Raw genomic sequence first — 72,089 nt, 5'->3', positions numbered from 1 at the left:
CATTTTCTTTATTTAAGTAGACGACTATCGGTAGATGTCGTAGGTTACCTAGGTTTTTGGCCTAAAAAATAAGCTTTTGATAATAGTACCTTATCGTTCTTTGGCTTGATGTATATAAGAAATTTTTCCACGAAATTTAGCATCGTCCCTCAGCCGTTTGACTATATGGGCAGTACCTAGCCTAATGAACCGAGTATTCAAGTGTCCCCCATATTGGCGCCTGACGGCGCCACGCACTTACGGCGCTTGAGCGCTGGGGGCGCGCGGCGCTAACTCAGCCCCATTCTCACTATCACAATGGGCCTCCTACAACGCAACCTAGAGGACAGTACCTAGCCTAACGCACCTAGTATTGTTAAAACCAATATTAACTTACTCTAACTTGCACATTTTTAAGCCAAAACCTAGGACACCTACGATATATTCCGATAGTCGCCTACTTTGGACTAAAATAAAGAAAATGTTCATAAACGGCACGTGCATCACGTGCTCAATACGCGGAAAACGAAATTAATTGGGGTACATATAATTTCAATATGTATAATGGTGTTTAATATTTAATTTAAACTCTTCCCGAGATCTACTACACCTACATTTTCTCTCTTTTGAGTAGTATAGACCAAAATGTAAGTTTTTTTTCATGTATCCTACTCTATCTCGGGGGCAGAAGTATAGGACAGCCAGTGAAATATCAAATTCCCGATAACTTTTTATTTACATGTTTGCGGATAATAATTAATACACCATTAAATTCAGCGTAAAAAATGGTATCAATAAGTAGTAAAAAAAAACGAAAACTAAAAAGGGGGGGGGGGCTATTTTTCACATTGGCCGAAAACTTTTCTAGTTATTCTGTTTGTAACTGATAAGTCTGACCAGAATTGTTTTCATTCCATGTTAATTCATTTATTTTACACTCACTCTAGCTCATTTCAATTACATTTATTTCATCCTCAGTTACAAAATCTGCAAACTTGAAACACCACGTGGTAATACTAGTATTGCTGGATCTACAAAATTGATCAAGTTTTTCTTAAATTGTAAGTTGTCCAAAAAAAGGTAATTAAAACAATAGAAAAAACTCACATTTTTAATGTAGTTTTTCTAAATCTTGAAATATTTTTAATTGTTGTTCCATAAATGCCACATTATGATCCGCTATCGTATCAGCACCATATTGGATATACTACCAACACGTTGCGAATATAGTCGAAAACAATAATAAGAACTAGCCAAACTGCATTTTAAATAAACGATATACGGAATTAACGTATAAATAAAATTAAGATATTTCACATTTAGGACTCATTTATATGTGAATTTGAATATTGCTCAATTTAAAAAGTCTGCGATAAATGTATTATGATAATAATAAAATATATGATAATGTACATAGCCCAACACCACCGAAAAACCGCCAAATAGTGCTAGTTGGCAGTAATGCTTTAATCCCTTTTGTCACGGCGTTCCTTCGTAAACAAGAGAGTGGAGATAAAACGACGTTGCCTTATACTACGGCCAACTTTGATCTCTCGCGCTACAGCGGCCATCTCATTCGTTGACGTTCCTGTGTTAACCTATGAGCAAAAGATGTGTATGACGTCAGCGCCCCTAGCGGATTATTATTTTTAGAATAGCTTTTACATTGAAGCCAATATAAAAACCGAGCGTGGCGCTGACCGCCTACACATTATAGTACAGTTTATAGGGGGAAAATCCTTGCTCGCGGAATTTCGAAGAATGTGTTGGCCGCTGTAGCGCGAACAGCGCGTGATCAAAGTTGGCCGTGCTTATACACTCTTTTTCAAGCTTTTATTTTACCCATAGAAATCTTATAACATAGAATGATTCCGTATATATACAAAATGGGCCAATTACATTTTCGGAAGTTTCGTCATTATCAGCCAATCACGATTCAAAGAGTGACTACGGCAACGACTCGTTGCCATCTAGTTTGAGTTACTGAAAATAATAATTTGATTTTATATTACGTCACCTTAAGAACCCGCATTTGATTGGCCCACGTCAATCGAGTCAGGGGGCCGTGATCGAGTTTAATGTAGTTTTTAAACATGGTAGACTGTTTCTTTACTCGTAAAGATTTTTCTCTTATATGCAAACGTTTTGGATAACTATTGCGTTGTTTGTTGTTATGGCTCCTCGATGTTTCATTTCCACATGTAGAAAACGATTTGCGGTGGACGGTAATGTTTCGTTGTACAGGTAAGTTTGGGTTTCCTTAAACCTCGGGGCAATTTGAAACGTTAACAAACGGCGGGCTTTCAAATTGATGATTTGGTAAAAATTACTTCAGGAAGTTCAGTGAGCCTAGTGGAATAACAACTCAGGACTATAATTACTGCAATATCCGTTTTTTTAAAAACACTTTATTTAACATTGTAAATATCAGTCTTCGTTGAGTACTATCTCTTATGTTGTTTAACAGTGGAATGTTGAATTTAAGCTTCTAAGACAAAAAGCATATTATTAAATAGAAGGTGAAGTTTTGAAAAGTAAGACAATTATCAGTATGATTGTTGCTGTTTAATTCAATGACTGTCGTCAATTCGTCATAAGTGTCATTCGTTAATGTAATGTATTTTTTTTCTGGGATATAATCACTCTTTCATAAGGTTTTTGTTTATCTAAGTTTTTACAAACATAATAATAAATATAATATTACTTACTTTAAATGTGAAATAACCTTTAAATACCAAGGTTAATACTAAGGACCTTCAGTCACTGCTTCTCCCAAAACTGCCATTGACATTGCCTGATATTTTAAAAGTTAGGCTAATGTCAGGCCTAGGCTTAAATATTTTCAAAGCGAACCTAAACGAAATCTTTGTTATCTTCCTCACAATGGCATTTAAATATTCCTTATAATAAGTAAAAATGAAAACAAAACTAAAAGTTCAAAAATTCTTAACACTTTTATTAAATAAAAATCCAAAAACGTTGAAGTGGTTCATGTGAAAAACTCCAGCAAAAACCTATGGGAATTCTGCGAGCTTGAATCGGATGGATCCTGTAAAAATCGTCTGAGCTTCTACTATTTGTAACCGCCATGTTATGGCGCTAGCGGCTTGCCGTAGTCATGAATGGCCGCTGATTGGCTGAAGCTTAAGCAAAGACTATATAATCATTAGTCGTTGCTACAAAATGACTTGGCGTCAGGTTCTCCCGTAGACGGGAGCATTCTAGGTAGGAGTATTAGATTTCTATGATTTTACCCCTCTTCCTTGCCTCCCGCTCGTTGGCCATTACCTCTGCCCTCAACGGGAGTCTAGCATCCATTCTTTGGATATCCATATATTTTAGTTGTTTAATTAAGATCTAAATAACATTAATATTAATTGGCTACGAATTTATGAAACCTACTGCCTATACTGTCGATTTAATTTCTTTAACTGCCTGATTATTTTTTAGCGATATTAATTTAAATTATCTTGGTGTAAATACGGCCTTAAATAACATCAAAAGTAATGTTATTTTATTAATTTTTATTAGTTCATGTTCTATTATGGATTTATATACATTAGTGTTATTTAAATAGTCTTAATTACCAATAACTTAAAATTATGAGATGATATAAGAACCCGGTCCATATTGTAGTTAACACTATTAATATAACGGTGGTTAACTAATATTATTTTTTTTAGAAAAATAGAAAACGAAATTAAACGAAATATATAGACAACGCGAAATATACATAAAATCGTAACACATTATACACTTATTAAACATCAGTGTTTAGAATTATGCTTAAAAACCACGAAGTTTAATTTCTAAACATGACCTCTTACCAGCTGTTCCGGTTTGGAACACTAACGGAAAGATCTTAGAAAATTGTTTGATCAAATCGTTTTATTTAAACAGATGTGTTTAAGGAAACAACACCAACTCTTACCCATGTTTAGCTTTCAAACATGTTTAGATGTTAAAAACCTAAACACCTTTTTATCTGTGTAGGGTATATATCATCTAAAATATTTATATTTGGTATTAATACCTTGGAGTTAATGACTGGTACTGGTCCTTTTTGAAATGAGCACTGCAAACTTTCAGTTTTTATTTCGGTGCCACCCCCACGCGGGCGGGGACCGAAATTATGCGATCGAGATTGGGACATAAGAGCCGCCGCCCCCATTGGCAAGGATTAGCGAGGGCAGGCGGATCGAGGCGGGTACGGGAAATATGCGGACAGCTCCAGCTCGCTATTTTGGTTGAGATTCCTTGAACTATCTTTCCGTAAGGAGCTTTTATAGTATTTTTCTGTGTTCGCGAACTGCGGAGTGAGGGCAGGCGGGTTGAGGCGGGTACGGGAAATATGCGGACAGCTCCAGCTCGCTATTTTGGTTGAGATTTGTTGGACTATCTTTCCGTAAGGATCCGCGAGTAGCTTTATAGTATTTAACTGTGTTCGCGAACTGCGGAGCGAGGGCAGGCGGGTCGAGGCGGGTACGGGAAATATGCGGTCAGCTCCAGCTCGCTATTTTGGTTGAAATTCGTTAGACTATCTTTCCGCGAGTAGCTTTTATAGTATTTTAACGTACGCAATCTGCGGGGCGATGGCAGGCGGGTCAAGGCCGATAACGAAACACTCTCGGAAGATCCGAAAAAAATAGATAAGGAAAAATATAAAAAAAGAGATAAGGGGGAAGCATTTAAAATCACTCTTATAATTTAGATTAATAACCATCTCAGGTATTTTGAATTAGGTGCGATTAGTTGGAAATCAGGCCCTTAACATTAGGTTAAAATTTTAAAGCTCTAGACCTGACCGTTCTCGAGTTTTTAGGAAACATGACATGCAAATAAATAAATCTATAACTATAAGTCTGAAAGTTTGTCCTTTCATTCGTTTATTTATTTATTTATTTATTTGTATGTCATGTTCCTAAAAACTCGAGAACGGTCAGCTCTAGAGCTTTGAAATTTTAACTCAATGTTCAGGGCCTGATTTCCAACTAAACGCGCCTAATTCCAAATACCTGACATGATTATTAATCTAATTCCATTTTTCATATATCTAATTCGGTTTTTTTTACTCGACTTCGGACTTTCACCTCTCAGCTGGAGGTTTTGACGGGAAGGGCTTTTCTTAGTCGCCCGTAGGGGAGCGTCTATAAATTACGTGAGACGTTTAGGGGAGGGAGGGGGTCGAGCTGAATCTCACCCTATCTCACGTGGAGGAGAGGGGGGGTTTCATCAAATATCACGTAATTTCCCCCCCGCAAGAAACAGTGTAAAATTGTGAGTTGAAATTAGATTTGAATTTGTAAGTCGCCGAAAAGTGGAGCTCCGTTTGATTTAACACATATCGTTATTAGAGTCCTGTTTGGATATCAACAGTAGAGTTTTACTTAAAATAGTTAGAATTAGTAAAAGGAATTTAAATGATTTTTCAGTCGGTCATTTGAATTTAAAGTCGGAATAGCTCTCCCAATTAACGTAGTGTCTAATACAATTCCGACATCTTCTATCCCAGTTGAAGACTCTACAGGGGAGGGAGGGGAACGAGCCAAATCTCACGACATCTCACTAAGTGGGGAGGGGGACAAAAAATCGTCAAAATCGCCTCACGTAACTATTGGACGGTTCCTAGGCTCTACATTGACGGACCGGTAGAAGGGGTCTTCAACGGACTCAACACAAGTCATGTGGAAATTAAAACTCGAGCATTGTTAGCTCTAAAGCTTTGAAATTTCAACTCAATGTTCAGGGCCTGATTTCCAACTAAACGCGTCTAATTCCAAATACCTGACATGGTTTTAATCTTATTCAATTTGACTTGGTTACTAATTCAATTTTATTTTACTCGACTTTGGACTTTCGCATCTTTGCTTCCCTCATCTATTGGTGGCTGGTCTCGGCTTTCAATTTTTTCTCGACTTACACCACTTTGCTTCCCCGACACATGTTGAAATCAAGAGTAGTAGCGGAGGTTTTGACTGGAAGGGCTTATGTTAGTCGACCGTAGGCTCTACCTGGGAGGACAGGTGGGAGTGGTCGAATTTGGGGGCTCTTAAACCATGGAAGAACGGACTTCTCGCTCTCGACTATTGGACATTTCCCGGCGATTGGGAAAAAGCCGTCGCGGGTCATCTTTAGTATATCTTTTTTTTGTAAAAGAGGAAACGAAAGTCAAGCAGTTCCTTTGTAAAAGGCCAAGTGAAAGGGCTCAAAATTTTAGGTCGCTCCCAAATGGAGAAATAAAATAAAGTTTGGTTAAAGAGTACAAAATAAGTCTCTTAAAGGGAATATAACCTGCAAAGCAATCTTTATGGAAGACCCCTTCATTTTTTTAAAATTACCCTGTACAGTGGCGCCAAACATTTTTAAAGCCAAAGGCAAGAGCGGCCAGAGCTGCAAACGTTGGTTATTATATTCCCTTTAAAATGTAATTGCAGGTTTAATTCTTAGTTAGCTTTTCAGTCGGCTTATTAAAGAACAAACTCAAAGTTAGCTCTCCCTAAAGTTATTAGGAAGAATCGTCAGAAGGAAATACAAATACGAAGTTTTCTGAAGACGGTTTTGTTATGCTACCGTACTTTTATTACGTACAAATCAACAAGACCCCGGGCGAAGCCGGGTATTAAAGCTAGTAAATATGTAAATGATAAGCTTTAATTCAGCCGCCCCCCCCCCCCCTCCGTGGACGCCCATAGAGACCCGTCAGCTTGTCGCTCCATTGTAAAAGTCTAAACCCCTTTTTGGTTTGAATATCGTGGCAAAGTGGTATCCCCTTTCACTCGAACTCTCGGAATATCCGAAAAAAAAAGATACGGGAACTAAGAGTGGAGGCATTTAAAATCAGTCTTATAAATTAGATTAATAACCATCTCAGGTATTTTGAATTAGGTGCGATTAGTTGGAAATCAGGCCCTGGGCATTGAGTTAAAATTTTAAACCTCTAGGGCAGACCATTCTCGAGTTTTTAGGAAACATGACATGCAAATAAATAAATAAATAAATAAATATAAAGTCAAACTTTAAGACAGCAGCCCCCCACAAGAGATAAGGGAACTAAGAGAGAAGGCGTTTAAAATCAGTATTATAAATTAGATTAATAACCATCTCCGGTATATGGAATATGACGAGCCGAAATTCGTTGGGTTTCGACAATTAAGTTCAATTTGTTTACCCAATACATCTCCTAGAATCGCTTATGGGTCGACAATTTTTGGAACCGATGAAATGATTGATTGTAACTCCCACGAATTGGTTAGATATGGTCTGCATCCTAATGGAAGTGTTAATCGTAGAGCGTGATTTGAAAGAATATGGCTTGAATGTACCTTGAGAAGTGCGAAATTAAATTTAATTTCTATTTACAAGTCACCCGTGGCTAGCCTGACTGTTGTTTTTGCAGATTTTAACCCGCTTTTCGACGAGAAATATGACAATTCATTGCCAACGGTTGTGGTCGGCGATTTCAATCTAGATTTCCTTAAAAGCAAAACGGCTTTAACTAAATTCTTTTCCTCGTATGGCATGGAACTTATGCCAAATTTAAAAGTGAGGTTTTCGAGCGACCATGGTACACAAATAGACTTGGCATCAGCGGCGGCGGAACAAATTTTTTGGGGGGGTACAAACCAGCTAACCCGTAACACTTATCTTATGGGGGGGGGGGGAGAGAAGGCCAAAGATAGTGCAACTTTCTTATTAAAAGTTTTCTTCGAGCGTTTTCATGCAAAAAAAAATAATATTGTTTTTTCGAAAACGTTACAATATTTTTTAAATGTTTCTGAAAAGTTATAATGTAAAACTTTGCCATATTATACAAATTCCCTAACAATTTCGTAACTACAACTCTTGTAGTTTGTAAAAAATGTCCAGTCAGGGATAATTGTTAAACAGTTTGGCTGTCCGTCCACGTCAAATCATTTCGGGAATTCAGGATTAATTCAGCCGCGCTTCGCACTTGGCACGGTCATCAACAAGTTTACTGAAATTTAACCCTCTAGTGTGTTTGGTTAAACCTTTGTAGCCACGACCTCTTCAATAAAATGTTGGCCTGGATTTATTGGCTTTAGTTCTAATCTGTTACTGATTACTATTATTTCTTTCTTCGTGTGTTCAGTGTTAACCAAAAAAAGTAAAAATAATTTGGTAATAATTTGTCAATTTCGAATAGACGTTTGTAACTACGCAAGACCAAGTTCGTATAAAGCTTGTTCAATGATTACGCTTACTCCAAGTAATAATACACGGAGCTACCTAGTACCTAAACTCCTACAGTTCTGTTTTTTGTTTCCTTCTTAACCAATTTTTTATAAAATTCTATTGCATTTAGAGAATTATAGAATGAAATGTTATTTATGGAATCTTTCGGAGTGAAATTTTGCGGGGGTACAATTACATGCATTGTACCCCCCTAGTTAAATTTGGGGGGTACAATGTACCCCTGTACCCCCCTATTCCGCCGCCACTGCTTGGCATTTGGGAATGCAGCATTTCGTGCCAAATATACTGCTGACTACAGAGAGTCGTACTTTTCGTATCATAAGTCAATTTGCATATTTCGTAATATGTGAGCTCTGGCGAAATATCATAGGCATGATCTGGTATGAAGAGATTCTGAATAAGCCTTTTCAGAGACAGATAGAGTGGCCAAATCAAGAAGCTTATAAACTACTGCATTTTCGTCTGCTAAGCAGAAACTTAGTATTTTATAATGGAAAATCGTCTGCTTATCAGATCAATTCCAGCGGTTTATTAGTTTCTCGCGTTTACCGCTACGTGGCGCTATGAAAACTGAAAAGGCTAACTGGAGGGGTTACTCGACCTTGTTTCCTTTTAAGCCTGGAGAGTCACCACTCTTTCAGGGGTGTATGGCTTTGGCCGTTATTAAGCCTGGAGAGTTACCCCACTTTCATTGGCGTATGGCTTTGGCCATTATTAAGCCTGGAGAGTCACCCCACTATCAGTGGCGTATGACTTTGGTTATTACTAAGCCTAGAAAATCTACTTGCATTTGACATAACTGTTTTTTTTACACATAAAAACCCTTTTAGACGTCTAAAAGGGGTTTTACACATCAAAAACGGAGAAGATTATATATAAACTATTACTTTAGAGAGAAAAATATTTAAAAAAAATTCTTCGATTGATGGCGCCACTAAGTTCTAGTGTCACTTTTGGTTGCCTTAGCCACTAATTTTACTATTGCTAAAAATAATTTAACCCCCTAATAGAGCTTACTATCAATCTAAGTATAATCTTAAATCTCTTTTCTATTCAGTGATTAAAGACGGATGCACACATAGACTTCACGTTCGAAATTTCCGCGAGCAAATCGCGTCGCTTCAGGTGATGTTAATGATAATGTGCCCAACATCACGCTCAGCGACGCGATTTGCTCGCGAAACACATAAGGTTTGCGAACGATTTCGTCCGCTACTTTTCGCCCACGCGACCATGCACCATGGCTTCCATTCCATTGAAATCACGTGAAGCGACGCCTTAAAGGCGGACGCACACGCGCCGCTTGATTAATATAATCTTTTAGGAGAAAAATAGATCTCTGGAAAAAATTAACATGCACGGGCCCTTAACTTTAAACCGTAGGACCATAGACTAAGGAACTTGCTCCTAACTTTAAACCGCAGGACCATAGACAAAGGAACTGTTCCACCTTCCTTAAGGGTGACGTACACAGTCTTGGCGAGCGACATCTTCGCGTCGTTTCGCGTGATTGACAATTAATTAAATAAATATTTGATTCATGTCTTAAACCTGACTTTTATTTTTATAATGCACATCCGTCCTTTTGCCTAAATCCGGGCTCTGAAGTATTATTTTGTGATGATTATAATTGTAATTCTGTAAAATATGATCTGTTTAATAGTTTCAATTTTAAATTTTATCTAGTAACTTATCATTCACACTAAACAACTTTCGTTGACCATTTTGTTTAGGCATTTTGATTCTTCCAACTAACTTCCCACTTTGAAAGTGGAAGTTTAGCGAATTTTGGATGCTGTTATAATTGTTCGTTTTTACACTGTGCAATTAGTTTGACGGTTAGCGTCTCACTATACAACTTTCTTATATTATTTTCTTTGTATAAACTAAATTTTACTTCTTAGACGACACTTGAATCCCCGCCATTCCGTTAGACCAAGTGTTACATGTAGATAACGGGAGATGTCGTCACTATAGTGAAAGAAATTCACTGCTTTAACAATTAGTTGCTAATCCTTTGACCGGAGCTCTGTTGTTTGGGAAATTTTACATGGTGGGTATTTTCAGCTTCAATACTTTCTCCCGAAGATGATCACTATTCGCTTTTTTTAACAACTAATTTTTGGATTAGAAATCTATAAAATATAGCTTATGTAGGATTTTCATTGACCCCCTTTGTCGCGCTTAAGTGCTCACCGCCTCTGCTAGAGATATTGTATTATCCCTTCCAGAAACACCTTCTTTCCGCCAAGAGTCTATAATGCTAAAACCAGGTAAATCATTTCTTAGAGCAAAATCACGTAACTATCAATTTCGTTTAGAAAGCTCCGCTCAAGTCTATGTCAGCCCTGTTTAACTATAACACGGGCAACGAAATAATATTATCGCCTTCTTGGCGAACTTGTTTCTTATAAGCATATTCTTCCTTTCCTATTAAATCAGCTCTTCCTGATTTATCCAGCCACTTTTTACATCTACAACCAATAAAGAGTATTACGACACTATAGGGTTGTGATTAAAGCACTAAACAGTCCTGAATTAATATAAGTAGAAGTGAAGATGAACCACCAATGGACTGGAAATTGGTAAAAACCACAGAAAATGGTAAAAAGGTACATATGAATTAATATATATTAATTTACTCACCTATTTTGATCTTTTGGATAATTGAAAAAAGATATTCTTTCTTCTTTTATTTTGCGTTGACAATTGGAACAATTTAAAAACGAACATTTTGTACCGCCATAAAAACGTAACTTGGCTCCAGCCGTCGCCATGTTTCGCCCGCCGAAATTACCTGGTACCTATTTCACAAGGGAATCCGGGAAAAAAGGGAGCCGCCATTTGTTTGTCACGTACTGCCGCTAGTCGTGCTTCCATCTATACGCAATAAATTTAATACTCACTCTCGTCATGACACTACAGCCTTTAAAAATAAAAGCATTTGGAAAAAATGCCACTTAACTAGAGTTGAAAGGTTCTTCATCAAACTCTTGTCTCCTTTTTGTTATTGTGACATTTTCGAAATGGCCTCTTAACTTCCATATTTTCTTTAATTCGTCCACTAATAATTTTCATAATTTGAATTATAACTTATTTATTACCCTCAATGACCAACATATTTTTAGGCTTATTTAATTACCTGTTTCTTTCATTTTCGATGATACATTATCATATGGATGCGCATTGTTCCCAGTCTCTGTTTCTATATTCTTCAGTCCGTGTATCCCAAATTGAAGGATGATTTTTAATTATCTCGATCAACGTTTCTTTCCACTTCAATCTGTTCCGCTTCCGCTCTCTTTTCTTTTAATATATATTTTTTTAATAAGGCTTTTGTGGGTTTTTTTTTATTACACTTCCCATTTTGCTAAAGGCCCAAGCCCCAAACAAACAATGACCATATGATGCCAAACGCTCTGGAGGCTCGCCTGTCAACCCGGTTGTGTTGCGCAATATTTTGAAATGCAAGTACAGTCTCATTGGCTGAAACCAACCACGTTACTAGTGACGTGTGGAAGGTTCCGTAAAAATCACCTAGCGAGACGCGAAAAAGTCTACTCTGGTTAGAAGAGAGCAATTTTCCGAAAATCGCCCTCGCACGGAGGTTTCTCTCTACTCGCTTCAAAATATCTATTGGAGATTTAACTCCAATAATAACAGCAAAGCTACCCTACACTAACTAACTAACGAAACTAGTAAGAAGTCATAATGCAGTAATTAAAATAACGAACGTTTATTAATTAAAACACATTAATAATGAATACTGTACAAGATGGAAGGCATAATTAAAGAGACACAATAAACGCTGTTGAGCGGATATATATATATATATTAGGTTAAAAAATAGTAAACAAGATTAGCAATAATTAAAAAGAATATCTTATTTACATTTAACATTTTAACCTGTTAAAAAAACGAAACGGAAAAAGCCGATATCGTTTCTTATCTTCAACACTCGCCCTCGATGAAGACTTTTTCATGGTAAAGTAGGTTGAGTTTTTGACGAAGACGAATGAAGACTTCTGCGGACAGAGACTTGGTGAATATGTCCGCTAGTTGTTCTTCACTTGGGACATACATGACGTTGATAATGCCCTCTTCAACCAGTTCACGAACGTAGTATTGACGAATACTAATGTGTTTCGTTCGGCGATGAAACTCTGGATTTTTTATGAGTTTGATGGCTCCTGCGTTGTCGACTCGTAGTGTCGGGACATTGTCGTCTACGATACCCAGGAATGATTTCACCCGTTCAATCCAGACGACATCCTTCACTGCTTCGGTGGCAGCTACCAGCTCGGCCTCTGTGGTTGATAGGGCAACGGATTGTTGCTTTCTGCTCGCCCAAATGACTGGAGTTGTACCAATTAGGCATAGTACTTTAGACGTTGAACGTCTCGTCTTTTCGCAGCCAGCATAATCAGCGTCGCTGTAAGGGTTGGTCGTCATGGAGTCGCCTGCCTTGAGTAGGAAACCAAGTGTTGTGGTCCCTCTGAGATATCGAAAGATTCTTTTAACCCAGTTCCAGTCAGCGACTGTGAGATTGGCCATGGACTAATTAATGTATACACAGGGACGGTCCGCATAGGAAATTTAGCGGCTAGCGATTGCTAAATGTGCCCTCGAGCGGCGATTGTGCGAACTAACGACAAACTGAGTCAAGGGGGATGGAAACGGGAGGAAAGATTTAAGGGTACAAAAAAAAGCAGTCGCCTTGCCGGCGATGTTGTAAGCTCCACGTGCGTTTGGTAAATGAATTCATTTATATTAACAATTAAATTGATTGATATTAATTTTTCGGCCCATACATTCGAGACGTTATTCTCAATTTGTCCAGACAAAAAGAAAATTAAAAAAGTGGATTTAAGTGATTCCGATAATGGTAAATCAAAGATTTTTTGGACAAGGCTTAGAAAAAGATGAACAGGAAAGGTATAAAGAAATCTTTCGTGTGTTCTTTATGACAATACTTCGAATCACTTTTACACGAAGGGTAAACACACAGCTTTTTCCTCATAATTAATTTGTAAAACTACTTAAATAAATTAAAGCTCTTAAATCATACACCTTATTCAAATGAACGAAAAAAACCGTTTGTTTTTCAAATCATAAGCAGACGCCAACATCGATAGACTCTAAGACTTGCAGATAGAGGGCAGCATCGTTTTTCCGTTTGATGACGTTTTGACACGGCTAACTTTGTTTAAGGGGGGAGGAAAAGAGGGAACAGCATTAACAAGACTTAGTCGCCGATTTTATGAGAGAGTGGCGTTGTGCGGACCGTCCCTGTGTATACATTAATTAGTCCATGGATTGGCCATGGCTTGCGATGCTCGATTTACAGCGTATTCTATGTCAGGTCGTGTTCCTGTGGCTGCGTATCTGAGACTTCCAATGGCTGAGGCATAGCTGGTAGCTGCCACCGAAGCAGTGAAGGATGTCGTCTGGATTGAACGGGTGAAATCATTCCTGGGTGAGAGCGTGCTGGGCCCATAACCTATTGGAGATTTAACTCTAATAATAACAGCAAAGCTACCCTACACTAACTAACTAACGAAACTAGTAAGAAGTCATAATGCAGTAATTAAAATAACGAACGTTTTTTAATTAAAACATTAATAATGAATATTGTACAAGATGGAAGGCATAATTAAAGTGACCCACTTATACGCGCCGTGAGCGAATATATATACAAGGTTAAAAAATAGTAAACGTGATTAAAAAATATCTTATTTACACTTGAAAATTTTTACCTGTTAGGGAAAAAAACGGAACGAAAAAAACCGATAACGTTCCTTATCTTCAACACACCCTTAAAGTCACAAGTTAACTTTGCGCAATCATTGTAAGTCTGAAATACCACAAATCATCACAGTTAATAACCAAATTTTAATTATTTCAGTGTGGTTTAAAATATGCCTACATGAGATTCCATACCAAGTTCTCGGTATTCGTCCTGCGGTAGGGACTCGAAAATACATGCAATAAGGATGCAATCGTCGAACGTTACGTCCTTTTCTGTCTTTGCCGTTGACAAGATATCTGTCCAGGGAGAACACATCTGGGCAATGTGGGTGGCCATGTCGACGTCCGGTGACTTCGTAGTTCGCATGAGCTGCGCCAGAAGCTTTCGAAGACGATTTGAAGCCTTCTGCTCGAAGATTTCGAGCAGCTTGTCCCACATTTCCTTTGGTGTCTCGCAATTTGTGATCATGTTTTGGACAAGGTTGGCCAGAGGATACCACGGACCGTGCTGAACGCTACTCGGTACTTCTTCTTGTTTGAAGTGTATTCAGACTTCTCTGCTGCTGTTGCTCCAGATACCGGTTCCGTAGGTTCAATCCATTCGCCAGTAAGAATCTCGTATACGTCTCGAACGGTTAGGATGTCGACTATTTGTCTTTTCCAACTCCCTTCAATTCTCTGGACCTGATAGTTTTTCGACGTCTTGACGAAATAGATTATCCATGTTTGCATGCGGGAATCGTTGAACAGGATATGGATTGCTATGACGGGTAACTGGAAACAGGATACAGCAGGTAGTACACTAGATCATCAGTGTTGTCGTGGGTGGCGCAGTGGAAGCGTGCTGGGCCCATAACCTATTGGAGATTTAACTCCAATAATAACAGCAAAGCTACCCTACACTAACTAACTAATGAAACTAGTAAGAAGTCATAATGCAGTAATTAAAATAACGAACGTTTATTAATTAAAACATATTAATAATGAATACTGTACAAGATGGAAGGCATAATTAAAGTGACACCCTTATACGCGCCGTGAGCGAATATATATACAAGGTTAAAAAATAGTAAACGTGATTAAAAAATATCTTATTTACACGAAAAAAACCGATAACGTTCCTTCGGCCGTATTCTGCATGACCCCGCAAGTAAGAAGGGAAACGCCTACTTGCTTCGGCCCTACCATTCGACGAGAGCTCACTGATTTCCCTCTTTCTCCCCTCTTGCTTGGCCAATTGAAGGGCTGCAGCGACGTCAATATTGTGACGTGAATCTTGATGACCCATGTTCCGGAAATAACGTTAAAACGCCCTCTACTCCAAAATTAAGCGTACAGTGTCATCTAGTGTTATTTTAGGGAAGATAATTTGCAATGCCATCTATTTTTCATTTTTTATTCCAAACTTTTGTAATGCCATCTTCTTACAAACCAAAAAGTAATAGCCCTAAAACAATGCCATCTACTTTAAATTTCATTAACTTTAGAACAACATCTTTTAGGATAATAACAATAATTAAAAATAGCCTTCCATAGTAATCTGAGTCAGGTTTGAAATTAAAACAGACTAAAAATATAATTAATTTTTACAATATTTTTATTACATATTCAGCTTTAGTGTACAATTTATTGAATACACTTTACATAAAAGTACTGCCAACTTTGACCACTCAGTTACGCGGAAAAAACGGAAGAAGAGCTTCGTGAAGTTACCAACAAGTGACGAAGATTCTTTAGTTCGTTTACTTTATGGAATTAAATTCTAGCAAGAAATATGAACCTGTAGGTCATATAAAATTATGCGCCTATAAGCCATATCGAAATAGGAACCTGTAGGAGTAGCGAACTAGTGATTGTATTATCAGTAGCTACTAAGCGGCTGGAGCTTAGTTCCAACAGCCAAATGTAGGCGGTGTTGATAATTACACCTTTAATGTTGCTATAATTGGCTGTTTTCAAATAGGGATGGCACTTAAATCCACTTATGGAAATAGCTGCTCACCCATTTGCCATCCCTACAGGTTTTTTTCTCCCAATCACAAAAATAAATAATAAAAGTTTTTGTATTGTTTGGAAAATGTGTAAAATTTGTGAAATAAATATTTGACTCAATTCGGTTTTGTGAAATATTTTCGTAAGCACTAAGCAATTGTTTAAAAATGGGTGATGAAGACCCTTCAAATACTGTGGAGGAAGTGGAAGCCTCTATTCCCCATCTTAAGGAACCCAAATGTGAAGAGCTTCAGCGGCATAACTTTAAGCAGAATAATCGATGGGAAACAGTTGCACTCGTGGTTAATCTGCTTTGCTAGCTCCCAAAATTTTCTCATCTGAAATTAAAATAATGGAACAACCTAAAAACTGATGCAAGAAATAACAATACTGGTGGCGGATAATATCCAGACATACTTAAAAATGAACCACTTAAAAGAAAACACTTGTACATATTATTGCATAAGTGCCGTGCCTTGTAGTATTTACATCTGAATCGGGGCTTTCTGTGAAAAATCGGCAATATATAAATAGTGGTAATGATGCGAGGAGATAATTGTTATTAATAATCAGCCTTTTCAATATGACTGGATCCAGAGAAAGTGAGACGTTCGGAAGATTAATGAAGCTTCTGGAGTAGGGAAAAAATTTTAAGTAAAAAGCAATTGTGATAAAATAAATATCACCTTTAAGTATAATGCTAATGAATTAACTGAGTTTAGTGCTCTTGATTGAAAAATATTCTTGCCAATTGTAACAGGGCGGGCGAAATTTTTCAAAGTTCGAAAAATTATGTAAGAGACAGCAGGATAAAATTATATTCCATCGACACATCGGCCCTAACAGTAAATAAAAAACATTACGGTAAATATCATTCGTATTGACGTATTTTAAGCCCCTGCCCTTGTGGGTTAGGACACTAAGCCAACGTGCAAAGATATCACCCAAATATACATGCGAATGTGTATTATTGATGTGCGCAGAGTTATTGTACCATTGGCTCTTCAATTTTATAATTTTGTACCGGAAAGCCGCATGTGTTGATGAGCGTTACTGAACGTAGCCCAGTTTCGTGGTTACTAGAAAAAAACACGTTGAAAAGATCCTTAACTGTAAAAAAAAACGCAAATTAAAACCTTATGTTCAACGATTGTAATGTACATATTAAATACCTGCTTCTCCAATGATGCGCTTAGCTCAACATTCTCAATTGCATGCTACCTTCGTTAAAAATTTCTACTTCTTCCGCTAAGCCTATCGCTTCAATTCCCAAGACAGCAGCAATAACTCCCATTGCAGTTTCGGCAAAATTCACTTTACAAATGATATTAAAAATGTCCAAAAATTTTAACCGGAAGTTTGGAATTCAAAACAAGTAATACGTCACACTAAAGCAGCCCTTCAATTGGCCAAGCAAGAGGGGAAAGAAGAGGGAAATCAGTGAGCTCTCGTCGAATGGTAGGGCCGAAGCAAGATAGGCGTTTCCCTTCTTACTTGCGGGGTCATGCAGAATACGGCCGCTTATCTTCAACACACCCTTAAAGTCACAAGTTAACTTTGCGCAATCATTGTAAGTCTGAAATACCACAAATCATCACAGTTAATAACCAAATTTTAATTATTTCAGTGTGGTTTAAAATATGCCTACATGAGATTCCAAAATCTTGGTTTCAGTGTCTTTTAAACTATCATCAGTATTAGTCAAGTCAAATTAAATGGTTTACGGTAGTTCACTTTTTCCGTAAGTTTTCTGAAGTAACCTCGGATAAATAGGGAAACTAAATTACAATTACCAAAATCAATAAATTGGCATACTCTAGAAGATGTAAATATGCTTTGTTCTGGAATAGATATTTTTGGGAGCTCTTTCAAATTCTTGTTTTAATAAAGAATTATTCATATTTCAGTTAGTTTTTTTATTTCAGAATGTAAAGGGTAATTTTTACTTGTGTAGGTACAGCATTTGCTTTCAAATGGTGCCTTCCATTTTGAAAGTAAATTTCATCCGGCAGAAAATGTTTAATACACACAAAGTCATATGAAGTAATTGAAGATGGAGTCCAATTTTCACGATTTACCGCTAAAACCCATTTTTATAATAATTCAGCATTTCTCAGAGGAAATCTTAGTGTAAAAAAATTTCTTATTCCGAGATTATTATAAAATATTTACTTTAATATTACATACTTATGAAATGAGAATTTTATTTATTTCCCAGATCTCTCTGTACAAAGTGAAAAAGCGCAGTTTGTAACCATTTTTGCGGATATGCTTTTAGACGCAAAAGTTTAAACACGACACGGCCGTGAACACGAAAAGACCACCGCGGCGCACGAGGTGATGCGCAGTGGATCGTCTTTTTTTCCCTCTTCGAAATTCACGTCGTAGCCATGGCGACAATGTTTAATGCGTTTGTCAGATGGCACGTACATTGCGATTCCACCCTAATGTCAGCCTTCTAGCTCGCCTGTTTCCCTTGGGATTGGCGGAAAGGGCAGTGCTTCTAGTCTAATCGCTATTCGGCGTGTCTATTTACCCCCGATTTTCGGTGGCGAAGAGCCTGTGTCTATTTACCCCCGACAATCGGGGGTTAGGTTAGGTTAGATTAGGTTATGTTAGGTTAAGTCCCCCGAAGTGAAAGATGATAACATTGATTAAGAAGCAGCCTATTTACCACCGAAAATCGGGGCATCATTTTTTCGGTGGTAAATAGCACTGACCGCGCTAGCAAGTCTATTTACCACCGAAAACGAGGTACCCCCGAAAATTTCGGGGGTAAATAGCCATACCCTAAGTAATTACTATTTACCACCGATTGTCGGGGGTTAATAGACACAGGCTATTCGCCACCGAAAGTCGGGGGCAAATAGCAACGGCGATTTCTATTTCTATGTCGGAACCATAGATATATGAAACGTAGATAAAATATTTCAAAGGGAGTCAATACGAAGGTGACAGCTAGCAGAAATGCGTAATTTCTGCAGGCTATCCTTATAAGGCGCTATCTATCGGTAAGAAAGCTCGTGCTATCGTCGCGAGAGCCATTGTCTCCTGCTTTAAAATTATACTAAAAATCACCAACAGATGGTGTCTAAAGACTACGGCCTGCGGAAAGGTCAAGCACTTAGTACTAAAATGCAAAGAGAGCTCGCGCTCTTGGTCACGTGCCTTCCTCGGCGTCTGCTAGGTGTCAATTCCGTATTTTATGTTAGGCTTAGACGCCCCGAAATTTATCAGATGTGGCACAAACACTAAACTCGAAAACTTTACGATGCAGCCGGACATGCGACTACAACCAAACCATTATCTTTCCGTTAATAACAGGCTTCACAGATAAAATATGGGAACCAAAATACCCATATAATTAGCACTGTGCTGCCAACCCCACTCTCTATAAGCATCGTAGATGTAAATATAAATCATACTTACTCTAACATCGTAGGCCTAACTAGTGAAATCGTAAACGGCCAAGGTTCGTAGAGAAAAATACACTAATGTAAACGGCAACCATAGACATAATAAAGAAATAGACACCTTACGCGGAGTTTGATTTGCCAAAAATATACGGGAGCGATAACTAGCAGACAACCGGTATTTGTTCCGTATTCCTGTGGTACCACGTTTAAGCGACTCCTGTCGATTAGGCGAGAAAATACAAAATCATCACGTGATATGTCACACATGTTCGTGTTTGTAATCTTTTAGGTACTCTGACGTGATTCGCGAATATTTTGGCTGTGAGAATTTAAAATAAGGTAAATTTTTATTATAATTTTTAAATAAGTCAGTTAATTCTTTCAAAACCCAAATAAAAAGCAGCAGATGATCTTATAATTAAAAACAAAAAATTCTATTTGCGAAATGATATTTTGTCAAAGGCTTAAGTAACTATCCGGTTTGTTGTGGAACTTGTGGTTATGGCTTGTTATGGGAATATTCTGAGATTCTAAATTGTAAACAAAAGTAAATGGAATTTTGATGAAAAGGATGATTCTACCTTGGATTAAGAATGATTCTACTAAAGGTATATAGCTATTGTCCTTGAAATAAAATTAGCTTTGACAATTTAAGTCTGATGGCTTGACCCTTCATTTCTAGATTTTTGTCCTTCTCTAATTTGTGGAGTCTTGAGCTTGCAATATAAATTAATAACTTTCTTAATGATGATGTTCGATTCCAACTTTAGGATCAAACATGTTCATGGTGATCTGGTAAGATGTCCATGCCAACAATATTTCGTAATACAGCAAGTTCTAGTTCTTAGACTACATTTCTTTTATAGAGAGAGGAATATCTCTTCATAACAACTAAACAAAATTGGCTAAAAACCAAGGAGATCTTACTCAAATTATAATAACATAATTAAACATTGGTCAAAATTTAAAGGTGAGAAGTTAGCATCACCGGTTTTTTCTATTTCACTTTCAACTGGATGTAATTTCATTAAATTAAATAAAAAAATTATTTTGACTATTTTTACTTGTTTTAATTCTATGGAAACCAAACCAGAGTTGGAATGGCTTTTGGTGTGACGCACCTTTTGCCATTTACAATTTGTATATCCCGTTTTAAAAAGTGATCATTACAAATTAAATCATGATTTGAATGTGTCGCGATTTACAGCAATTGTCCATTGAGAAAGTATTGTAGGTTTCATTATAAAAAGATTTTAAATAAGAATGAATATTCATCGAAATAATATGATAATTTAATCCTACTTATGGAATGAAACCTTTTCCGGTATTGTTTTACTTGTTATTGCAATGCGTAAAAACACTAAAATTAACCTTTTTTTACCAAATAAAAACAAGATTTTTAGTAGAAAACACTTTTTCTATAACTTTTTAATAAAAAAAATCATCAAAACGAATTATGAAACATGTTAGCTAACATAAAAGTACTACCCGTTTATCAAATTCACTACTAAAGTTTTTGCGTCTGATTTTAAACCGGATAAATATTCCTAAGCGTTAGGTACTACATGGCCTAGGTCAAGCTTCACTACTCCTCGTAACGTCTCTGTCATGGCTTCCACAAGCCTTTGCTTCGTAACGGAGACAATTCCTTGTGGAAGGCAGGACGGATGATAGTAGACGGATACGAAACAGAGAGCCAGTGGGCGCCTAGTCCAAAGCGCCACTTAAGTTTAGTGGCGCTTTATAAGTTGGAATAAACTATCATATTATTTCAATGAATATTCATTCTTATTTAAAAATCTTTTTAGAACTAAAGGTTTCCCTTATCTAAACCTACAATACTTTCTCAATGGACAATTGCTGTAAATCGCGACACATTCAAATCATGATTTAATTTGTAATGATAACTTTTTAGAACAGGATATACAAATTGTAAATGGCAAAAGGTGGGTCACACCAAAATCCATTCCAACTCTGGTTTGGTTTCCATAGAATTAAAACAAGTAAAAATAGTCAAAATAATTTTTTTATTTAATTTAATGAAATTACATCCAGTTGAAAGTGAAATAGAAAAAACCGGTGATGCTAACTTCTCACCTTTAAATTTTGACCAATGTTTAATTATGTTATTATAATTTGAGTAAGATCTCCTTGGTTTTTAGCCAATTTTGTTTAGTTGTTATGAAGAGATATTCCTCTCTCTATAAAAGAAATGTAGTCTAAGAACTAGAACTTGCTGTATTACAAAATATTGTTGGCATGGACATCTTACCAGATCACCACGAACATGTTTGATCCTGAAGTTGGAATCGAACATCATCATTCAGAAAATTATTAATTTATATTGCAAGCTCAGACTCCACAAATTAGCGAAGGACAAAAATCTAGAAATGAAGGGTCAAGCCATCAGACTTAAATTGTCAAAGCTAATTTTTTTTCAAGGACAATAGCTACATACCTTTAGTAGAATCATCCTTTTCATCGAAATTCCATTTACTTTTGTTTACAATTTAGAATCTCAGAATATTCCCATAACAAGCCATAACCACAAGTTCCACAACAAACCGGATAGTTACTTAAGCCTTTGACAAAATATCATTTCGCAAATATAATTTTTTGTTTTTAATTATAAGATCATCTGCTGCTTTTTATTTGGGTTTTGAAAGAATTAATTGACTTATTTAAAAATTATAATAAAAATTTACCTTATTTTAAATTCTCACAGCCAAAATATTCGCGAATCACGTCAGAGTACCTAAAAGATTACAAACGCGAACATGTGTGACGTGTCACGTGATGATTTTGTATTTTCTCGCCTAATCGACAGGCGTCGCTTAAACGTGGTACCACAGGAATACGGAACAAATACCGGTTGTCTGCTCGTTATCGCTCCCGTATTTAACCCCCGTAGAATCTTGGGTCTATTTCTTTATTATGTCTATGACGGCAACACTAAGAAGGCGGAACAGCAAACGCAAAACTCGAAAGATTTCCGATGCAACCGGACACGCGACAACAACAGGAGCGACATCTTTTCGTTCGAAACGCGCTATTGCCGATAAAAAAAAATTGAAATATAAAAAATAATGATTTGTTTGTGGCGAAATATTTTATCGCCGATAAACTTCTGGCATCAAAAGAAATTATCAGAGCACAAATTATTCGGACGGTGCTAGTCTTGGAAATAACCAACAATAGAATTTAAGCAAAACTTATTTTCAGTGGATGACGGCAATATAGCGGCTGGAATTTATATTCAACGAGGTAGACAAGGCAGTTGCACCGATTCTGGAATAGCTTAGGTAATGGTACCAACGTGCCAGTCAGACCGGTGGAACTGGTTGCGTGGCTACTCCTAACAAAGGGGTCGGGTCTGGAACTGGATCGGGTCAAGGACGAACTGGTGGAGGATCTGTCAAAAATCTAAATGTAGCAAGGTTAATACAGTTTTTTTTATAAAAATACGTAATTAATAATAATCAGCTAGGCTAATACCCAAGGCACCATCATAGGTCCACGTTATCGAGCGTAACTTCGGTAAATTTAAAGTAAATTAAAAAAAACATGAAAAATCAATAATCGAAAATAGAAATGCAAAACTACAGCTAAATCAATTTCAGAATGAATTAAACTCGAAGTACCCACTCGCGTTCATAAGCCATGGGGGTAACCGTGACCTAGAATCTGCTTCAGAACCTTTGCCGACATACCTTCCTGAAATTTATTTGCGCATTAATGGGCAAAATTGTCAAATAGGTGATATAATCAAAGCGAATATAAAGACCCTATTTTACCACCAAAATTCAGCAAAATTATCTTTATCTCAAATCGCTCTTCTTTTTGAGATAACTCTCCCTGAAAATGCAGTTGTAGACTGGCAATACTTATGGCGATGTAATTTTACGTCAAAGGAAAAGGGCGTTATGTACAAGCAAATGTTCCTCAAGATTATCTCCACAGATGCAGACAAATACGTTTACCCCAATTTGACTGGACATTGTCCTTTTTGTAACCATATAAAAGCATCAAATCTGCACATATATTCCTCTTGCCCAGTAATCACTGCAGTAATTATAAGACTGGAACTCTTTCTCAGGAAAATAATTCCCAATTTAAAAATGAGTCGGGTAAACTTCTTCTTACATAACTTCCAAGAGTATAAGAAAAACGCTCTTGAAAATGACTTACTAGTTATTGCAGTAAATTACTAAAAAGCTTAAAATCGTGACACCTACATTTAGGAGCAACAAACACAGCACCCCACACAAGGAAAACGCAATCCGTCAAAAGTCGTACATTTTCTTAAGTTTATTTCCCATTCTTAAATCCACCCAAAAACGTCACGTCCTATATTACTTTAGGCCATAAAAGTGGTGAAATCAAATAACGGGCAAGATCTGTAATTATATTCCCATAAACGTCATAAACTGGACTTATTTATCGACAAGTGATGTGCTCTGAAGTAATATGCTAGACCTTGCGCGTCCTAAGTGTTTTACTGAGTTAAAATCCTTTGTACAACCATAAAACATTTCAAAGAGAATGGCCAATATTAGAAGAGACAAGTTTTCTAATCTTAGCTGTAACGATTCTAATGATACAATATCAGTTAAATAATTTACCAAGTTAATTAAAGAAAAAGGTCAATATAAGATAAAACGTTTTCTTGAGAATGTATAAAGAGTGAAAAAATCATAAAATTTACAACGTAGCGGACGAAAGGTAAGCATAAATATCAAGAATTAGTTTCTAAAAACGATGTAGATGGCAGCATTACCTAATCACGGGACCATTTCAACCTCCCGACTTTAAAGTTTTCTTTCGTTCTCGAAAAGCTTGGCCCGGCTTGTTCATTTTATTAATAGGTGCATATATTGTTTAAATCGAAATATATTATCTACTCTGTTTCGATTTACTCTTTTACCTTAAAAGCATAGTAAACGAGTTTCAATAATCAGAGTCAACATAACTTGGCAGTGAAATAAACGTTCACACGGGTTTAATTCTTGTCTCGCTCAAAGTAGCACCTTGGCCAACCGAGACAAAATAAAAACACTCGATAAAATTACTGAAACTGCCCGTACTGTGGTACTCGAACATTTCTGAACATTATCGATAGGTGGCGGTGCGACTATTGAAACTGGCCAATTACTGAAAGCAGACAAGTTGTTGACTGCAGTGACGTAATTACTGCAGTCAACAACTCGTCTGCTTTATTTAATTATGGTTTTAAGGTAAAAGAGTAAATTTAAAGTAGATAATGTATTTCGATCTAAACAATATATTTGATACACTGCGATTCTAATATTAGCCATTCTCTTTGAAATGTTTTATGGTTGTACAAAGGATTTTAACTCAGTAAAACACTTAGGAAGCGCAAGGTCTAGCATATTACTTCAGAGCACATCACTTGTCGATAAATAAGTCCAGTTTATGACGTTTATGGGAATATAATTACAGATCTTGCCCGTTATTTGATTTCACTACTTTTATGGCCTAAAGTAATATAGGACGTGACGTTTTTGTTTAAAAGGACCTTACAATTTTTAACCGAATGGTTTTTTGGTGGATTTTACGCCTTTTTGTTTATAACAATAGCAGTGAAGTTATTAGAATACCTTCAAACGTAACAAAGCGGAAATAATATTTATAAACAAAATTGGAAAGTGAACTTTAACCTATTTGGAATATTGAGAACTGCCTAGCTCTTTCGCCAACATTGTGTACGTTTAAATATTGTTTACGTAAATTTTTTGAAAACGTGACGTCATTTTGCTCTTTAATTCATTTTTTAATGTTAATAAATAAGCTTGTACGATTGTTATTAAACTTTACACGTTTTGAACTGTGTTTATTACTCATTGGCATCGTTTACCGCCCTCTGGTGGCACACTGCCCACCCTGACACTGGCGAGACACTTCGAACTCACTGCACCTCTTTCGCTTAGAAACAACCTATAAATCAGTAGCATTCGAATGTTTAATCTATTTCCCTAGGACAAGATCTGTAATTATATTCCCATAAACGTCATAAACTGGACTTATTTATCGACAAGCCCTATGGCGGACAGCCCCCACCCTGATACTCGCAAGACTATTGTTATCGGACTCAGCGCCCCTTTTTACCTAAAATCCACCTATAAATATGTTGCATACAATCAACCATCAAACCTTTTGCATTATTTTTTTAAATTTCTGGTCGCTCCGGTTACCGACTCGCTGAACTGTACATTTGTCACCATAGCTCAAGAACTATACTAGATATGAACTTCTCCTTTCGCAGGACACAATGGGAGCGTAATTTGAAACTGTATACCAAATTTCATTTAAATCGGTTCAGTAGAGCGGTCTGCGAGGAGAAGATGGAAGAAGAAGAAAAATTAAGCCTTACTTTGCCCCATTACTACGAAACGTCGCCTCAACCCTGTTCGATGGAATTCGTATATGTTTGTCGCGTGCCTGTAACCTTTCAAACGATACATCACTTGTTTTGATACGACCTATAGTTTTTGAGATACGAGGGGGTAAAATCGGCTTCATTCTGACTAGAGATAATATAGCAAGTGCTCGGGTAGGTGCTCTACTCTACCGGACCTTGCATAGGGACTACCGTCCCTTTTGATTGTCTTCCCCCTTTCCGTTTAGTTAAAAAGTTCGTCCAATGAAATTTGTACACAACACTGCGTTAGCGTGTTTAAAGGCTAGCTGCGTTCTCCTTGTGTTTGTTGCTCCTAGGTGACGCACATAAAAACATTTTATATTGTTATATTTTAATTGTTTTGTTTTATTTTATTATATTTTATTTTATGCAAGCGTACCAACAGTCTTTAAAATTGTCTTTATTTAAAAGTCGCGCGATGACGTAGGTGGTGTCTTGGGTATTAGCTTAGCTGATTATTATTATTCTTCTTAAATTCCTAAGACAAATTTAATTAATTTCAGTTTGATCGATGAACTCTAAGTTAGTAATTTTTAATAAAAAATTAAATTTAATGTATTTGCTCCGCCTCGATCCAATTTGGATCAATCTTTGGGCCCCTGTAACAAGCCTCACTCCTAAGGCAAAACCAAAATTTAGATATGTTTCCGGTACGTTATGGAGAACCTGTCGCCATCTTTCTATATTTAGAGGTATCAAAAACTCAAAATTGTGCAGAACTTTAAAATCACGCAGAAACGGGTGGCACCCGGGTCGAGCCGCCCCCACCGCACCCTTTAGCTACGCCACTGTTGATTACAGAGTTACGAGAAATTTTCTTCGCGAGTTAAACTGAAAAGTAGTCTGAACTTCTCGGTCACGCCACTAGCGGCGAAAGTTGCTTCTTAACTCTTTTACGTTACCTCCATCTTTGGATTTCTTTCTGAACCACTATTTAGCACACAACAGTTTCTAATCGCGTTTCCAACTGTGTGATCTCGACTGCTCCTGAAGCTTTCGTGATGATGTTTTACATTCCACTGCCAATCTCAGAGCAGCTTGTGATGAGATTACACGGGCGATTCGCTCCAGCAAAAGAGATATTACACAGGCGACCCATTCCCACAAAGGAGCAGCTGAAATAATATCAGAAATATTCGATGGATCAAGAGATCTTAAGCGGGTTTTAATGTTGCTCTTTGACGATCTCCATTGGGTAATTTGATCCCCGGCAACTTTCGGGCGCACTCAAATTGTTGTCGTCTTTCTTTAGGAAACTCAGTCGGTCTTGGAATTTCTGAGCGCTCTCAAACTTTCCCAGTGGAAATCGTAATGAAATCCCTCGAGATTTACTAATTAATATTTCAGCAATATTAATCTACAGATGATGCCATGTTTGCGGCTTTCGCCCCATAGACGCCATGACATGGTCGCATCAGCTTGTTCTTTAGGATTTTTAAGGTTCTGAGTTTCTAAAAAACTGTGTATGATTGATGGACAAAAAAGGGCCAGGAATCATTTACGCTCCGAATTGAGTTAAAAATCTAAGGTTAGTAATGACCCGTTGCCATAATCATGTGAGCCCGCATTGTATTTCTGATGGCCGGTAGTTTGGTGTAATCTGAAATTAAATTGTTTGTCGCGGGTCCTCCTTTATCGCAAAAGTATGTTTTAAAATAATTTGTTAGAATCGGTTATATTTTTGTCCGCTTCAGTTGTAATTGTAAATACTTTTAAATAGAAAGCATTTTAAGAGTGTGTGATTGTATGAGCAGTTGAAAACAGATGTCTTTGTCAAGGTTGTTCAAACTCTAGTATCCTTACATCAAGAATGCATTTAGGTACCAATAATATAATACCGTACCTGCTTACTGCATATTATTAACAAAAACGTAACCTAGATGGCGAAGGCGGGGTTTAGATAGAAACAACCCCTTATTTTTAGCCACGTTCACACGAATGCCTAATTCAGTTCGATGCTGTATTTAAAACTAGCAATTGAAAATGGTTTTTAGGCTGGTTTAATCAACTAGTCTTGGAAAACAACTGATATTAAGGAGAATGGTATATTTATATTTTATTGTAAAGGAGGATACACGACGAACAAGTGGTAAGAATGGACTAAAGTTCAACAGACTTCTAACCATTGTTGAAGGGAGGCCAAATCGCCTCTTCATTCTTCGTGTACTCTGATTTACAACAGAAATTACCATCATCTCATTTTCACCAAATAGGGGCCCTTTCGTTTTAAGTATTGATTTTTAATTTATTTAAATTTTTAAAAAATTAAAAAAATTATGCTTTAACTATTGGTAAAAATGTAGAACTCAGGCACATAGCCCCAATATTTTCAGAACTTATAAAAATGGGGGAAATAAAAAAAAAAGTTTTTTATAACGGGCCCTTTTGATATCCTGTCGTTACGCCAATGCAGGGCAGCCAAACAGGGTTTGCAACTCGTTTTCACCACGCCATGACTTAAATAGCTAAATAACTAGTTTCTTGTTGGGCTTTATCTTGGTATCTGGATGCATTCTAGCGCTACACCGAAGCTTGTATACCGAAGCTAGTATAATTGTTTTCTTCATTATAGATATCGCGTAAAGACTTAAAACACGCTGAAAATGGATACAGGTGAAACGTATTACGATAAAATGAGAGTAACTCATATGATGGAGGAAGGACCTTTATTGTATCTGTTTATCCAGTTTGACACCACGATCGCCAACGAAATAAATAACATTTTGAATCAAGCTGAAGCATCTTTCGCACCCATCAAGCGGGACGACGTAGTTATAAATAATCTGGTTTTGTTCAAGGATAATTTGAAATTCTTCCGAGCCAAGGTCATGGGACGAAAAGCGGATAACAAAATAACGCTCCATTTCATTGACTTTGGCTTTAAGAAAGACGTAAGTTTGTCCAATATTGGGTGTTTGAAAGGTTCTACCTTTATGGGGGTTCCTGAACAGGCTACGAAATGTATTTCGGCCGACGTAACCTTGAACAACGGGGACCCAAATACCAGAGATCGGGTCGTCAACGCGTTCAAAAGAACCGTCTGGATGAAGCCTTACGTATCCTGCCAAATCGTCGAAGAGGGAAAAGTTCCCAAAGTTAAACTTTACTACATGTGGAAATCGGTAGAAAGTATACTAAGAGAAATTGGATTCCCCGAGTTTATCTTCAAAGAAAAGTCCGCTAAAAGTGACACTCTATCGTTGAAGAAATTCAGCCATTTTATGCCTGCCAGATTTGACTCTCGAGGCAATGACCGCGAACGTAACGACAAGACATCGGTGAACGCCATGCAAAAAGATACTATCGGAACTACATCAGCTGACCTCCGCGACGAGGTACAGGATGCTTTGCATTTTCCGGGTTCGTACAGAGAACTCATCCTGAAAACGGACACTGAATATCTCGCGTCCATTTGCCACCTCGAGACGGACAAGGATACGTTTTACATTCAATTGCGAGAAACTAAATACCAGAGACAGAAAATTTTGAAAACGGTGGAAGGTTTAAGTCCGGAAACGTTTCTGGGCCATTTGGAGAGAGTCCAACCGGGAAATCCATGTCTCGTGAAAGGCGCTAAACCTGGAACTTACGATCGAGGGTTGATTAAAGCTTGTTGCGGAAGTTTTCACGAAGTCCATATGGTTGATATTGGTCGCGTACATTTTGTAACGCAGACGGATCTCTTCTTTTTACCGCCAGTCCTTTTGAAATGGGAAACGCAAGCCATTCAATGTTCTTTAGAAGACAACTGCAATACCAATCTGCTGAACAGTTTGAAGACAGACGCGACGTTGCGTTACCGAATCCTGCGACGTAAACGCGATCTCTACGTTGTCGGTTTATTTCACAATTCAGTAGATCTGATGGGCGTCTTGCGATGGTTAAAAGTCACTAATTGGCCCGAAGAAAATGACTCGCGAAAAAGCGCCGTGCCCATACCGCTCGCGAAAGTTCGGAAAATAGAACGCGTAATAGTTCGAGCGGCTAAGTTTGGCAGAATTAATCACTGTCAACTCGCTACTCCGGATATCAAAGTAAAGTTAGCGGAGATGGCTTCCAAGTTGGACGTTTTCTATACCGTCTGTCGTAATACTAACGTCGTACCATCGATCGGCGACTACGTTTCCGTTATTAGGGTCTTCGATGGGCATTACTACCGTGGCGAGGTGTTGAACGTGACGAAAGACCACGCGGAGGTGTTATTCTTGGACTCCGGCCACTCGGAGAGCGTCGCTTTTCCGAACGTATTCGCTTTGCAGCCAACCTTCGCCAGCATCCCGAGATTCTCAATCGAGTGCGTTCTGTTGAACGATACTGTCAATGGTGGCACGGAAGGAACGTTGTCCAAAGCCTTATGTTCGCGCGAGTTGGAGATCCAAATACTGGGTGTAGTGAACGGAATCTACCAGGCAACTTTAACCGACAACAAAGTAAATAGCGACATCAAAGACTTCTTGTCTCAATGCAAGACCAGACGTCGTCTTGACGATTTTGAAGGTTAGTAGTCGTTTCTTTTTACTTCGTTTAATTTGGAGACGTTTTGGAGATATTTTGAGTCCGTTTTGCGAATATTTTCATTTTGATTTGAAGATATTTTGAGATCGTTTTGAGGACACTTTTAGGTATTTTTTGGATACTTGAATCATAGGTCTACATTACGCCCGGCTTTGAACAAAATAGACAATAAACACCGCGGGTACTCTCCTTGTTAGTGGACTTTAACCTAAAGTATAAAGCCCATATTATTTTATAGAAATGGTTTGAGTTTGTTGGTTTTCTTTTAGTTTTAAATGAAGCTAATAGTCGCAATGCGAACTAGAAGCGACGATACGCGAGTTTGCGAAAAGCACTTTGGGTGTTGGTTTACTTTAACAATGACGTCAACAAACTATTTTAAAAGAAATAAAGAAATGAAGCTAATAGTCGCAATGCGAACTAGAAGCGACGATACGCGAGTTTGCGAAAAGCACTTTGGGTGTTGGTTTACTTTAACAATGACGTCAACAAACTATTTTAAAAGAAATAAAGAAATGAAGCTAATAGTCGCAATGCGAACTAGAAGCGACGATACGCGAGTTTGCGAAAAGCACTTTGGGTGTTGGTTTACTTTAACAATGACGTCAACAAACTATTTTAAAAGAAATAAAGAAATGAAGCTAATAGTCGCAATGCGAACTAGAAGCGACGATACGCGAGTTTGCGAAAAGCACTTTGGGTGTTGGTTTACTTTAACAATGACGTCAACAAACTATTTTAAAAGAAATAAAGAAATGAAGCTAATAGTCGCAATGCGAACTAGAAGCGACGATACGCGAGTTTGCGAAAAGCACTTTGGGTGTTGGTTTACTTTAACAATGACGTCAACAAACTATTTTAAAAGAAATAAAGAAATGAAGCTAATAGTCGCAATGCGAACTAGAAGCGACGATACGCGAGTTTGCGAAAATCACTTTGGGTGTTGGTTTACTTTAACAATGACGTCAACAAACTATTTTAAAAGAAATAAAGAAATGAAGCTAATAGTCGCAATGCGAACTAGAAGCGACGATACGCGAGTTTGCGAAAAGCACTTTGGGTGTTGGTTTACTTTAACAATGACGTCAACAAACTATTTTAAAAGAAATAAAGAAATGAAGCTAATAGTCGCAATGCGAACTAGAAGCGACGATACGCGAGTTTGCGAAAAGCACTTTGGGTGTTGGTTTACTTTAACAATGACGTCAACAAACTATTTTAAAAGAAATAAAGAAATGAAGCTAATAGTCGCAATGCGAACTAGAAGCGACGATACGCGAGTTTGCGAAAAGCACTTTGGGTGTTGGTTTACTTTAACAATGACGTCAACAAACTATTTTAAAAGAAATAAAGAAATGAAGCTAATAGTCGCAATGCGAACTAGAAGCGACGATACGCGAGTTTGCGAAAAGCACTTTGGGTGTTGGTTTACTTTAACAATGACGTCAACAAACTATTTTAAAAGAAATAAAGAAATGAAGCTAATAGTCGCAATGCGAACTAGAAGCGACGATACGCGAGTTTGCGAAAAGCACTTTGGGTGTTGGTTTACTTTAACAATGACGTCAACAAACTATTTTAAAAGAAATAAAGAAATGAAGCTAATAGTCGCAATGCGAACTAGAAGCGACGATACGCGAGTTTGCGAAAAGCACTTTGGGTGTTGGTTTACTTTAACAATGACGTCAACAAACTATTTTAAAAGAAATAAAGAAATGAAGCTAATAGTCGCAATGCGAACTAGAAGCGACGATACGCGAGTTTGCGAAAAGCACTTTGGGTGTTGGTTTACTTTAACAATGACGTCAACAAACTATTTTAAAAGAAATAAAGAAATGAAGCTAATAGTCGCAATGCGAACTAGAAGCGACGATACGCGAGTTTGCGAAAAGCACTTTGGGTGTTGGTTTACTTTAACAATGACGTCAACAAACTATTTTAAAAGAAATAAAGAAATGAAGCTAATAGTCGCAATGCGAACTAGAAGCGACGATACGCGAGTTTGCGAAAAGCACTTTGGGTGTTGGTTTACTTTAACAATGACGTCAACAAACTATTTTAAAAGAAATAAAGAAATGAAGCTAATAGTCGCAATGCGAACTAGAAGCGACGATACGCGAGTTTGCGAAAAGCACTTTGGGTGTTGGTTTACTTTAACAATGACGTCAACAAACTATTTTAAAAGAAATAAAGAAATGAAGCTAATAGTCGCAATGCGAACTAGAAGCGACGATACGCGAGTTTGCGAAAAGCACTTTGGGTGTTGGTTTACTTTAACAATGACGTCAACAAACTATTTTAAAAGAAATAAAGAAATGAAGCTAATAGTCGCAATGCGAACTAGAAGCGACGATACGCGAGTTTGCGAAAATCACTTTGGGTGTTGGTGTACTTTAACAATGACGTCAACAAACTATTTTAAAAGAAATAAAGAAATGAAGCTAATAGTCGCAATGCGAACTAGAAGCGACGATACGCGAGTTTGCGAAAATCACTTTGGGTGTTGGTTTACTTTAACAATGACGTCAACAAACTATTTTAAAAGAAATAAAGAAATGAAGCTAATAGTCGCAATGCGAACTAGAAGCGACGATACGCGAGTTTGCGAAAATCACTTTGGGTGTTGGTTTACTTTAACAATGACGTCAACAAACTATTTTAAAAGAAATAAAGAAATGAAGCTAATAGTCGCAATGCGAACTAGAAGCGACGATACGCGAGTTTGCGAAAATCACTTTGGGTGTTGGTTTACTTTAACAATGACGTCAACAAACTATTTTAAAAGAAATAAAGAAATGAAGCTAATAGTCGCAATGCGAACTAGAAGCGACGATACGCGAGTTTGCGAAAAGCACTTTGGGTGTTGGTTTACTTTAACAATGACGTCAACAAACTATTTTAAAAGAAATAAAGAAATGAAGCTAATAGTCGCAATGCGAACTAGAAGCGACGATACGCGAGTTTGCGAAAAGCACTTTGGGTGTTGGTTTACTTTAACAATGACGTCAACAAACTATTTTAAAAGAAATAAAGAAATGAAGCTAATAGTCGCAATGCGAACTAGAAGCGACGATACGCGAGTTTGCGAAAATCACTTTGGGTGTTGGTGTACTTTAACAATGACGTCAACAAACTATTTTAAAAGAAATAAAGAAATGAAGCTAATAGTCGCAATGCGAACTAGAAGCGACGATACGCGAGTTTGCGAAAATCACTTTGGGTGTTGGTTTACTTTAACAATGACGTCAACAAACTATTTTAAAAGAAATAAAGAAATGAAGCTAATAGTCGCAATGCGAACTAGAAGCGACGATACGCGAGTTTGCGAAAATCACTTTGGGTGTTGGTTTACTTTAACAATGACGTCAACAAACTATTTTAAAAGAAATAAAGAAATGAAGCTAATAGTCGCAATGCGAACTAGAAGCGACGATACGCGAGTTTGCGAAAATCACTTTGGGTGTTGGTTTACTTTAACAATGACGTCAACAAACTATTTTAAAAGAAATAAAGAAATGAAGCTAATAGTCGCAATGCGAACTAGAAGCGACGATACGCGAGTTTGCGAAAATCACTTTGGGTGTTGGTGTACTTTAACAATGACGTCAACAAACTATTTTAAAAGAAATAAAGAAATGAAGCTAATAGTCGCAATGCGAACTAGAAGCGACGATACGCGAGTTTGCGAAAATCACTTTGGGTGTTGGTTTACTTTAACAATGACGTCAACAAACTATTTTAAAAGAAATAAAGAAATGAAGCTAATAGTCGCAATGCGAACTAGAAGCGACGATACGCGAGTTTGCGAAAATCACTTTGGGTGTTGGTGTACTTTAACAATGACGTCAACAAACTATTTTAAAAGAAATAAAAAAATGAAGCTAATAGTCGCAATGCGAACTAGAAGCGACGATACGCGAGTTTGCGAAAATCACTTTGGGTGTTGGTTTACTTTAACAATGACGTCAACAAACTATTTTAAAAGAAATAAAGAAATGAAGCTAATAGTCGCAATGCGAACTAGAAGCGACGATACGCGAGTTTGCGAAAATCACTTTGGGTGTTGGTGTACTTTAACAATGACGTCAACAAACTATTTTAAAAGAAATAAAAAAATGAAGCTAATAGTCGCAATGCGAACTAGAAGCGACGATACGCGAGTTTGCGAAAATCACTTTGGGTGTTGGTTTACTTTAACAATGACGTCAACAAACTATTTTAAAAGAAATAAAGAAATGAAGCTAATAGTCGCAATGCGAACTAGAAGCGACGATACGCGAGTTTGCGAAAATCACTTTGGGTGTTGGTGTACTTTAACAATGACGTCAACAAACTATTTTAAAAGAAATAAAGAAATGAAGCTAATAGTCGCAATGCGAACTAGAAGCGACGATACGCGAGTTTGCGAAAATCACTTTGGGTGTTGGTTTACTTTAACAATGACGTCAACAAACTATTTTAAAAGAAATAAAGAAATGAAGCTAATAGTCGCAATGCGAACTAGAAGCGACGATACGCGAGTTTGCGAAAATCACTTTGGGTGTTGGTTTACTTTAACAATGACGTCAACAAACTATTTTAAAAGAAATAAAGAAATGAAGCTAATAGTCGCAATGCGAACTAGAAGCGACGATACGCGAGTTTGCGAAAATCACTTTGGGTGTTGGTTTACTTTAACAATGACGTCAACAAACTATTTTAAAAGAAATAAAGAAATGAAGCTAATAGTCGCAATGCGAACTAGAAGCGACGATACGCGAGTTTGCGAAAATCACTTTGGGTGTTGGTTTACTTTAACAATGACGTCAACAAACTATTTTAAAAGAAATAAAGAAATGAAGCTAATAGTCGCAATGCGAACTAGAAGCGACGATACGCGAGTTTGCGAAAATCACTTTGGGTGTTGGTTTACTTTAACAATGACGTCAACAAACTATTTTAAAAGAAATAAAGAAATGAAGCTAATAGTCGCAATGCGAACTAGAAGCGACGATACGCGAGTTTGCGAAAATCACTTTGGGTGTTGGTGTACTTTAACAATGACGTCAACAAACTATTTTAAAAGAAATAAAGAAATGAAGCTAATAGTCGCAATGCGAACTAGAAGCGACGATACGCGAGTTTGCGAAAATCACTTTGGGTGTTGGTTTACTTTAACAATGACGTCAACAAACTATTTTAAAAGAAATAAAGAAATGAAGCTAATAGTCGCAATGCGAACTAGAAGCGACGATACGCGAGTTTGCGAAAATCACTTTGGGTGTTGGTGTACTTTAACAATGACGTCAACAAACTATTTTAAAAGAAATAAAAAAATGAAGCTAATAGTCGCAATGCGAACTAGAAGCGACGATACGCGAGTTTGCGAAAATCACTTTGGGTGTTGGTTTACTTTAACAATGACGTCAACAAACTATTTTAAAAGAAATAAAGAAATGAAGCTAATAGTCGCAATGCGAACTAGAAGCGACGATACGCGAGTTTGCGAAAATCACTTTGGGTGTTGGTGTACTTTAACAATGACGTCAACAAACTATTTTAAAAGAAATAAAGAAATGAAGCTAATAGTCGCAATGCGAACTAGAAGCGACGATACGCGAGTTTGCGAAAATCACTTTGGGTGTTGGTTTACTTTAACAATGACGTCAACAAACTATTTTAAAAGAAATAAAGAAATGAAGCTAATAGTCGCAATGCGAACTAGAAGCGACGATACGCGAGTTTGCGAAAATCACTTTGGGTGTTGGTTTACTTTAACAATGACGTCAACAAACTATTTTAAAAGAAATAAAGAAATGAAGCTAATAGTCGCAATGCGAACTAGAAGCGACGATACGCGAGTTTGCGAAAATCACTTTGGGTGTTGGTTTACTTTAACAATGACGTCAACAAACTATTTTAAAAGAAATAAAGAAATGAAGCTAATAGTCGCAATGCGAACTAGAAGCGACGATACGCGAGTTTGCGAAAATCACTTTGGGTGTTGGTGTACTTTAACAATGACGTCAACAAACTATTTTAAAAGAAATAAAGAAATGAAGCTAATAGTCGCAATGCGAACTAGAAGCGACGATACGCGAGTTTGCGAAAATCACTTTGGGTGTTGGTTTACTTTAACAATGACGTCAACAAACTATTTTAAAAGAAATAAAGAAATGAAGCTAATAGTCGCAATGCGAACTAGAAGCGACGATACGCGAGTTTGCGAAAATCACTTTGGGTGTTGGTGTACTTTAACAATGACGTCAACAAACTATTTTAAAAGAAATAAAAAAATGAAGCTAATAGTCGCAATGCGAACTAGAAGCGACGATACGCGAGTTTGCGAAAATCACTTTGGGTGTTGGTTTACTTTAACAATGACGTCAACAAACTATTTTAAAAGAAATAAAGAAATGAAGCTAATAGTCGCAATGCGAACTAGAAGCGACGATACGCGAGTTTGCGAAAATCACTTTGGGTGTTGGTTTACTTTAACAATGACGTCAACAAACTATTTTAAAAGAAATAAAGAAATGAAGCTAATAGTCGCAATGCGAACTAGAAGCGACGATACGCGAGTTTGCGAAAATCACTTTGGGTGTTGGTTTACTTTAACAATGACGTCAACAAACTATTTTAAAAGAAATAAAGAAATGAAGCTAATAGTCGCAATGCGAACTAGAAGCGACGATACGCGAGTTTGCGAAAATCACTTTGGGTGTTGGTGTACTTTAACAATGACGTCAACAAACTATTTTAAAAGAAATAAAGAAATGAAGCTAATAGTCGCAATGCGAACTAGAAGCGACGATACGCGAGTTTGCGAAAATCACTTTGGGTGTTGGTGTACTTTAACAATGACGTCAACAAACTATTTTAAAAGAAATAAAGAAATGAAGCTAATAGTCGCAATGCGAACTAGAAGCGACGATACGCGAGTTTGCGAAAATCACTTTGGGTGTTGGTTTACTTTAACAATGACGTCAACAAACTATTTTAAAAGAAATAAAGAAATGAAGCTAATAGTCGCAATGCGAACTAGAAGCGACGATACGCGAGTTTGCGAAAATCACTTTGGGTGTTGGTGTACTTTAACAATGACGTCAACAAACTATTTTAAAAGAAATAAAGAAATGAAGCTAATAGTCGCAATGCGAACTAGAAGCGACGATACGCGAGTTTGCGAAAATCACTTTGGGTGTTGGTTTACTTTAACAATGACGTCAACAAACTATTTTAAAAGAAATAAAGAAATGAAGCTAATAGTCGCGATGCGAACTAGAAGCGACGATACGCGAGTTTGCGAAAATCACTTTGGGTGTTGGTTTACTTTAACAATGACGTCAACAAACTATTTTAAAAGAAATAAAGAAATGAAGCTAATAGTCGCAATGCGAACTAGAAGCGACGATACGCGAGTTTGCGAAAATCACTTTGGGTGTTGGTGTACTTTAACAATGACGTCAACAAACTATTTTAAAAGAAATAAAGAAATGAAGCTAATAGTCGCAATGCGAACTAGAAGCGACGATACGCGAGTTTGCGAAAATCACTTTGGGTGTTGGTTTACTTTAACAATGACGTCAACAAACTATTTTAAAAGAAATAAAGAAATGAAGCTAATAGTCGCAATGCGAACTAGAAGCGACGATACGCGAGTTTGCGAAAATCACTTTGGGTGTTGGTTTACTTTAACAATGACGTCAACAAACTATTTTAAAAGAAATAAAGAAATGAAGCTAATAGTCGCAATGCGAACTAGAAGCGACGATACGCGAGTTTGCGAAAATCACTTTGGGTGTTGGTGTACTTTAACAATGACGTCAACAAACTATTTTAAAAGAAATAAAGAAATGAAGCTAATAGTCGCGATGCGAACTAGAAGCGACGATACGCGAGTTTGCGAAAATCACTTTGGGTGTTGGTTTACTTTAACAATGACGTCAACAAACTATTTTAAAAGAAATAAAGAAATGAAGCTAATAGTCGCGATGCGAACTAGAAGCGACGATACGCGAGTTTGCGAAAATCACTTTGGGTGTTGGTTTACTTTAACAATGACGTCAACAAACTATTTTAAAAGAAATAAAGAAATGAAGCTAATAGTCGCAATGCGAACTAGAAGCGACGATACGCGAGTTTGCGAAAATCACTTTGGGTGTTGGTTTACTTTAACAATGACGTCAACAAACTATTTTAAAAGAAATAAAGAAATGAAGCTAATAGTCGCAATGCGAACTAGAAGCGACGATACGCGAGTTTGCGAAAATCACTTTGGGTGTTGGTTTACTTTAACAATGACGTCAACAAACTATTTTAAAAGAAATAAAGAAATGAAGCTAATAGTCGCAATGCGAACTAGAAGCGACGATACGCGAGTTTGCGAAAATCACTTTGGGTGTTGGTTTACTTTAACAATGACGTCAACAAACTATTTTAAAAGAAATAAAGAAATGAAGCTAATAGTCGCAATGCGAACTAGAAGCGACGATACGCGAGTTTGCGAAAATCACTTTGGGTGTTGGTTTACTTTAACAATGACGTCAACAAACTATTTTAAAAGAAATAAAGAAATGAAGCTAATAGTCGCAATGCGAACTAGAAGCGACGATACGCGAGTTTGCGAAAATCACTTTGGGTGTTGGTTTACTTTAACAATGACGTCAACAAACTATTTTAAAAGAAATAAAGAAATGAAGCTAATAGTCGCAATGCGAACTAGAAGCGACGATACGCGAGTTTGCGAAAATCACTTTGGGTGTTGGTTTACTTTAACAATGACGTCAACAAACTATTTTAAAAGAAATAAAGAAATGAAGCTAATAGTCGCAATGCGAACTAGAAGCGACGATACGCGAGTTTGCGAAAATCACTTTGGGTGTTGGTTTACTTTAACAATGACGTCAACAAACTATTTTAAAAGAAATAAAGAAATGAAGCTAATAGTCGCAATGCGAACTAGAAGCGACGATACGCGAGTTTGCGAAAATCACTTTGGGTGTTGGTTTACTTTAACAATGACGTCAACAAACTATTTTAAAAGAAATAAAGAAATGAAGCTAATAGTCGCAATGCGAACTAGAAGCGACGATACGCGAGTTTGCGAAAATCACTTTGGGTGTTGGTTTACTTTAACAATGACGTCAACAAACTATTTTAAAAGAAATAAAGAAATGAAGCTAATAGTCGCGATGCGAACTAGAAGCGACGATACGCGAGTTTGCGAAAATCACTTTGGGTGTTGGTTTACTTTAACAATGACGTCAACAAACTATTTTAAAAGAAATAAAGAAATGAAGCTAATAGTCGCAATGCGAACTAGAAGCGACGATACGCGAGTTTGCGAAAATCACTTTGGGTGTTGGTTTACTTTAACAATGACGTCAACAAACTATTTTAAAAGAAATAAAGAAATGAAGCTAATAGTCGCAATGCGAACTAGAAGCGACGATACGCGAGTTTGCGAAAATCACTTTGGGTGTTGGTTTACTTTAACAATGACGTCAACAAACTATTTTAAAAGAAATAAAGAAATGAAGCTAATAGTCGCAATGCGAACTAGAAGCGACGATACGCGAGTTTGCGAAAATCACTTTGGGTGTTGGTGTACTTTAACAATGACGTCAACAAACTATTTTAAAAGAAATAAAGAAATGAAGCTAATAGTCGCGATGCGAACTAGAAGCGACGATACGCGAGTTTGCGAAAATCACTTTGGGTGTTGGTTTACTTTAACAATGACGTCAACAAACTATTTTAAAAGAAATAAAGAAATGAAGCTAATAGTCGCAATGCGAACTAGAAGCGACGATACGCGAGTTTGCGAAAATCACTTTGGGTGTTGGTGTACTTTAACAATGACGTCAACAAACTATTTTAAAAGAAATAAAGAAATGAAGCTAATAGTCGCGATGCGAACTAGAAGCGACGATACGCGAGTTTGCGAAAATCACTTTGGGTGTTGGTTTACTTTAACAATGACGTCAACAAACTATTTTAAAAGAAATAAAGAAATGAAGCTAATAGTCGCAATGCGAACTAGAAGCGACGATACGCGAGTTTGCGAAAATCACTTTGGGTGTTGGTTTACTTTAACAATGACGTCAACAAACTATTTTAAAAGAAATAAAGAAATGAAGCTAATAGTCGCAATGCGAACTAGAAGCGACGATACGCGAGTTTGCGAAAATCACTTTGGGTGTTGGTTTACTTTAACAATGACGTCAACAAACTATTTTAAAAGAAATAAAGAAATGAAGCTAATAGTCGCAATGCGAACTAGAAGCGACGATACGCGAGTTTGCGAAAATCACTTTGGGTGTTGGTGTACTTTAACAATGACGTCAACAAACTATTTTAAAAGAAATAAAGAAATGAAGCTAATAGTCGCGATGCGAACTAGAAGCGACGATACGCGAGTTTGCGAAAATCACTTTGGGTGTTGGTTTACTTTAACAATGACGTCAACAAACTATTTTAAAAGAAATAAAGAAATGAAGCTAATAGTCGCAATGCGAACTAGAAGCGACGATACGCGAGTTTGCGAAAATCACTTTGGGTGTTGGTTTACTTTAACAATGACGTCAACAAACTATTTTAAAAGAAATAAAGAAATGAAGCTAATAGTCGCAATGCGAACTAGAAGCGACGATACGCGAGTTTGCGAAAATCACTTTGGGTGTTGGTTTACTTTAACAATGACGTCAACAAACTATTTTAAAAGAAATAAAGAAATGAAGCTAATAGTCGCAATGCGAACTAGAAGCGACGATACGCGAGTTTGCGAAAATCACTTTGGGTGTTGGTTTACTTTAACAATGACGTCAACAAACTATTTTAAAAGAAATAAAGAAATGAAGCTAATAGTCGCGATGCGAACTAGAAGCGACGATACGCGAGTTTGCGAAAATCACTTTGGGTGTTGGTTTACTTTAACAATGACGTCAACAAACTATTTTAAAAGAAATAAAGAAATGAAGCTAATAGTCGCAATGCGAACTAGAAGCGACGATACGCGAGTTTGCGAAAATCACTTTGGGTGTTGGTTTACTTTAACAATGACGTCAACAAACTATTTTAAAAGAAATAAAGAAATGAAGCTAATAGTCGCAATGCGAACTAGAAGCGACGATACGCGAGTTTGCGAAAATCACTTTGGGTGTTGGTTTACTTTAACAATGACGTCAACAAACTATTTTAAAAGAAATAAAGAAATGAAGCTAATAGTCGCAATGCGAACTAGAAGCGACGATACGCGAGTTTGCGAAAATCACTTTGGGTGTTGGTTTACTTTAACAATGACGTCAACAAACTATTTTAAAAGAAATAAAGAAATGAAGCTAATAGTCGCAATGCGAACTAGAAGCGACGATACGCGAGTTTGCGAAAATCACTTTGGGTGTTGGTTTACTTTAACAATGACGTCAACAAACTATTTTAAAAGAAATAAAGAAATGAAGCTAATAGTCGCAATGCGAACTAGAAGCGACGATACGCGAGTTTGCGAAAATCACTTTGGGTGTTGGTTTACTTTAACAATGACGTCAACAAACTATTTTAAAAGAAATAAAGAAATGAAGCTAATAGTCGCAATGCGAACTAGAAGCGACGATACGCGAGTTTGCGAAAATCACTTTGGGTGTTGGTTTACTTTAACAATGACGTCAACAAACTATTTTAAAAGAAATAAAGAAATGAAGCTAATAGTCGCAATGCGAACTAGAAGCGACGATACGCGAGTTTGCGAAAATCACTTTGGGTGTTGGTTTACTTTAACAATGACGTCAACAAACTATTTTAAAAGAAATAAAGAAATGAAGCTAATAGTCGCAATGCGAACTAGAAGCGACGATACGCGAGTTTGCGAAAATCACTTTGGGTGTTGGTTTACTTTAACAATGACGTCAACAAACTATTTTAAAAGAAATAAAGAAATGAAGCTAATAGTCGCAATGCGAACTAGAAGCGACGATACGCGAGTTTGCGAAAATCACTTTGGGTGTTGGTTTACTTTAACAATGACGTCAACAAACTATTTTAAAAGAAATAAAGAAATGAAGCTAATAGTCGCAATGCGAACTAGAAGCGACGATACGCGAGTTTGCGAAAATCACTTTGGGTGTTGGTTTACTTTAACAATGACGTCAACAAACTATTTTAAAAGAAATAAAGAAATGAAGCTAATAGTCGCAATGCGAACTAGAAGCGACGATACGCGAGTTTGCGAAAATCACTTTGGGTGTTGGTTTACTTTAACAATGACGTCAACAAACTATTTTAAAAGAAATAAAGAAATGAAGCTAATAGTCGCAATGCGAACTAGAAGCGACGATACGCGAGTTTGCGAAAATCACTTTGGGTGTTGGTTTACTTTAACAATGACGTCAACAAACTATTTTAAAAGAAATAAAGAAATGAAGCTAATAGTCGCAATGCGAACTAGAAGCGACGATACGCGAGTTTGCGAAAATCACTTTGGGTGTTGGTTTACTTTAACAATGACGTCAACAAACTATTTTAAAAGAAATAAAGAAATGAAGCTAATAGTCGCAATGCGAACTAGAAGCGACGATACGCGAGTTTGCGAAAATCACTTTGGGTGTTGGTTTACTTTAACAATGACGTCAACAAACTATTTTAAAAGAAATAAAGAAATGAAGCTAATAGTCGCGATGCGAACTAGAAGCGACGATACGCGAGTTTGCGAAAATCACTTTGGGTGTTGGTTTACTTTAACAATGACGTCAACAAACTATTTTAAAAGAAATAAAGAAATGAAGCTAATAGTCGCAATGCGAACTAGAAGCGACGATACGCGAGTTTGCGAAAATCACTTTGGGTGTTGGTTTACTTTAACAATGACGTCAACAAACTATTTTAAAAGAAATAAAGAAATGAAGCTAATAGTCGCAATGCGAACTAGAAGCGACGATACGCGAGTTTGCGAAAATCACTTTGGGTGTTGGTTTACTTTAACAATGACGTCAACAAACTATTTTAAAAGAAATAAAGAAATGAAGCTAATAGTCGCGATGCGAACTAGAAGCGACGATACGCGAGTTTGCGAAAATCACTTTGGGTGTTGGTTTACTTTAACAATGACGTCAACAAACTATTTTAAAAGAAATAAAGAAATGAAGCTAATAGTCGCGATGCGAACTAGAAGCGACGATACGCGAGTTTGCGAAAATCACTTTGGGTGTTGGTTTACTTTAACAATGACGTCAACAAACTATTTTAAAAGAAATAAAGAAATGAAGCTAATAGTCGCGATGCGAACTAGAAGCGACGATACGCGAGTTTGCGAAAATCACTTTGGGTGTTGGTTTACTTTAACAATGACGTCAACAAACTATTTTAAAAGAAATAAAGAAATGAAGCTAATAGTCGCGATGCGAACTAGAAGCGACGATACGCGAGTTTGCGAAAATCACTTTGGGTGTTGGTTTACTTTAACAATGACGTCAACAAACTATTTTAAAAGAAATAAAGAAATGAAGCTAATAGTCGCGATGCGAACTAGAAGCGACGATACGCGAGTTTGCGAAAATCACTTTGGGTGTTGGTTTACTTTAACAATGACGTCAACAAACTATTTTAAAAGAAATAAAGAAATGAAGCTAATAGTCGCGATGCGAACTAGAAGCGACGATACGCGAGTTTGCGAAAATCACTTTGGGTGTTGGTTTACTTTAACAATGACGTCAACAAACTATTTTAAAAGAAATAAAGAAATGAAGCTAATAGTCGCAATGCGAACTAGAAGCGACGATACGCGAGTTTGCGAAAATCACTTTGGGTGTTGGTTTACTTTAACAATGACGTCAACAAACTATTTTAAAAGAAATAAAGAAATGAAGCTAATAGTCGCGATGCGAACTAGAAGCGACGATACGCGAGTTTGCGAAAATCACTTTGGGTGTTGGTTTACTTTAACAATGACGTCAACAAACTATTTTAAAAGAAATAAAGAAATGAAGCTAATAGTCGCAATGCGAACTAGAAGCGACGATACGCGAGTTTGCGAAAATCACTTTGGGTGTTGGTTTACTTTAACAATGACGTCAACAAACTATTTTAAAAGAAATAAAGAAATGAAGCTAATAGTCGCGATGCGAACTAGAAGCGACGATACGCGAGTTTGCGAAAATCACTTTGGGTGTTGGTTTACTTTAACAATGACGTCAACAAACTATTTTAAAAGAAATAAAGAAATGAAGCTAATAGTCGCAATGCGAACTAGAAGCGACGATACGCGAGTTTGCGAAAATCACTTTGGGTGTTGGTTTACTTTAACAATGACGTCAACAAACTATTTTAAAAGAAATAAAGAAATGAAGCTAATAGTCGCGATGCGAACTAGAAGCGACGATACGCGAGTTTGCGAAAATCACTTTGGGTGTTGGTTTACTTTAACAATGACGTCAACAAACTATTTTAAAAGAAATAAAGAAATGAAGCTAATAGTTGCAATGCGAACTAGAAGCGACGATACGCGAGTTTGCGAAAATCACTTTGGGTGTTGGTTTACTTTAACAATGACGTCAACAAACTATTTTAAAAGAAATAAAGAAATGAAGCTAATAGTCGCAATGCGAACTAGAAGCGACGATACGCGAGTTTGCGAAAAGCACCATGGGTGTTGGTTTACTTTAACAATGACGTCAACAAACTATTTTTAAAGAAATAAAAGGTTGTGTTGTTATTCGTAGTCAGACGAATAATAACACAACCTGAAACAACAACCCGCGACCAAATTTAATTTGAAAAAAAAAAACACATTTAAAAAATGTTAAGAAATGAAAACCCATAATTCAGTTCGTGGTTTCGTTAGATTACAACCTAGTCTATTTATGCCATTTGTGTTTCAGAGCGATCGGATGATTTGACCAAACGACGTGTTCGATTTTCCGAAGAACGCTCTCTAGTGATGACATTTTCAAAGGTCAGATATTATGTGTTCTTTGATTGTAACATGAATTTATTCATATTCAACCATGAATATAGACCAACCATGAATATAGACCTCCTATGAAACTGGCGCCATCACGTCCAAAAGAAGGCTGAGCTTTTAAACCCCGCCCACAATGGCGTCACCGCGTACAGTCGTCTGCCTAAAATTTCGCGTCCACAACTATTTTGAGGCGGTTTGATAAGAGCAATTATTGGTAAGAAAAACGCGAAAGTTTCGCGTGAAATCTAAAATAAATTTAGCGAGTGTAGAATTAACCCAAAAGGTTATTGCTAGGTTAGCCCTTGATAAGGAGGAAGGAATTTTAAAACCATTTTGGTTTAAGTTTGTTAACAGAAATGAATGAGAAACCCAGTCTTGACTGATACTTATCAATCAAGTATTTTGACTTAATTTAAAATATTTCAAAAATTCAAACAGAATTCCTAGCTATTGCCAAAAGGTATAAAAATTGTTCAACCTGACTAGGTCCGATAAGTTACGTAAATGAACTAATGATTGATTCTTGAAATTATCACAAGAGGTGGAAAGAATGGCTTTTGAACTAGTCATATTGGTAGAAACGGACATTTTAAAAGCACTTTTTAAACCATAATTAATGTAAAACTTAGGGAGTCTAAAAACGAAACGCAAAATTTACCCAAATTCGCGTCACCTCTCTCCTCCGATTGGCTCGTTTAAATAGTCGTTGTGACGTAAATCGGCAGAAAGTCCAGCCTTTTTTTTATAATGATGGTACCAGGTATATTACCAACTGCTCTATATTCATGGTTGAATATGAATAAATTCATGATTGTACGGCATCTCAAACTTCACGTGAAAGTAGGGTACAAATGCCGTTCCATAACACCTGGGGTTCAACTTTACTGTCGGCTTGTTGATTTTATCCGTAGATAAATAATGCTTCATCTTTGTTAGAACTAACTAATGAGTTTATAAAAATCGAAATTTCTTTGGGTACTAAAAGGGATAACCTACACTAGTTTTAGACTAGCACACATCATAATGTATTGTTCTGTACACGCGTGAAAAAAATTGTAGTTGTTGAAGTTGATAAAATAGTTTTTCCAACGGCTAACTGTTCAGCAGGTTTAAATCAAATGATATAAATCACTTCAATGTACTAAAGTAGGTTATCTAAAAATGTCAAATAAATGATTTTTAATTAGAAATTAAATATAATTAAAATTTATGTAACTTATGTAATTTACGTTATCGCTATACTCACATTATTTATCAATTTGCCAAGACAAGAAGGCATAAATGTAAAACAAATCCATAAAAATCCGATGAAATCAATTAAATCTGTGTTAAATAAAATCAACAACCCTGCGGTTCAGGCTAGTCAGCTCATAATTTTCAAATATTTGGGGGTAATAAGTTAGATCAGGTTTATCTTTTATGTTGTCCTGGTCCAGCAATCTGATCTGAAATTGCATCTGATTCATTATCCCAAGGAACTAATCCGCTTTAATTCTTTTCACCAGACTCACATTGTCAGTGTGCTGAGCAGTTATTATTATTTAATACTTTTCTGAAATAAAAATAAACAGTGATTTCAGATTAGTTTCAGATTTAAACTATCCGGTTCAATGGACGGATTTTGAAATTACGTTTTAGCGCGTGACACTACAGCCTTCTTTGCGTGCTTTTTTGACCATAACATGTAGTTGTATTTTCACGCGCAAAATGAATTTTAAAAGCCGTCGCATCGGAAGCACTAGTGGAAACCAAGCTTTATATCGAATTAAACGCTTAATGATTTACACAAGCTTGGTTTAATTTATTTGAGCTTACTAAATAACCGGTAGCGGCGCAATGGGGGTGCAGGGGTACATTGTGCCCTCCTTGATTTCAGACTGGGGAATAATCAATGTATTTGTACCCCCGAAATTGTCCTTCCAAACATTTGTTTAATAACATTTTGGTTTATAATTTTGCAAAACCCTCAGAAATAATACTTATATTCTCGATAATATAATAATATATCGATATAATTATACAAATTAAGAAATTGATTTATTTAAATACTCAATTGCTATTTGCTAATCACTGATCTATTTTCGTCAAAATCACTAGCAAAAATGACATAGAAATACATAATTTTATCGGAGCACTGGGGTACGTTCAGCAGAGCTCATCGGACTCACCGATTACTAATCGGTGACATCGGTTTCCTACTGTACGCTTTGTCGCGTTTCCGGTTTTGACGTCACGATAGTCATCGGTTACTCACCGAAGTCGTCGGCTGGAGGAGTCGGTTTTTCCGATGACTGACGTCATTTCTGACGTAAAACTACTATAAAAGCTACGACTTTTTAAAAAACACTGATGACTGAATAAAAGCGTTCAGCAACTTACGACGTCATTATGACGAAAAAGCTCATCGGTGGAAAATATCAAATCCATCGGGTTTTTTTTCCGTTGACTGCTGCTGAACGTAGCCCTGAGCTGGCCTTAATGTTCACTTTTGTACCCCAGCAAATATTTCCCTTCCGCCGCTAATGTAAATTACAGAGTACGCTGTTCATCTGTATTTAAAGATAATCGATTGCTTAAGTAAATTTTAAGAAAATAGACCGGTTAATACTTTTAATTTTAACTTAGCTAGACTTATTTAGAAAAATATCAGCAATAAAATACGAGAGGATCAAGGAGATTTATGCTTTATTGGATACAGACTGTTTTTCATACAAGTTATCGCTACGCGTTTTCTAGCGCTTGTTTAACCTGTCTTTAAGCTTGTTTTCCACTGGCGCGCGTAACGACGCGTTTCTCAGCTTTGAAACGTTCAAAGGTTTTTACGCGCGTAAAGAAAATAACATTATGACGCGCGCTAGTGGAAAACAAGCTTTAACTGTAAAGAACCGATTTACGCAACAAAGCTTATACACTCTTTTTAGAAACGTTTACTGGGCGCCGCCATTATCGTACAGACAAGCAACGAGCCAGCCCTCTACCGCAGAAATTTCATCCCCCCATAACCGGTTTTTTCATCACCTTCCCCGTAGACTGTAAGGTAATGGGGGTCGATTGTGAAGGCGCGTTTAAGAGTCAACCGAAGCAGCGACGCCCTGCCCTATCTCAGAGTCCATCTTGATTTTAGGTCGTTAGCGTCATCTGTGGAACGGAACACGATATATTTTTCATAAGTATTATTATTTAATTATTATAATTATATTTTTATTTTATTTTAATATTTTATAATATTTGCATATCACCTATAAAGTAAATTTAATAATTTAACTTTCATTAATTAATAAATAATTCGTAGTTTTTATTAATAATGTAATTTTATTCATTATTAAATAATATTTTAAAAATAACTCGGTTTTTAAAAGAAAATATGGTTACAGCATTTTCCAAAACTTTATTTAGAAGAAGCTATAAAGGACATCGCACTTCTATCGGATTTGGCTTTCGACAGATTTTTTTCAAATTGAAATATGTTGTTAAGCTTGATCAAAGGAGCAAAGTTGTTCGTTGCCATTTTTCCCTTGCTCCTATAGTTTGTTCAGTATCAGCGGTCAAAAGTGGACAAAACGTATTGTAGTCTATTTCTTTCATCAGTTAGCGTTCTACGTTCTCGCGTCGCTGGTCCGGGGTCACTATCAAAAGAGTTTTCTTGCCTGAAATTCGGGGTGCTTCCCAAAGCGTCAGATTTGGTTTCGTTCTGATCGCACGGTGAACGAACTCAGTAAATAAATAGTTAAATATTGAGTTTTAACTGTCGTGTGACCTCGACTTTAGTCGACTGTGTGACTAAAATCAATAAAAATTGTTTGATCTGTTGTGGTGTCACTGGTGTGACTGTTTCTTTCCTATCACTAGCAGCGAGTGTTGAATGTGGGATTCAACGATTACACGAAACGGTTAATAATATATGTTTCATTATATTATGTTTTATTTTATTATTGCTCAGGAAATATTGAATAATAAATAATTCCACTTACGAAAATTTATCGTTGCGAGAAAAGAAATAATAATGAGTAGAGATGTAAAAATCTCAGCAAGAAAACTCTATTGATAGTGAGCCCGGACGCGCGAAAAGTATCTTGACTTTTTTTAATAACTAGACTAAACTAAGTTTTGCCACTTTTGATCGCTGATACTGAAAAAACTATAGGAGCAAGTTAAAAATGACAATGAACAATTTTGCTCCTTTGATCAAGCTTAACAACATATTTAAATTTAAAAAATCTGTCGAAAGTGCGATGTCCTTTATAAAATTTGGTATTTGTGAAAATTGCCATTATCAATAATTTCGATTCCGCTCACTAGATGACGTCATCTGACTCTCACAAAAATAAATAAAACAAAAATGGTAGAACTACAAAGAAATGAAAACTGTTCCAAGTTCTTTATTGCGTAAATTGGTTTAATTCTAATAGATTTGAAACGTTTTTTCTAATGTATGATTTTAGGACGAGGAAACTACAAGTGGACCGTGTGTCGTGGAGGACGATAAAGTTGCACTTTTGAAACACTTTGATGGCTCTGAAAATAAGTCCAAACAGAATTGCGAACCGAAGGACGAATATACAGGTATTAGTAAGCCTCAATTCGTGAAAAATGGATTATCGAAATTCCAAGCTTCCGGTATGAAAATGGTTTTTAATTTAGCTCTTAAAGAGAACATGGTGTTAGAAAGTAGCATTGGCCTGAAACCCGAGCCCTTTGTTCCCTCCGTCGAAAAGCCTGCTGCCCCTGTACAGTATTCCAAAGAATCCAACATGAGCCCTAACACCTCCAATTATTCAAATGAACTCGTACCCGATATGAAAGTATTGGTGACTCACATCGCCAGTCCTATCGAGGTCTACGTGCAGCCATTGGATCGAAAATCCAATCTGAAATTGCTCATGGATGACCTTCAGCGCCACTATGCCGTTTATGAGGAGGCAAATACTCCATTTGAGTTACGGAACGGCGCTGCTTGCGCATTCAAGAACTTGGAAGATTCCACGTGGTATCGAGGGATAGTTCACCAGGTGCTGATCAACCGCGTCGTGGTCAGGCTCACTGACTTCGGAAGATTTAAACTGCTCCCTTTATCTTCCATTAAACCCCTGAGTTTGATATTCCAACTAGTTCTACCTCAGGTCATCAAGTTGACTCTGGTCAATCAAAGAGAATGGAGTCATTCTGACTTGCAAGAATTCAATCTCAAGTACTTGCTCAAAGATGTTCGCGTCAAAGAATTGAATTTCCAAGGTGAAAGCTATAAAACTGACGAAGTTTAACGAGAGTTAAAGATTCACATATTTAGTCAAATTTGTCATATACGGAAGGCAATGATAGTTTTTTCACCTATACGGTTATTTAGGTTAAAATTGGCTCATACACATTTTACATGCTTTGCCTAAGTAGAATATATTGTTGTGTTCACTAGTCATTCAATATTTACTCAGCTTCAACCTATTATTTTTCATGAATTTGCAATTTTAAAATTTTTTGACGAAATTGGATATTTCCCCCATTATAAAGCTAGTTCTATCTTATAAAGCATGTAAGTTTAAATAAAGCTATTTCATTATCGTTTAATAATAATGAAGTTTTATTTCATACTAGCGTTAATATCCGGCTTCGCCCGGGGTCTTAGTTTTGATGAATTAGATATGATTTGTACGTAAGGTAAACGCTGTAGCAAAAACGTTACACGCGGAGCAAAAGTCCTCAACGAAGTTCCTTTCTTTCACACTAACTCCCCTTCTACTAAATTCACACTAACCCGTTAAAAACGTTTAAAGGTCGGGACGGGCGCTAGGAACTCAAGGGAAGCAAAGTGTCGGCGCGGGAGATAGGGGGAACCGCAATCGCCATCCCCGCCTCCTCCCTCCCTCCCTCTCTACCTCGAACACCCCTCCCGCCCCGTGCGCGGAAGCCGATAAAAAAATTGAAAGCCGAGACCATCCGGAAAAATAGATAAGGGAAACAAAGAGGTGAAAGTCCAAAGTTGAGTAAAATAGAATTGAATTATGAGTAAAATTGAATTAGATTAATAACCATGTCAGGTATTTGGAATTAGGCGCTTTAGTTGGAAATCAGGCCCTGAACATTGAGTTCAAATTTCAAAGCTATAGAGCTAACCGTTCTCGAGTTTTTAGGAACGTGACATACAAATTAATAAATAAAAGGACAAACTTTTTTTATAGTTGTAGATAATTATTAAAAAGTTAATTTAATTATGCGCTAACAGAACAGCATTTTATATATCGCTTTTCGGCTTCTCAAGTGTTATGATTTCTCCTGTAAATCTAGATTCATGGCCATCTTTAATAACAGGGGCCTTTCATAATTGAGGTGGTAATGATAGAGCCGCCACTTGCTTTAATACTAGTTGCTTATGTAAGGCCCGTGTGAACTTCTTCGATCAGCATCGAAACCGTTTTCAATAGTTAGTATTCAACCGATTTAGTCCGTCGTGTGACCGTGTTTTCTCGAGGAAATAGATTTTCACGTAACTATTTAGGTTTCTTGCGTAGTTTTGGTCATAAGTATCGCTGCCTACCGACCGAGTTTTAAATTGAATATATGAAAACTGTCTGCTTGTTCAAAATTCTCTCAGCACAACAGCGGAAAGTTTCAACCGAAAAACATAAAAATTCAAAAGTCGTCTGCTATTTCTTCACATATTTAGTTGACGGATATTAAGGCAGATGGCGCTATATTTCCTAAGCGCGAAGCCAATAAGGTTTAGCCAAGAATGTATTTATTTATACGTTAGTGAGAGGGACTAACAAGTCGAGACGATCCGCAGGCACCAGGATCGAGTTTCCCCACCGTACGAGAAGGGGGAAGGTGAAAAGTAACTGGAATGATCTTCAACCGCGTCGGTAAACGACCGGCTTATTTCATTTTGGTTAAGGGGGAAGGAGTGCACTTTTTTAGCATGAGGGGGATTGGGAGCATGAGTCAGACTAGGAGTATGAGGGGGATTGGTAGCATGAGGGGGATTGGCAGCATGAGAGGGATTGGCAGCATGAGGGGGATTGGGAACATGAGGGGGATTGAGAGCATGAGGGGGATTGGTAGCATGAGGGGGATTGGTAGCATGAGGGGGATTGGCAGCATGAGAGGGATTGGCAGCATGAGGGGGATTGGCAGCATGAGGGGGATTGGCAGCATGAGAGGGATTGGTAGCTTGAGAGGGATTGGTAGCATGAGGGGGATCTGCAGCATGAGGGGGATTGGGAGCATGAGAGGGATTGGCATCTGTAATGCTTCCCCTTAAGTAGTAGTACAGTTTGGTTTAACATCTCGAAGTTGCAATTAGACGTATAACTTAATCACAAGTAGTAAATCTACCAACAATTTAAATTCAATTTTGATGAAGGCATTTCACATATAGGAGGTGTTGGTGTCGGTACTTCGTGACCGACTGTGGCGTGACATCTTTTTCCGCAAAGGGCAACAAAATAGATCAACCACCGTTTTCCTAAAACGTTGGCTCATCGTTATGTAGACGAAAAATGTTAAACAATTGGACAGAATCCTCCCGATTCCGGACTCGGACATGTCGTAAATGGTCGAATTTAGAATGGTTTGATCGTCGGTCAGTAACGCAACGTACAAAATCGACGTCGGCATGTACGACAAATTCGAGATAATCAGAATTACCAGTAGCGTGATGGTCAATCGGGCTTCGACGTTCGTTTTCTGGGTCTTCTTGCCGGCGGATGCTTCGGTGTCTTCTTTCAAAATTACGGAATTTTTATTCTCGAACAGCTGCCTTCGACGCTTTTTCGCTATGAACAAATTCAAAATGAGCAACAGAGAGAAGAACGCCGAAACGATACAGGGAACCGTGGTCGCGAGCAAGTGAACTACGCTTTCTAACTGGAACCTGGACGATTGCTGTTCGAACGGAATGACCGAGTCGGATACGCACAACGTCTTGAAAAAGAGGGGAGCTTCGCTGTAGGCGTCTTGGTACACGGCCACCACGTATGGCCGCACCACGTTCAGACAGAAGAGCACCACCGCGACGGGAATCGAGGTCAGTGCGATTCCCAACACGCTCAGTTTGACGTTTCTGGAGCCGCACCATTTAGCAGCGGACAGGGGCCGAGTAACGGCGATGAATCTGAACAGTCCGATTATGACGCCGAACCAATTAGACATAAAAATAGCGGCGGTGACTATCGCCCTCGTACTGTTGAAGGCCAAGTTCCAGTCGTAGTTCAGGCGCTCGTCTGGGTAGAATGCAGCGGCGATAAGTTCCGGGATGAAGCCGATAAAGGCCACGATGTTGACCATTTCCAGAGCAATGAGAAGAAAGTTGAGTGAAGCCACCATTGAGGGGCGCGTGAAGACGACGATATTGACGAGGTTGCTGGCGATACCGAAAGTCACGAGACAGACGTATATCCACGGTGGAACGCCGATGGAGTTCAACGTTGTGTTGTACTTTTCGACCAGCATTGTTTGGAAATAGCTGAGCGTTAAGGGCAGTACATCCGGGTACCCTGGCCGGCCAGTTTTGTTCTCCGATAAATGATAATCCGTTTGCTCTATTAAGCTTATATTATAAGAGTAGGCTAGAGACATGTCGTAATGACTACGGTTTTCTCGATACGTTCATTGGCTGAGAAACGTCTTGCGCACTCGCATCGTATAGGTTCTCGATATTGCAAGTGATGATTGTTTGTTGATGTCGACCGAGTTAACGATTTTTAACTTAAAGCAAATAACTTTATCTGAAATGAGAAAATAATAATTTCCATTATTAGACCGAAATAATACACCTACTCCGACATATTATTGTTAACTTTATTTTAATCAACTTCACTAGAAATCGGTGGAGTCATTCGTAGATTATATTATCGGCTACAAAATCTCTCTTTGACTTTCAGAGCATTTTAATCGCACTCTGACGTCATCTTCGGAACTCTTTATTATCCGCCCGAATATTCCGTATAGACATATCATTTTCACCTGTTATTATATCAGTAACACTTATTTGTCTGATATGTTGTATATTTCAATAACAATTTCAAAACGAAAGGTAAGTAGAATTACTCTGGGTTTCAAGACTGATTGTGGTATATTTATAAATAAAATTCGGGAAAGAGTCAGTTGAAAGCCTTAGCAGCTTGAACAATATTTATCCACATATAATATGTAATATAATATAATAATATGTAATATAATATAATAATATATAATGTTTCATGTTCCTCAAAATCAATCTTATGGGTCTTTCGAGTTCAATTGGTTTAATATCATTCAAAATAAATAAATAATATTTGTAATATAATATTGATAATCATAATAATATTTGTTTCGCAAAGAAATATTTGTTAGCAACTGCACAAAGCCTGTTCACTATGGTTAACAACACTACACAAACATAACTTACAAATAATTAAATAAAAGAGAAAAATAATTTAAAAATATTTAAATAAAACACAAGAAATTACCAAATATATTTAAAGTAATGTAGCAAAATGAAAGAACTTAGAATTTTTTTAAATTTAAATAACGAAAGGTTAATTATTTTGTACTATGGACCTTAATTTAAAATTTATCTCACTTTAACTCCATTTGTCTTAAATAGCTATTATTATAACGTACTCACGTATCTTCCGAATTCTCATGTGGAGACTGGAAATTAAAAGACAATTTTACTGTCTGAAGTCAAATTTCCGAGAGAGAGAAAGAGAGATGAAACGAAATATTTGATAAATTGCGGTATGTAAAGAAACCAGTTTTCTCAAGGCTTTTACTGTTCGGAGTTAGAGGCGAAGGATCCGGATTTTAATGAAGTCCTAAACCCTAACCCGGGAGGTTTACAAAATGAGAAAAAAGAGTAATTTCTTTGTTTGCTGATTGATATTGCGCAAGTCCTCGTGTTCTTTTGGAATAATTATAAAGTAGAAAGGAAATGCAGTTGTAGCTCAGTAACAGAGGAACGTTTTTATCTTGGTTCTCTATTCGCTGGAGAGCTCGTTCTTGTCGCCATGCAGCTAGTCGAATTGATATTATAATTTTCAGACAATCCTTAAGTTTAGGAAACTAAACATGGCGCTTCGAAGCGTTGCGTACGTTATTATAAAGGCTTGTGCACTGGAAAGTCCTTCAATTAATATTTTGAATTTTTATTACGACAATTCTGACCACTAGGTTCCTTGTATTCGTATTTTGACCCCCTTGCCCAGATAATTTCCACTTTCAAGAATCAAAACCCAAAATATGGCGTTGCATTATGTATTGTGTATCGTTAGGTTAGGTGCCTAAATGACCTGCTTTGTAAAACTATAATAGGATGACCGCGAAAATAACTGAACAAAACCGTTATCGTTTCGTTAAAAACGGGCTTTACAGATAAAATATAGGAACCAAACGGCGTCACACGTTCGCTTCGCTCTCGTGCTCTGTCTGAATATTTTAGTTCTCAGTAGGTACGACTTCACTAGTTACGATGTCAGTAGGTGAATTTTTTATAAACACCCACCGTGATTATAGATAATGGGGTTGGGGAGCAGATGAACAGGGCCGTAGCTAGGGCTGGGCGGCCGCCCCGGGCGCCGTGCGCGCGATAGGGTATAGGGGCGCCAAAATTGCAGCCATTTCTCTAGCTACGGCCCTGCAGATGATGCGAAATTGGGGCGCCATTACGTGCCAATTATAAAGTTACTGTGGTTCCTATATTTTATCTGTGAAGCCCGTTTTTAACGAAAAGATAACGGTTTTCTTGCAGTGGCGTGTCTGGCTGCATTGTATTTTCTTCAATTTTCGTGTTTGTGCCTTTGGCAGGTTACATTAAAACAACTGTCGGCTCTATCATTGCCACCTGTATTATGAAAAGGCCCCCGTTATTAGAGATGGCCATGAATCTATCCTATTCTTCGAAAAACGCGACTTTTCTGGGGCTCCATTAAGTTAGCACCCCATCTCAATAAATCTTAGAAATTTAATTTGCGATCGAATGCGACCTCGATGCGACAATATTAGTCTAGTCAAATTACCCGAAAACCGGGCTGGAAATGGAAAAAATTCGCGACAAGCAAAACTCAACTGAATTGAACTTGTATTGGGGTCCTGTAAGACATACTAAAATGTACCACTTTGTACACGTGCCAAAGTAGTCTAAATATGGCCGCCATTTTTTCTATTTAGGCAACTCCCCATATTTCACTTACCCTTTTATATATAGAAATTTTTAGTCAATTACAATGTTGTATAACTTTCCATTGTACATCTTTTGGCATATCATTTGGTGATGTAAACCGAATCGATACATACCTGCATAGACTAGATCTAAGTCTGAAATTCTCGAAATCACTTGTACTTGTAAGCCGCCCTTGAATTACCGCATATTTTCCTCCAAAAATATTTTATAATAGAATTGTTTGCACGCTTAAGTCTCCCGAGGAATTAGAACAATGTTTTGAGTATGAATTGTCTTCATATCCTACATCTATATTCAACGAAGGAATTGTAAGGAAAAATGTTAAATCAGATTTACTGGAAGAGTTGGATAAACTTGACCCTCCGCCAAACGTATTAACTAAGAATCTAAATAACAGATACTTTATTGACGGAGGTTATCTCTTGCACAAAGTAAAATGGCAACGCATTTCGACATACTCTAATTTATAAAATAGTAGTTATCTAACGTATATCTACGGTCTGCACACTACAATTGTTTTTGATGGATACGACTCCGAGAAAACCAGTACAAAGAGTGAAGAACATAGGCGCCGAACAAAGACCATCAGCCCTACAGTCTTAATTCACAATGATCTAGTGTGCATTATGTTGCAAAGGGATTTTCTATTGAATGTCTAAAACTAAAAAATTATTAATAAGGAATCTATCTTTGGAACTAGTGAAAACGGGGTTCACTGTTTGTCACGCGAAAAGCGATGGTGATACGCTCATTGTTTCAAAGGCTATAGAAATTAGAGCGCAAAGTAATCCTACATTTGTCATCTCAGAGGACACCGATGTAATGGTTCTAATAATTTACCACTGTAAAGATGCCGATACTTTTATGGTACGACCAGGTTAAGGCTCAAAGTCTAGCAATATTGCTAATGTACCTGCAAGTTAAATTAGGGATTTTAGCTGATATTTGGCCATTTCTTCACTCATTTTCTGGGTGCGATACCACCTCAGCATTTTACAGAAAGGGTAAAAAAACCCTGACAAAAATAAACTAAACGAAGTTGGATAAAGGTAATTTTCAAACTGTATGGAGCTTTAAAAGGCGTTAAGTCCCTAAACCAGCAGAGGTATCTCATGTACAATAAATTTGCGTCAATGCAGGTGATCAGCGGCACATTTGAGATGGCGTCACTCCCACCAACCTTTGAAGCCGCCAAATATCACATACACCGAGTGTATTTTCAGACTCAAGAATGGCTGGGGACGGAATTGTTACCCCATGACTGGGGGTGGAAAAGCAATGGTGAATATTTGGAACCAATTTGCGGTGAAATAACTCGAGCCCCTCAAAAGATATTAAACTTAATATTTTTAGGCTGCAAATCTAGTAACTGGGGAACATCATGCACCTGCAAGAAACTTGGAATGTACTGTACAGCAATGTGTGGACAGTGTAACGGTATAACATGTTTAAATTCTTTTAAAGACGAAGAATTATATAATTGAAAGTATATATTTTTACTACACAACGTGTAAGAGAAAAATGGATATTAAATATTAAATACATGTATATTTATAAATAAAAATAATAATACTAATATTTGGTTAATCCAATAAGTCATTTTCTAGATTTAGTGTAAATAATTTCGGTAAAACCTTAATAACGTATTATATATAGATTGAGCGGTAATTCAAGTTATTTCGAGACTTTGATCTAGTCTATGCAGGTATGTATCGATTCGGCTTGCATAACCAAATGATACGCCAAAAGATGTAAAATGGAAAGTTATACAACATTGTAATTGACTAAATGTTTCTATCTATAAAAGGGTAAGTGAAATATGAGGAAATTCTAAAATAGACAAAATGGCGGCCATTTTTAGACCACTTTGGCACGTGTACAAAGTGGTACATTTTAGTATGTCTTACAGGACCCCAATACAAGTTCAATTCCGTTGAGTTTTGATTGTCGCTAATTTTTTCCATTTCAAAAGTTAAATTAACTAGACTTTATGCGAAACCAACAAAATGAGTTGCTACATAACTGTTGAGTTGGAATAATTAATGACAGCCCCCCCCCCCCCCCCACTTTCAACTATCAACGTGGAAAGACAACCAATAGAATGCGACATTATGCGACACCATCAATTTCGAATGCGACATCTTAGTTAACGAGAAAATCGCTATCGCAAGTGAGGGGGCTAACTGAACGCCAGCCCCCCTATATCAGTCGAGGCCTTGAAAAACCCTTATTCGAATGCGACGTCATGCGATAACATTAATTTCGAATGCGACATCTTAATTAACGAGATAATCGCTATTTATTGGCCCGAATAATAATGGATTTTTTTTTACTAAAAATACCAAAAAGATTTAAAAATTTGTCCGGACCTTCGACTCGTATCCGCGAGCCCTTACACAACAAAAACCAATTCCTAAGGGAGGTTTTATTTTCCATGGTCGGAGTATTGTTATAAAGTCTTTGCGGCACGATCTGTTTTAACATCAAAATCAAAAGCCAACAGCATATGTTAAAAGGAATAATAACATCAAGCATTTCGTGTGGAACACCAAAATTTCCCACATTGACCACTCCCTCCTATGGTTTTAGATATTTTTGGCACTAGTGTTTTTGTTAAATTGTGATGGATTTTCCATAAAGAGCGCCTTGAGGTTATATTCCCTCTAAATGTTATTTTCCCTTTAAAATTTCTAACATAATAAAAATCAGAACTTTTTCGTTTGTTCAAAACCGAGAAACAATTCCCCTCACTTCAAGCACACTATCGACTCTTTCCAGTGTACGAAATTTCACACGAAAGTGTCATAATAGAGGATAAGACACCGCCTGCAAACTAGTAGTGGAACCTTGTTGAAGGTCCAGTTTGTGCGCGATAAAAAGGCGTCTACACTGTTAAATGTACAGTTACCCTAGTCTTTCTTTTTTGGCGGTGGCATAAATAATCTCTAATGACTAACCCATAACAAGATAGAAGAGAGCGCTGGTTTCGGGTGTCCATTAGACAATAGCCACGGTGAAGTAGAAGTTCGAAGGTCTTATGACTCGTAATAGAGGTTAATCCAAAACGAGAAGTAATTTAAACGGGGAACTTGGGAAAGCTTCGACAAACGTTGCCAATTTATCATGACGGAATTGGAAACGTTCTGTGCAAGTCTTGATTTTCCGTCATGTATATGGGTTTTTAGGCGTTGGGTTTCTGGATAGTTTCGACACGTTTATTTATGCTACTGTTACACGATGCTTTGGAGGTCTTAACTTCATACGAGTCCAAAGTAAAAACATTTAGTGCGAGTTTTATCCCCGGAAAAGACGTTTCGCGCACCACGCTTGAAATGACCAACAAACAGAAAACCAAAGAAGAAATAGAGTGTTATTTCGACAATTTTAAAAATTAAGACTGAAATTTATATAAATGGTTCGCTGAGTGGAAAGAAATGTAAGGTTTGGAGTGATATAAGCAACGAGGCTCGAGCTTCGACTCCTTGGAATCTTTATGTCTGAAAGAGTTTTACATACATTTGTTGGAAAAAACTACTATTATGTTAAAGAAAGCTTCTGAGCAGTGACAACCAGAGTGACAAGAGTGACAAGATTGACAACCACAGTGACGGGAGTGACAACCAGAGTGAAAGCAAGGACTCATCAGAGAAGCCAGAAACTACCACTAGTTCGGATAGTAGAAAACATGATAGAGTTCAATTCACTATTTACATCAGAGCTGAAGATTATACAAAAATGTGCCCATCAAACGTTTCCTATAATTGCCGTGAAACATCGAAGCTAAAAGCAACTAGAGGATATACCATATTTAAACCAAGAACTTCGACACACACAATTCACAAATATATTTCAGAAGAAAGTAAGCTTCATTGTGTTATATCTTTTAAAAGAGCGAGATTAACTAGAGGACCAAATTATGCTAAGATTTATGGGAAGTGTTTGGATTGTAAGGCAATTTTCAGACGAGAAGAAGCGGTAGAAAAGATGGTAGAAAAGAAACAAGTTCCAAGTCTCGTACGTTCCATACAGGCCCATGAAAATAAATGAAAATGAGCCAGCTACCCGGCCGTCTGGTAACGTTTTGCGCGTTGCAAAGTGCCAAGCGCTGAATGCCAAACGCTTGGACCAAGATCCCTTTCAATCATTATGCAAAATGATGGGAGATGAACCATTTAGAAATGTCATCAGAGATTTGGGTTATTTCAAATTCCGGGCATTATATTGGACCTCTTCTCAACTTCACGTCTATCGAGCCTACTGTGAGAAAAATCCTACTACCTCCCAACTATCCATAGACGCTACCGGTTCCCTTGTAAAACGATTTACTAGACCCTGGAGTACTGGCGAGAAAAGCGGGCATATTTTTTGTATGAGGCCACTGTGAATGAAAAGCAAATTGAAGTACAATATGCCATTGCTCAGATGTTTTCAGAAGCCCACGACGTGAATTCGATATACTTGTGGTTAAGTATGTGGCTCAATTCAGGAAGTATGGCTCCCAGAGTGGTGGTTACCGATATGTCTTTAGCGTTATTGTACGCTGTTGCACGAGCTTTTAGTGGTTGCTCATCTTTAAGCGAATACTTGTCCAAATGTGCCAGCACGAAGACATTGAAATTCCATCATGTTTTTTGAGGTGTGACGTGGCTCATACCATTAAATTAATCACAAGGTGGCCAAGTCTGAAAAAGGAAAGGAAAGTTACTCGACAGTTTTACTTTAGAGTTTTTGGACAATTAATTCAGATTGAAGACATGAGAGAAGTGGAAACCATTTTGAACGCGGTTATAACAGTTGCATTATGTGAGACAGAAGGAATTAGCACAACCACCAGAGTTCCGACAAAATGCGAAGAAAGAAAACTCTTTTTGAAGAATCTAATATCGTCAGTTCCAGAGGAAGTCGCGGAGGGTCCCTTCGAAGATGTTGCGGACAGTTCAAGTCCAATCGAAAGTGAAAACGATTCCTCTCACGGAGAAGGTTCACGAAATATAGGTTCACGTTTTCAAAGATGGGTGAGTCTCCTTATAAGAAACTGTGAAGCAGAAATTGAACAAGTTGACCAAATTGGTGCCCGAGGAAATCAGCAGTTCGTCCCAGAAGTCTTGGAAGATTTAAAGAAACTAGCGAAACTCTTTCCCCTGCAGACGGCTATCATGAGACCACACTTTCAAACAGGTGGTATTGTTGGTAGTAGCGCAGCGGTAGAGAGTAGTTTTAACCAGTTGAAACATCGAATTTTGGCGAACGAGACGAGACGCTACTTATGCGAGCTGATGACTTCCTCAACAAACACGTGCGTGTTCTTGATGGAAACATGAAAATTATATCCGCTTCTAGAAAGAAGCAATCTCAAGACGCAAGATATGGTATATTTATAATAACAATAAATAATTTAAATATAATTAATCTTATCATATATTTTTATTGAGCAAACGTCGAAGAACTCCCGGAATATCCTCCAGAGAAATCTATACCACAGACTGTAGGGAAATCGAAACAGAACAAAAAACTTGTTATTTTTGCGATGTAAAAATTTATATTACCTAATGTTAGAATTAATTTTTTATTACTTTTAATTTGTACGCTTTTGTTAATAACAGAAAATTTTGGATTTTGGAGGTTTTCCAGTGAAATATTCCGGGGAAACTAATTATACCTGTGAAAATTGTGAATACGCATGTTCTTCTTTACGACTAAAGGTAACTTCGGGTAAAATATTTCTTTATTGAAATATATGCATGTCACTTATAATGAAAAAAAGATCCATCCCTAACAGAAGAGACTGGACAGTCCCCGACCAAAGAGACCAGACCGCTTCCTTCAGAACCTACAGGAGCGACTGGCCAATTCAGAGAGAAAACCTGTCCAGTTTGTGAAAGAGGGGATTTTGAAAGTGCACTACCCTGCTTTGTCTGCAATTTATATTTAAGTCCCCGGTCATTTTAACAAAATTTTCAGCGATTTATTTCATTATAGATACCAATTCACCACATCGACGAGTCAGCGACGTCTATGCTTTCTTTGTTCAACGCGGGATAAAAAATCGACTCCTAAAGAAAGTGAAGCGATTGAAAACTGGAGAGGTCAAGCAAATGAGGAACCCCCGTCAAAACGAAAGCGCATATTTATTTACGATGCCGGAGATGCCACGAGTTGATTTTCCGCTAATACGAAGACAATTCCGATAGGATTGTTACGAAATAGCAACTGCGATAATCTTCGGGCTGTAAAAATAAAGAAATCTAGCTATTCGATAACAAATTCGTTTACCTTCGACAGCCTCGCGCAATCATTATGCATCGCGTATTGCGACTCAGTTAGTATCAAAAACCTAATTGATAGTCGAAATGATATCAAAATATTTTCCTTTATACAAAAAAATATGAAATCAGGGGTAAGCACGCGCATATATAGAGAACGAGCCTCTATTTTAATAGATATGTACGAAAACGTGCCTTTGATTCACGGCGTAATTGCGGTCCATTGCGAGGAATCAGTGGCAATGCTCAAAAAGAATCTTTAAATGTCAGGATTTTGTTCAATAGAGAATAAATAAATTAGCTAGGCTAGGCTAATACCCAAGGCACCACCTTAGGCCTAAGTCATCATGCGACTTTTGAAGCCCTTAATTCAGGTGGCCGGGTTACAATGCGTAGGAGGGTGGTGGCAAGCCCTGCATGCCACGAGATCGAGCCAACAGCTCCCTACACTAACTATTACCGTTAACCTAGACAAGTTTTTATGGAAGGGGAAACCGAAGAACTCGAGGGAACTCTCCGCAATGCCCAAAAAGACCTATTAAGACAGAGAGAGAGCGGTAACAACAATAGAATGTCCATCCACGTCTATTCCTAACATAGAGAACTTGATAACTGAATATTACTCCACAGCAAGCAATTGTACAGATTGCGACGGGTTCCAAATTAAAACGCGCGAAATATCTCCTCACCATTTGTTTCTCGAACTGAGCGATTTCGCAACGCGGCTAGATTGCGAAAATATAATTAATTGTAGATTAAATGATATTCCGAGAGTAATCGAAGTTATGTTAAAATGATTCAACTTAAGAAGCGTAATAGGATTTAGAGGGGAAAATAAATCGTCGTCTATTGGTCATTACGTATGCGTAGGATTTAGACCGAACGAAAAATGGGAGATGTATGATGACCTAAAGAATAAAAAGGAGAATTGTTCCGGCAAAGAAATAATTTCCATTCATATTTTATATTACACAATATAATAAAAAATGTCAGTTTAGACAATACTGTAACAGTTTATTTGTCACTTATGTTAACCTTTCATTTTCATTTTAAACTGTAATAAAACTCGTGTTTACTATAGAAATAGGTGACTTATATTTATGACTATTTTTCAGGTGTCGTATTCGAAAGTAATTAAGGGCTTCGCAATTGAGATCGCATATCGAATAAGGGTGTTCCGAGGCCTCGACTGATATAGGGGGGGGGGGGGGGGCTGGCATTAAGTTAGCCACCCACTTACGATAGCGATTATCTCGTTAACTAAGATGTCGCATTCGAAATTAATGGTGTCGCATAACGTCGCATTAAGGTCGCATTCTAATAAGGGTGTTTCGAGGCCTCGACTGATATTGGGGGGGGGGGCTAGCATTGAGTTATCCCCCCACTTACGATAGCGATTAACTCGTTAACTAAGATGTCGCATTCGAAATTAATGGTGTCGCATAACGTCGCATTAAGGTCGTATTCGAATAAGGGTGTTTCGAGGCCTCGACTGATATTGGGGGGGGGGCTGGCGTTAATTTAGCCCCCCCACTTACGATAGCGATTATCTCGTTAACTAAGATGTCGCATTCGAAATTAATGTTTTCGCATATTGTCGCATTGAGGTCGCATTCTATTGGTTGTCTTTCCGCGTTGATAGTTGAAAGTGGGGGGGCTGTCATTAAGTTAGCCACCCCTTTGGTTTTAATTATTCCAACTTAACAGTTATGTTGCAACTCATTTTGTTGGTTTCGAATATTGTCGCATCGAGGTCGCATTCGATCACAAATGAAATTTCCAAGATTTATTGAGAGGGAGGGGGGGGGGTTGGAGAGCGTGGTGCCATCTATTTATGGCAAAGGAAGCTAAAATTAAAAATAGTCAAATGATAACGTCGTCATAGAGCCATTGTAGAGTATTATAGTTAGACAGCTTATACTCTATTTAGTGGACCAAATTATATATCCTGTGTAAAAATATTCTTTATAATTGCGGTAATTTATGTTATTGAAAAATTTACAAACGATCCAATCAATGCGAGGGGTACCTATAAGTACCGCTTCTTTAATTTCGAAGATAGCGACATGAAAAAAGAGCTACTTGCTTTAAGTTAGAAACTTTTATTATTAAAAAAAATACTTTGCACCGAAAAATTTTAACACCGATAAATTCCTGGCATCGAAAAGATACAAATAAAATTATTATCCATATACTCAGTTTGAAGTCGTCTATAAGTCCGTTCAGCATGATTATTTATACGATATTGTTTGTACATACTAGGTATACAAAGTGTGAGCAAAAAAAAAATCCAGTGCTAATAACTCAAAATGTGTCTAAGCTAGGAATTTTAAATTTTCAGGTCACATAGCTTGTGCAGGTAGATTCTTGAAACGGAAAATGTCAATGACCTTGAATCAAATCTTCAAGGTCATTCAAAATTTATCTCGAGATCCATCTATCTGCATTAGACGGCTATTATGGGAATGACATAATTTAAATTTAGCTGGCCAATAAGAAGAAAGCAACCCATCAACATTGCTAAATTTGCAGATTACGGATTTGTTAGGGTTTCTGCTACAAGCCCCGCATAACTTCGACCAAATTAATTAACGCTAACTACCCCAACTTTAATTGTAAACAAATTGACGGTTTTCCATGAATGATGAAATGAGGTTCTGCTTACCGCCCTTTCTGCAAGAGGCCAACCTTTACGCAAGATAACAAACCTACCGCAAGATACCCGAGGAGCTGATCACTCTCCGTAATCAGTGTACAAGCTTGTAGCTCTGTAGGTACTAAAGTGATTATGTAAATGACTGAAGAATTAACATTCAGTTTTATATGCCTGTAACCGCTGTAGAGTGGTTAGCGTTAGCCCCTCGAAGAGACCGCCCCTTTCGCTAGAGAACGCCCCTCTCATCAGAGATCGCCCATTTCGCCAGATACCCCCCTTTCGCCAGACACCACCCCTTTCGCCAGACACCATCATTTTCGCCAGAGACCACCCCTTTCGCCAGAGACTACCTGTAATGTCCCGTATATTTTATATAATATGCGTTTGAATTACGCGCGCTCTTAAAAAATAAGGCGAGATACCACGAACGCGTGTTGAGAAATTATGTAGAGGTAGTCGTTATTAAATATTTAAACTAAACGGACGTTTTATTTCAAACCGCTAAAATCTAATTAAGCCTAACGTATAGAAAACATGAAATTGGCGACGGAGATGGGATTCGAACCCACGCGGGCAATGCCCAATGGATTAGCACGGCTTCTTAGTGCAATTAAATCAACTGAACATGGCGTTTCCAATTCCGAATCAACCACCGTTCTCGGTTCAAGAATCAAGGGACAATGTTGGACCTCGCTGGGAGAAATGGATAAAACGGTTCGATGTTTTCTTGGATGCTTTTGGAATTTTTGATCCTCACAGAAAGAAGTCGATGCTTCTTTAGTACGCTGGACCAGAGGTACAAGATATCTATGACACCTTTCAATTTCCAGCACCTCAAGCGGGTGTGGGTCAGCCACAAGTACCCGATGAATACGACATGGCTAAACAGTCGCTCAATGGCTAGTTCTTACCGAAAAAAAACATCATAGTGGAAGAATTCAATATAGACAGGCTGCGCAATTATCTTGCGAGTCGATTGAAGAGTATACGATACGATTGAAAGCTCTGTCATCGTCATGCGACTTCCATGACACAAACAAAGAAATTTTATGACACGTTATCAAAACATGTTTTTCAGCTTCTTTACGACGCAAAGCTTTGAGAGAACCAGCTATGATATTGGACAAATTTCCAGTCCGAGCTAAATCTTACGAACTAGCGGAAGAACAAGCGAACCTAATGGAAGCCAAGGAGGATTCCTCGGCAAACGCAATTCGATACAATATTACCCCCCAACACGCCCAAGGACAACAACTACTACCCAAAAAACAACAACAACAACAACCAATATCAACCAAACAACCAATACAACAACAGCCAAACCAGAAATATATTGAACAACAACAACAAACCAATTATCAATTATATCAACAGTCAATACGCCGTCCACACATCTCTAACTTTCAACAAGCTTATTATCCTGTAAGACGTTATCTCAGTCATTTCCACGCTTCAATAAACGGCAAAATTCGGGATTAAGACAGCAATTGACATCAAATAGCAACATGACTCAATTCATGGGTCTTTGTTACAATTGCGGTGGTAACTTTCCACATGTTCGAGGACGAGACAGCTGTCCTGCTCGTAACCAAACTTGTACCTGGTGTGGTAAACTTGGACATGTTGAAAACATGTGCGGGTCCAAGAGAAATGAAGAAAGGAACAACGTAGCGGCAGGTCTAATAGAAGAACCATGTATATAAACAAACTACATTTTCGAACCAGACTCTAAAGAAACTTTTCTATGTACATTAACTCTCAACGATTTTGAAGAAAGTCGAAGTTACACGCCTCAAACTCAAAATCACATGATAAAAATATTTTTCATCGGTGGGTTAAAGATAACTGCACTTCAAGACTCGGGTGCGTGCGTTAACATTTTGGATTTTAATACGTTCTCGAAGATTCAACCAAAACCGCAACTCGTTGATTCTTCCATCAAAGTGTTTCCGTATGCCTCTAAAGAGCCTCTACCACTGATTGGAAAATTCGCGATAGACCTCAGTTTCAACCAAAAATCTATCAGAGATACCTTTTACGTTCTACACCCGAGTAAATCGGCTTACAACATTATCGGCGCTCCAACTTTAGGAAAACTAGACTTACTACCGAAAATATCTTCCCAGCTGATGATGAACTCTGCCGCCTCGGCTAGTGGTTCTCGAACTGTTCAGAGGATGCCCTATTCCTCCATGCATTCTAAAGTGACCTCTGGTCAAGCCAATTCAAGGTCTTCCTCACCGCAATTAAGCGCAGCTAGTAGGATTCATCAGTATTCTCCTTATTTATCTTCTCAGTTTTACCCAACAGTTGGATCCTAAAGTGGAGCTAATCAGTCACAACAGTCTATCAATGATACTTCAACTCCACCGCAAACGTCTCACTATCAATCTGGAGTTGAAATATCACCCGCACCTAGCAGTCTACAGTTCAGAAATGTGTATCCACTAAAAATGTCATTGTCACCCAGACAACCGACTTCGACACCTCCAGCTGGCTTCCCAATGCCCGCTTCATCTAGAACGCCTGACAGAATGGGGGTAAATCCTCTAGCTGCACCATCCACACCTCAATCTCAGAGAAGTTATCCAAGCCCAGGAATTGACCACATATTCAGTCCTGGCCAAGTTTTGTCACCGGGCAATTCCTCCAACCCACCACCGTCCAGTAGCTTACAACAGTTAGAACAGATGGTCGGACCATCTTCAAACATCACCTCATCTCTGAGAGGTCCAACGGTGGCTCAGTCTACGCCACCACAAGTAAGAGGCGCATTGAGCGGAGCAAGTTGTTCCACGGGTCTCACAAGTGGCTCTTATTACAATCAACCTCACCCTCAAACTTCTCAACCACCTCAAGTGATTTATCACACTAACCAACTCTCGATGAGCACTCTATACCCGCAACTCTCATCTTCGGTTTCAAGCGGGTACAATCACATGACCTCGCACTCGCACTCTTACTTGGGTCAGCAACAATCTCAGCAACCACAGACTATGCCAGCATCGCAGATACACCCTACTGTTACAAACCAAACAAGGGGTACCAGTGGGTCTCTGTTAGTGCCAAATTCTCAGTCGCACTCTGTATCAGGTGCAGTTTTGGCAACTGGATCCCTCACTCAAATGGACAATATCATGGGTTCAAATTCAGTTTTTACAATGCCCTATAGTAACAACTCAACAGGTCCAATCAGCAACAATACAAATCCAAGTGGACACAGAGTGACTGACTCTTCACAAATGGGATCAAACTCCTTACAAAGCCGACCGCCATCCATTGGCTCCACAACACCTCAGACTCAACATTATCCTAATAATACCATGTCCGCTTATCGAAATGGAGGTGTGAATTATGTACCATACAGCAATCACATGCAACTAGGATTCAATCTGATGACAAAAAGTTGCCAAGTGAAACACCCTATAGAACGCAAGGACTGCATCCACAGGCATCTTCATCTTATTCTGTAAATAATTCAAGAACAGTGCAACCAACACTTAGTACTGACATATATCAGATACACTCCCACTATCAGAATCATTATCCAGCAAGTCGTGTTCCAACACGTGCTACAACGCAATCTGATATTGGTGGACCTCAAAACTTTGAGGAAGAGACGCAGAAATAAACAAATCAGGAACCAGTTTACGCAGAACTTCAACCTGCTACCCAGTATCATCGACCTCCAATAATAGAAATTCAACCGGTCTCTTCATCTCCCTATATACCAACTTCTCCAACTTGTCAAAATCAGCTCCAAGGGATGATGGGACCTAATAGCGCTCCATCTACTACCCGACTTTTGATTGGCCCCAGCTCACTTCCACCACCATCTTTGGACATACGCGATCCAATGTCTGGTTTATCAGGCATTCCAGATTATATGGATCAATCTCCGTATCAGTTTGTACCGTCACTGTCAGTTGCTCCACCTGTTTTGATGCTACAAGAGCCAGCACCACCACCAACTAAACCAAAGCAACCGAAAAATGCCCAGAATGTTCCACTGCCGCCTTTACCAATTCCTCCTCTGTCTCAAATGCATCCTTTACCAATGTCCACGCCGCCACATGATCTCGAAGTAAGAAACCCAGCAAACCCCCAAAGGAATTCAGTTCAACAAAATATCAACCGTGTGAACGCAAAACCACCCTCACCTAGAGCTAAGAACAGACGACTGCCAAGAAACGAACATACAAATTTACGATATATCATAAAACGATACACTGATATTTAAAGCAGGTTAAATCCATTATCAGCTTCAAACATAAATACACTCGAACATTTTTTTTTTTAATTTCTCTTGGTTAAGGGAGAAATGTAATGTCCCGTATATTTTATATAATATGCGTTTGAATTACGCGCGCTCTTAAAAAATAAGGCAAGATACCACGAGCGCGTGTTGAGAAATTATGTAGAGGTAGTCGTTATTAAATATTTAAACTAAACGGACGTTTTATTTCATACCGCTAAAATCTAATTAAGCCTAACGTATAGAAAACATGAAACTACCCCTTTCGCCAGAGACTACCCCTTTCGCCTGAGACCACCCCTTACGCCAGAGACTACCCCTTTCGCCAAAGACTACCCCCTTTCGCCAAAGACTACCCCCTTTCGCCAGATACCACCCCTTTCGCCAGAGACCACCCCTTTCGCCAGAGACTACCCCTTTCGCCAAAGACTACCCCCTTTCGCCAGAGACTACCCCTTTCGCCAGAGACCACCCCTTACGCCAGAGACTACCCCTTTCGCCAAAGACTACCCCCTTTCGCCAGAGACTACCCCTTTCGCCAGAGACCACCCCTTTCGCCAGAGACTACCCCTTTCGCCAAAGACTACCCCCTTTCGCCAGAGACCACCCCTTACGCCAGAGACTACCCCTTTCGCCAGAGACCACCCCTTACGCCAGAGACTACCCCTTTCGCCAAAGACTACCCCCTTACGCCAGAGACTACCCCTTTCGCCAAAGACTACCCCTTTCGCCAGAGACCACCCCTTACGCCAGAGACTACCCCTTTCGCCAAAAAAATACCCCCTTTCGCCAGAGACCACCACTTACGCCTGAGACTACCCCTTTCCCCAGAGACTACCCCTTCCGCCAGAGACTACCCCTTTCGCCAGAGACCACCCCTTACGCCAGAGACTACCCCTTTCGCCAAAGACTACCCCCTTTCGCCAGAGACCACCCCTTACGCCAGAGACTACCCCTTTCGCCAGAGACTACCCCTTTCGCCATGGACCACCCCTTACGCCAGAGACTACCCCTTTCGCCAAAGACTACCCCTTTTGCCAGAGACCACCCCTTACGCCAGAGACCACCCCTTACGCCAGAGACTACCCCTTTCGCCAGAGACCACCCCTTACGCTAGAGACTACCCCCTTTCGCCAGAGACCACCCCTTTCGCCAGAGACCACCCCTTTCGCCAAAGACTACCCCCTTTCGCCAGAGACCACCCCTTACGCCAGAGACTACCCCTTTCGCCAGAGACTACCCCTTTCGCCAGAGACTACCTCTTTCGCCAGAGACCACCCCTTACGCCAGAGACTACCCCTTTCGCCAAAAAAATACCCCCTTTCGCCAGAGACCACCCCTTACGCCAGAGACTACCCCTTTCCCCAGAGACTACCCCTTTCGCCAGAGACTACCCCTTACGCCAGAGACTACCCCTTTCGCCAGAAACTACCCCTTTCGCCAGAGACCACCCCTTACGCCAGAGACTACCCCTTTCGCCAGAGACTACCCCTTTCGCTATAGACCACCCCTTTCGCCAGAGACTACCCCTTACGCCGGAGACTACCCCTTTCGCCAGAAACTACCCCTTTCGCCAGAGACCACCCCTTACGCCAGAGACTACCCCTTTCGCCAGAGACTACCCCTTTCGCTATAGACCACCCCTTACGCCAGAGACTACCCCTTTCGCCAGAGACTACCCCTTTCGCCAGAGACCACCCCTTACGCCAGAGACTACCCCTTTCACCAGAGACTACCCCTTACGCCAGAGACTACCCCTTTCGCCAGAGACTACCCCTTACGCCAGAGACTACCCCTTTCGCCAAAGACTACCCCTTTTGCCAGAGACTACCCCTTTCGCTATAGACCACCCCTTACGCCAGAGACTACCCCTTTCGCCAAAGACTACCCCTTTTGCCAGAGACCACCCCTTACGCCAGAGACCACCCCTTACGCCAGAGACTACCCCTTTCGCCAGAGACCACCCCTTACGCTAGAGACTACCCCCTTTCGCCAGAGACCACCCCTTTCGCCAGAGACCACCCCTTTCGCCAGAGACTACCCCTTTCGCCAAAGACTACCCCCTTTTGCCAGAGACCACCCCTTTCGCCAGAGACCACCCCTTACGCCAGAGACTACCCCTTTCGCCAAAGACTACCCCCTTTCGCCAGAGACCACCCCTTACGCCAGAGACTACCCCTTTCGTCAAAGATTACCCCCTTTCGCCAGAGACCACCACTTTCGCCAGAGACTTCCCCTTTCGCCAGAAACCACCCCTTTCACCAGAGACCACCCCTGCATCCTCTCGTTCTAAAGGAGAGGACCGCGAGTTTAGTTACCTCCCATCTTTGTCAAGATGTCATTACGTTGAAAAATTGCTAAGGACCTATATAAATCTACCAAGTTAGAGCTTAAATATTCAGACAGTAACTTTGTTAAAGAATGAGACTAGGCTAAGGTTACAAATTAGTCGACACTTCGCTGATGACATTTATAAATCAACAAAATAACTGATTAAAAATTAAGAGTCGTCAAAAAATTGTATC

The 72,089-nt window shown here is 38.2% G+C and overlaps 3 protein-coding genes across 4 annotated transcripts; 2 read left to right on the top strand and 1 right to left on the bottom strand.

Moving 5' to 3' along the window:
- The first annotated feature begins 27,823 nt into the window (after nt 1–27,823).
- Nucleotides 27,824–50,621, top strand: LOC149926108 (uncharacterized). 2 transcript variants are annotated; one of them, XM_090162016.1, is made up of 5 exons: nt 27,824–27,877; nt 28,361–30,285; nt 45,156–45,229; nt 49,681–49,801; nt 49,880–50,621. In XM_090162016.1, exons 2-5 carry the CDS (start codon nt 28,392–28,394, stop codon nt 50,497–50,499), a joined length of 2,709 nt encoding a protein of 902 aa, XP_090018142.1. In that variant the 5' UTR covers nt 27,824–27,877; nt 28,361–28,391; the 3' UTR covers nt 50,500–50,621. The 2 variants fall into 2 exon arrangements, with proteins under 2 accessions (XP_090018142.1, XP_090018141.1); XM_090162015.1 differs by having other exon boundaries at nt 49,681–50,621.
- A 1,976-nt stretch (nt 50,622–52,597) lies between these two features.
- On the bottom strand, nt 52,598–53,806 carry LOC149926107 (uncharacterized). The gene has a single exon (XM_090161864.1). It carries the CDS (start codon nt 53,804–53,806, stop codon nt 52,598–52,600), a length of 1,209 nt encoding a protein of 402 aa, XP_090017990.1.
- Nucleotides 53,807–54,219: 413 nt separating this feature from the next.
- LOC149926106 (uncharacterized) lies at nt 54,220–57,874 on the top strand. The gene is made up of 3 exons (XM_090161863.1): nt 54,220–54,263; nt 57,530–57,671; nt 57,744–57,874. Exons 1-3 carry the CDS (start codon nt 54,228–54,230, stop codon nt 57,872–57,874), a joined length of 309 nt encoding a protein of 102 aa, XP_090017989.1. The 5' UTR covers nt 54,220–54,227.
- Nucleotides 57,875–72,089: the final 14,215 nt, after the last annotated feature.

The sequence above is a fragment of the Leiobunum rupestre genome, chromosome 10 (assembly GCF_980474605.1).
Source record: "Leiobunum rupestre chromosome 10, qqLeiRupe1.1.hap1, whole genome shotgun sequence".
Taxonomy (NCBI): Eukaryota; Metazoa; Arthropoda; class Arachnida; order Opiliones; family Sclerosomatidae; genus Leiobunum; species Leiobunum rupestre.
This window is presented reverse-complemented; position numbering and strand designations above follow the sequence as displayed.

What these genes read in the sequence shown, in the direction of transcription:
- LOC149926106 (XM_090161863.1), top strand. Translation starts at nt 54,228, where the DNA reads ATGTTGTATATTTCAATAACAATTTCAAAACGAAAG. An exon ending in TAACAATTTCAAAACGAAAG is followed by an intron (nt 54,264 to 57,529) that starts GTAAGTAGAATT and finishes GCGTCAATGCAG; the next exon opens with GTGATCAGCGGCACATTTGA. An exon ending in CTGGGGGTGGAAAAGCAATG is followed by an intron (nt 57,672 to 57,743) that starts GTGAATATTTGG and finishes TAATATTTTTAG; the next exon opens with GCTGCAAATCTAGTAACTGG.
- LOC149926107 (XM_090161864.1), bottom strand. Translation starts at nt 53,806, where the DNA reads ATGTCTCTAGCCTACTCTTATAATATAAGCTTAATAGAGCAAACGGAT.
- LOC149926108 (XM_090162015.1), top strand. Translation starts at nt 28,392, where the DNA reads ATGGATACAGGTGAAACGTATTACGATAAAATGAGAGTAACTCATATG. An exon ending in TCGTCTTGACGATTTTGAAG is followed by an intron (nt 30,286 to 45,155) that starts GTTAGTAGTCGT and finishes TTTGTGTTTCAG; the next exon opens with AGCGATCGGATGATTTGACC. An exon ending in TAGTGATGACATTTTCAAAG is followed by an intron (nt 45,230 to 49,680) that starts GTCAGATATTAT and finishes GTATGATTTTAG; the next exon opens with GACGAGGAAACTACAAGTGG.